The sequence below is a fragment of the Triticum dicoccoides genome, chromosome 4A, assembly GCF_002162155.2.
Source record: "Triticum dicoccoides isolate Atlit2015 ecotype Zavitan chromosome 4A, WEW_v2.0, whole genome shotgun sequence".
Classification (NCBI taxonomy): Eukaryota; Viridiplantae; Streptophyta; class Magnoliopsida; order Poales; family Poaceae; genus Triticum; species Triticum dicoccoides.
The window spans coordinates 448,593,629-448,663,621 of record NC_041386.1 but is presented as its reverse complement, the minus strand read 5'-3'; the positions used below and the strand labels follow the sequence as shown (position 1 = coordinate 448,663,621).

Here is a 69,993-nt window from a genome sequence, read left to right as displayed (position 1 = left end):
GGTGGAGGAGGCGGCGCGACGGGCCGGCGAAGGAGGCGGCGCAGGGAGGCCACGTTGCAGCGTTTCACTGGCCGGGCGCGGCGGCACGAAGAGTCCGATCAGGGGCGGACATGTCCGGCGCGGCGGGGCGATTTTTTTAGGGTTTCGGAGGAGAAGGAGATCCGAAAATGGAGGGGTTCTTTAAATAGAGGTAGAGGGAGCTAGGGGAGTCCAAATGAGGTGCGGTTTTCGGCCATGCGATCGTGATCGAACGCTCTAGATGATGGAGCAGAGGTAGGTGGGTTTTGAGCCAAATTGGAGGGGTGTTGGGCTGCAACACACACGAGGCCTTTTCGGTCCCTCGGTTAACCGTTGGAGTATCAAACGAAGTCCAAATGATACGAAACTTGACAGGCGGTCTACCGGTAGTAAACCAAGGCCGCTTGGAAAGTCTTGGTCCAATCCGGAAATGTTTAATCCCCACACATGAAAGAAAGCTAGAAATGAACACCGGAGGAGAACGAAGCGCCGGAATGCAAAACGGACAACGGGGAAAATGCTCGAATGCAAGAGACGAACACGTATGCAAATGCAATGCACATGATGGCATGATATGAGATGCATGACAACGATAACAACACACGAAGACAAAGACCTGAACCCGAGAAAAATAAAATAACTTAACGCCAGAAACGGCAAGAGTTGGAGTACAAATTGGGAAAGTTACATCCGGGGTGTTACAGCCTATATACATGATCATGCCTAGATATTCTCATAGCTATGCTCAATTTTGTCAATTTCTCAACATTAATTTGTTCACCTACCGTAGAATACTTATGCTGTTGAGAGAAGCCACTAGTGAAACCTATGGCCTCCGGGTCTATTCTGATCATATCAATCTCCATCACTTTAATCTTGCTTTGCTTTTTTACTTTGCCTTTTACTTTTCACCTTGCATCTCTATACCAAAAATACCAAAAATATTATATCTATCAGATCTCACTCTCGTAAGTGACCGTGAAGGGATTGACAACCTCTAATCGCGTTGGTTGCGAGTAGCTATCGTTTTGTTCAGGTATGAGGGACTTGAGCGTGGCCTCCTACTGGATTGATACCTTGGTTCTCAAAAACTGAGGGAAATACTTACGCTACTCTGCTGCATCATCCTTTCCTCTTCGGGGAAATCCAACGCAAGCTCAAGAGGTAGCAAAGCCAGGGGGCTGCTTGTTGGGGAACGTAGAAATAATTCAAAATTTTCCTACGTGTCACCAAGATCGATCTAGGAGATGCTAGCAACGAGAGAGAGGGAGTGCATCTTCATACCCTTGAAGATCGCTAAGCGGAAGCGTTGCAAGAACGCGGTTGATGGAGTCGTACTCGCGGCGATTCAAATCGCGGAAGATCCGATCTAGCGCCGAACGGACGGCGCCTCCGTGTTTAACACACGTACAGCCCGGGGACGTCTCCTCCTTCTTAATCCAGCAATAGGAGAGGAGAAGTTGAGGGAGAACTCCGGCAGCACGACGGCGTGGTGGTGGAGTTTGTGGTATTCCTGCAGGGCTTCGCCAAGCTCTACGCAGGAGAAGGAAGAGTTGGAGGAGGGAGGGGCTGCGCCAGGGAAGGGGTGCGGCTGCCCTCTCTCTCCCTCACTATATATAGGGGGAAGGGGGTGGAGGAGGCGCCCTAGGGTTCCCTAGGGGAGGGGCGGCGGCCACAGGGAAAACCCTAGATGGGTTTGGGCGCCCCCACCTCTAGGAAACCTGCCCCCCAAGCCGGGAGGGGTGGCTGCCCTAGGGGAGGCGCCCCCACCTCTCCAAGTTACGTGAGATGTGGTGGGAGGGGTGCTCAGCCCCTTAGCAGGCTGATGTGCCCCCTCCCCTTGGCCCATAAGGCCCCCCAACGCTTGTCGGGGCCTCCGAAACCCCTTTCGGACACGCTGGTCGTCACCCGGTACCCCCGGAGCAATTCCGGACTTCAATACCCTTCATCCAATATATCGATCTTCATCTCCGGACCATTCCGGAACTCCTCGTCACGTCCGGGATCTCATCCGGGACTCCGAACAACCTTTGGTAACCACATAATATTTCCCATAACAACTCTAGCGTCACCGGACCTTAAGTGTGTAGACCCTACGGCTTCGGGAACCATGCAGACATGACCGAGACATCTCTCCAGCCAATAACCAATATCGGGATCTGGATACCCATATTGGCTCCCACATGTTCCATGATGATCTCATCGGATGAACCACGATGTCGGGGATTCAATCAATCCCGTATACAATTCCCTTTGTCTATCGATATGTTACTTGCCTGAGATTCGATCGTCGGTATCCCCATACCTCGTTCAATCTCGTTACCGACAAGTCTCTTTACTCGTTCCATAACGCATGATCCTGTGGCTAACTCATTAGTCACATTGAGCTCATTATGATGATGCATTACCGAGTGGGCCCAGAGATATCTCTCCGTCACACGGAGTGACAAATCCCAGTCTCGATTCGTGCAGCCCCAACAGACACTTTCAGAGATACCCATAGTGTGCCTTTATAGCCACCCAGTTACGTTGCGATGTTTGGCACACCCAAAGCATTCCTATGGTATTCGGGAGTTCCACAATCTCATGGTCTAAGGAAATGATACTTGACATTAGAAAAGCTTTAGCATACGAACTATACGATCTTGTGCTATGCTTCGGATTGGGTCTTGTCCATTACATCATTCTCCTAATGATGTGATCCCGTTATCAACGACATCCAATGTCCATGGTTAGGAAACCGTAACCATCTATTGATCAACGAGCTAGTCAACTAGAGGCTTACTAGGGACATGTTGTGGTCTATGTATTCACACATGTATTACGGTTTCTAGTTAATACAATTATAGCATGAACAATAGACAATTATCATGAACAAGGAAATAGAATAATAACCATTTTATTATTGCCTCTAGGGCATATTTCCAACAGTCTCCCACTTGCACTAGAGTCAATAATCTAGTTCACATCATTATGTGATTGTAATGAATCCAACACCCATGGGGTTTGTTCATATCTTGCTTGCGAAAGAGGTTTATTAGTCAATGGGTCTGAACCTTTCAGATCCATGTGTGCTTTACAAATCTCTATGTCATATTGTAGATGCAGCTACCACGCGCTACTTGGAGCTATTCCAAATAACCGCTCTACTATATGAATCTGGTTTACTACTCAGAGTCATCCGGATTAGTGTCAAAGTTTGCATCGACGTAACCCTTTACGACGAACTCTTTTACCACCTCCATATCGAGAAAATTCCTTAGTCCACTAGTTACTAAGGATAAGTTCGACCGCTGTCATGTGATCCATTCCTGGATCACTCTTGTACCCCTTGACTGACTCATGGCAAGGCACACTTCAGGTGCGGTACACAACATAGCATACTGTAGAGCCTACGTCTAAAGCATAGGGGACGACCTTCCTCCTTTCTCTCTCTTCTACCGTGGTCAGGTCTTGAGTCTTACTCAATACTCACAGCTTGTAACACAGCCAAGAACTCCTTCTTTGCCGATCTATTTTGAACTCCTTCAAAATCTTGTCACGGTATGTATTCATTTGAAAGTACTATTAAGCATTTTTGATCTATCCTTATAGATCTTGATGCTCAATGTTCAAGTAGCTTAATCCAGGTTTTCCATTGAAAAACACTTTTCAAATAACCCTGTATGCTTTACCGAAATTCTACATCATTTCTGATCAACAATATGTTAACAACATATACTCATCAAAAATTCTATAGTGCTCCCACTCACTTCTTTGGAAATACAAGTTTCTCATAAACTTTGTATAAACCCAAAATCTTTGATCATCTCATCAAAGTGTACATTCCAACTCCGAGATGCTTACTCCAGTCCTTAGAAGGATTGCTGGAGCTTTGCATACTTGTTAGCATCTTTCGGGATTGACAAAACCTTCTGGTTGTATCACATACAACCTTTCCTCAAGAAAATCGTCGAGGAAACAATGTTTTGACATCCTATCTGCAAGATTTCATAAATAATGCAGTAACTGCTAACATAATTCCAATAGACTCTTAGCATCTCTACAAGTGAGAAAGTCTCATTGTAGTCAACTCCTTGAACTTGTCGGAAAACATCTTAACGACAAGTCGAGCTTTCTTAATGGTGACACTTACCATCATTGTCCGTCTTCCTTTTAAAATCCATCTGCACCCAACAGCCTTACAACCATAAAGTAGTTCTTCCAAAGTCTATACTTTGTTTTTATACATGGATCCTCTCTCGGATTTTATGGCCTCGAGCCATTCGTTGGAATCCGGGCCCACCATCGCTTCTCCATAGCTCGTAGGTTCATTGTTGTCTAGCAACATGACTTCCAAGACAGGATTATGTACCACTCTAAAGTAGTACACATCCTTGTTGACCTATGAGGTTTGGTAGTGACTTGATACGAAGTTTCATGATCACTATCATAAGCTTCCACTTCAATTGGTGTAGGTGCCACAGGAACAACTTCATGTGCCCTGCTACACACTAGTTGAAGTGACGGTTCAATAACCTCATCAAGTCTCCATCATCCTCCCACTCAATTCTTTCGAGAGAAACTTTTCCTCGGGAAAGGACCCGTTTCTAGAAACAATCACTTTTGCTTTCGGATCTGAAATAGGAGGTATACCCAACTGTTTTGGGTATTCTATGAAGATGCATTTATCCGCTTTGGGTTCGAGCTTATCAGCCTGAAACTTTTTCACATAAGCGTCGCAGCCCCAAACTTTTAAGAAATGACAGCTTAGATTTTTCTAAACCATAGTTCATATGGTGTCGTCTCAACGGAATTGTGTGGTGCCCTATTTAAAGTGAATGTGGTTGTCTCTAATGCCTAACCCATAAACGATAGTGGTAATTCGAAAAGAGACATCATGGTATGCACCATATCCAATAGGGTGCAGTTATGATGTTCGGACGCACCATCACACTATGGTTGTCCAGGCGGTATTAGTTGTGAAACAATTTCCACAATGTCTTAATTGTGTGCCAAACTCGTAACTCAGATATTCATCTCTATGATCATATCATAGACATTTTATCATCTTGTCACGACGATCTTCAGCTTCATTATGAAATTACTTAAACCTTTCAATAATTCAGACTTGTGTTTCATCAAGTAAATATACTCAGCATCTACTCAAATCATCTGTGAAGTAAGAACATAACAATATCCACTGCGTGCCTCAGCACTCATTGGACTGCACACATCAAAATGTATTACTTCCAACAAGTTGCTTTCTTGTTCCATCTTACTGAAAACGAGGCCTTTCAGTCATCTTGCCCGTGTGGTATGATTTGCATGTCTTAAGTGATTCAAAATCAAGTGAGTCCAAATGATCCATCTGTATGGAGTTTCTTCATGCATATCTACCAATAGACATGGTTCAAATGTCTCAATCTTTTCAAAAACGAGTGAGTCCAAAGATCCATCAACATGGAGCTTCTTCATGCGTTTTATACCAACATGACTCAAATGGCAGTGCCACAAGTATGTGGTACTATCATTACTATCTTATATCTTTTGGCATGAACATGTGTATCACTACAACCGAGATTCAATAAACCATTCATTTTAGGTGCAAGACCATTGAAGGTATTATTCAAATAAACAGAGTAACCATTATTCTCCTTAAATGAATAACCGTCTTGCGATAAACATAATCCAATAATATCTATGCTCAACGCAAACACCAAATAACAATTATTTAGGTTTAACACCAATCCCGATGGTAGAGGGAGCGTGCGATGTTTGATCACATCAACCTTGGAAACACTTCCAACACATATCCTCATCTCACCTTTAGCTAGTCTCCGCAACCTTTTATTTCGAGTTACTAACACTTAGCAATCGAACCGGTATTTTTTTCCCTGGTGCTACTAGGAGTACTAGTAAAGTACACAATAATATAACGTATATTCAAAATACCTCTGTCGACCTTGCCAGCCTTCTCATCTACCAAGTATCTAGGGTAGTTCTGCTTCAGTGACCGTTCCCCTCATTACAGAAACACTTAGTCTCGGGTTTGGGTTCAACCTTGGGTTTCTTCACTAGAGCAGCAACTGATTTGCCGTTTCATGAAGTATCCCTTCTTTCCCTTGCCATTCTTGAAACTAGTGGTTTAACCATCAACAATTGATCCTCCTACTTGATTTCTACTTTGGCGGTGTCAAACATCGCGAGTTGCTCAAGGATCATCATGTCTATCCCTGATATGTTATAGTTCATCACGAAGCTCTAATAGTTTGGTGGCAGTGACTATGGAGAACCATCACTATCTCATCTGGAAGATTAACTCCCACTCGATTCAAGCGATTGTAGTACTCAGACAATCTGAGCACATGCTCAACGATTGATGTTTTCTCCCTTAGTTTACAGGCTTAAGAAACTTGTCAGAGGTCTCATACCTCTTGACGTGGGCACTAGTCTGAAATCCCAATTTAAGTCTTTGGAACATCTCATATGTTCTGCAATGTTTCAAAAACGTCTTTGATGCCACAATTCTAAACCGTTAGCATTACGCACTGAACTATCATGTAGTCATCAAAATGCGTATGTCAGATGTTTCCCAACATCTACAGACGACGCTCGAGGTTCAGCACACCGAGCGGTGCATTCAGGACATAAGCCTTCTGCGCAGCAATGAGGATAATCCTCAGTTGACGGACCCAGTCCGCATAATTTTGTTGGGGAACATAGTAATTTCAAAAAATTTCCTACGCACACGCAAGATCATGGTGATTCATAGCAACAAGAGGGGAGAGTGTTGTCCACGTACCCTCGTAGATCGAAAGCGGAAGCGTTATATCAACGCGGTTGATGTAGTCGTACGTCTTCATGATCCGACCGATCCAAGTACCGAAAGCACGGCACCTCCGAGTTCTGCACACGTTCGGCTCGGTGACGTCCTCGCCTTCTCAATCCAGCAAGAGGGGCGAAGTAGTAGATGAGTTCCGGAAGCACGACGGCGTGGTGACGGTATTGGTGAAGAACAATCTCCGCAGGGCTTCGCCTAAGCACTACGAAAACTAGGACGGAGGATAAACTAGAGGGGGCAGGGTTGCCGGCACACGGCTTGGTGTTTCTTGATGTGTCTTGGGTGCTAGTCCTACCCTTCTGTTTATATGTTGATCCTTGGGGTCGAAACTTGGAGTAAAAGCCTCCACAAAGTCGGTTTCACCCGAAAGGCAAGAGTCCTTCTCGGACTCCAGGGCCAGACGCCAGGGTTCCCGGCGTCTGGACCCAAACGCCAGGGACCCTGGCGTCTGGCCCCTGGACTCCGCAAAACTTCCTTTTGCGCTTTCCAAAAACCTTATGGGCTTTCCTCTTTGGCCCAAATAAAGTGTTCTCGTACCCAAACATTTCGGGAAACATCCGGAACCCCTTCCGGTGAATTCCGGAACCCTTTTGGTGACCAAACACTATTATCCCATATATCAAACTTTATCTCCGGACCATTCTGGAGTTCCTCGTCATGTCTCTGATCTCATCCCGGACTCCGAACAACATTCGGTCACCAACATACATAACTCATATAGTACTATATCGTCAACGAACGTTAAGCGTGTAGACCCTATGGGTTCAAGAACTATGTAGACATGACCAAGACACCTCTCTGGTCAATAACCAATAGCGGGACCTGGATGCCCATATTGGCTCCTACATATTCTACGAAGATCATTATCGGTCATACCGCATAACAACATACGTTGTTCCCTTTGTCCTCGGTATGTTACTTGTCCGAGATTCGATCGTCGGTATCTCAATACCTAGTTCAATCTCGTTACTGGCAAGTCTGTTTACTCGTTCCATGATACATCATCCCGCAACTAACTCATTAGTTGCAATGCTTGCAAGGCTTATAGTGATGTGCATTACCGAGTGGGCCCAGAGATACCTCTCTGACAATCGGAGTGACAAATCCTAATCTCGAAATACGCCAACCCAACAAGTACCTTCGGAGACACCTGTAGAGCACCTTTATAATCACCCAGTTACATTGTGACGTTTGGTGGCACACAAAGTGTTTCTCCGGTAAACGGGAGTTGCATAATCTCATAGACATAGGAACATGTATAAGTCATGAAGAAAGCAATAGCAACAAACTAAACGATCAAGTGCTAAGCTAACGGAATGGGTCAAGTCAATCACATCATTCTCCTAATGATGTGATCCCATTAATCAAATGACAACTCATGTCTATGGTTAGGAAACATAACCATCTTTGATCAACGAGATAGTCAAGTAGAGGCATACTAGTGACACTCTGTTTGTCTATGTATTCACACATGTATTATGTTTCCGGTTAATACAATTCTAGCATGAATAATAAGAATTTATCATGATATAAGGAAATAAATAATAACTTTATTATTGCCTCTAGGGCATATTTCCTTCAGTCTCCCACTTGCACTAGAGTCAATAATCTAGTTCACATCGCCATGTGATTTAACATCAATAGTTCACATCACCATGTGATTAACACCCATAGTTCACATCGTCATGTGACCAACACCCAAAGGGTTTACTAGAGTCAATAATCTAGTTCACATCGCTATGTGATTAATACCCAAAGAGTACTAAGGTGTGATCATGTTTTGCTTGTGAGGGAAGTTTAGTCAATGAGTCTGCCACATTCAGATCTGTATGTATTTTGCAAATTTCTATGTCAACAATGCTCTATACGGGGCTATTCTAGCTAATTGCTCCCACTTTCAATATGTATCCAGATTGAGACTTTGAGTCATCTAGATCAGTGTCAAAACTTGCATCGACGTAACCCTTTACGACGAACCTTTTGTCATCTCCATAATCGAGAAACATATCCTTATTCCACTAAGGATAATTTTGACCAATGTCCAGTGATCTACTCCTAGATCACTATTGTACTCCCTTGCCAAACTCAGGGCAGGGTATACAATAGATCTAGTACACAGCATGGCATACTTTATAGAACCTATGGCTGAGGCATAGAGAATGACTTTCATTCTCTCTCTATCTTCTGCCGTGGTCGGGTTTTGAGTCTTACTCAACTTCACACCTTGTAACACAGGCAAGAACTCTTTCTTTGACTGTTCCATTTTGAACTACTTCAAAATCTTGTCAAGGTATGTACTCATTAAAAAACTTTATCAAGCGTCTTGATCTATCTCTATAGATCTTGATGCTTAATATGTAAGCAGCTTCACCGAGGTCTTTCTTTGAAAAACTCCTCTTAAACACTCCTTTATGCTTTGCAGAATAATTCTACATTATCTCCGATCAACAATATGTCATTCACGTATACTTATCAGAAATGTTGTAGTGCTCCACTCACTTTCTTGTAAATACAGGCTTCACCGCAAGTCTATATAAAACTATATGATTTGATCAACTTATCAAAGCGTATATTCCAACTCCGAGATGCTTGCACCAGTCCACAGATGGATCGCTGGAGCTTACATATTTTGTTAGTACCTTTAGGATTGACAAAACCTTCTGGTTGCATCATATACAACTCTTCTTTAATAAATCCATTAAGGAATGCAGTTTTGTTTATCCATTTGCCAGATTTCATAAAATGCGGCAATTGCTAACATGATTCGGACCTCTTAAGCATAGATACGAGTGAGAAACTCTCATCGTAGTCAACACCTTGAACTTGTCGAAAACCTTTTTGCGACAATTCTAGCTTTGTAGATAGTAACACTACTATCAGCGTCCGTCTTCCTCTTGAAGATCCATTTAATCTCAATGGCTCGCTGATCTTTGGGCAAGTCAATCAAAGTCCATACTTTGTTCTTATACATGGATCTCATCTCAGATTTCATGGCCTCAAGCCATTTCGCGGAATCCGGGCTCATCTTCGCTTCCTCATAGTTCATAGGTTCGTCATGGTCAAGTAACATGACCTCCAAAATAGGATTACCGTACCACTCTAGTGCGGATCTCACTCTGGTTTACCTACGAGGTTCGGTAGTAACTTGATCTGAAGTTACATGATCATCATCATTAGCTTCCTCACTAATTGGTGTAGTAGTCACAGGAACAGATTTCTGTGATAAACTACTTTCCAATAAGGGAGCAGGTACAGTTACCTCATCAAGTTCTACTTTCCTCCCACTCACTTCTTTCGAGAGAAATTCCTTCTCTAGAAAGGATCCATTCTCAACAATGAATATCTTGCCTTCGGATCTGTGATAGAAGGTGTACCCAACATTTTCTTTTGGGTATCCTATGAAGACGCACTTCTCCGATTTGGGTTTGAGCTTATCAGGTTGAAACTTTTTCACATAAGCATTGCAACCTCAAACTTTAAGAAACGACAGCTTAGGTTTCTTGCCAAACCATAGTTCATACGGTGTCATCTCAACGGATTTAGATGGTGCCCTATTTAACGTGAATGTAGCTGTCTCTAATGCATAACCCCAAAACGATAGTGGTAAATTGGTAAGAAACATCATAGATCGCACCATATCTAATAAAGTACGATTACGACATTCGGACACACCATTACACTGTGGTGTTCCAGGTGGCGTGAGTAGTGAAACTATTTCACATTGTTTTAACTGAAGGCCAAACTCGTAACTCAAATATTTTACTTCTGCGATCATATCTTAGAAACTTTTATTTTTGTTATGATGATTCTCCACTTCACTCTGAATTTCTTTGAACTTTTCAAATGTTTTAGACTTGTGTTTCATCAAGTAGATATACTCATATCTGCTCAAATCATCTGTGCAGATCAGAAAATAATGATACATGTCGCGAGCCTCAATATTCATCGGACCACATACATTAGTATGTATGATTTACCACAAATCTCTTGCTTGCTCCATTGTTCCGGAGAACAGAGTCTTAGTCATCTTGCCCATGAGGCATGGTTCGCAAGCATCAACTGATTCATAATCAAGTGATTCCAAAAGCCCATCAGCATGGATTTTCTTCATGCGCTTTACACCAATATAACCTAAACGGCAGTGCCACAAATAAGTTGCACTATCATTATTAACTTTGCATCTTTTGGCTTCAATATTATGAAAATGTGTATCACCACGACCGAGATCCAACAAACCATTTTCATTGGGTGTATGACCCTAGAAGGTTTTATTCATGTAAACAAAACAACAATTATTCTCTAACTTACATGAATAATTGTATTGCAATAAACATGATCCAATCATATTCATGCTCAATGCAAACACTAAATAACATTTATTTTAGGTTTAACACTAATCCTGAAAGTATAGGGAGTGTGCGATGATGATAATATCAATCTTGGAACCATTTCCAATACACATTGTCACTTCACCCTTAACTAGTCTCTGTTCATTCTGCAACTCCTGTTTCGAGTTACTATTCTTAGCAACTGAACTAGTATCAAATACTAAGGGGTTGCTATAAACACTAGTAAAGTACACATCAATTACATGTATATCAAATATACCTATGTTCACTCTGCCATCTTTCTTATCCGCCAATTACTTGGGGTAGTCCCGCTTCCAGTGACCAGTCCCTTTGCAGTAGAAGCACTTAGTCTTAGGCTTAGGTCCAGACTTGGGTTTTTTCACTTGAGCAGCAACTTGCTTGTCGTTCTTCTTGAAGTTCCCCTTATTCCCTTTGCCCTTTTCTTGAAACTAGTGGTCTTGTTAACCATCAACACTTGATGTTTTTCTTGATTTCTACCTTCGTCAATTTCAGCATCACGAAGAGCTTGGGAGTTACTTTCATCATCCCTTGCATATTATAGTTCATCACAAAGTTCTACTAACTTGGTGATGGTGACTAGAGAATTCTGTCAATCACCATTTTATCTGGAAGATTAACTCCCACTTGATTCAAGCGATTGTAGTACCCCAGACAATCTGAGCACATGCTCACTGCTTGAGCTATTCTCCTCCATCTTTTAGCTATAGAACTTGTTGGAGACTTCATATCTCTCAACTCGGGTATTTGCTTGAAATATTAACTTCAACTCCTGGAACATCTCATATGGTCCATGACGTTCAAAACGTCTTTGAAGTCCCAATTCTAAATTGTTAAGCATGGTGCACTAAACTATCAAGTAGTCATCATATTGAGCTAGCCAAACGTTCATAACATCTGCATCTGCTCCTGCAATAGGTCAGTCACCTAGCGGTGCATCAAGGACATAATTCTTCTGTGCAGCAATGAGGATAAACCTCAGATCACGGACCCAGTCCGCATTGCTACTATCATCTTTCAACTTAGTTTTCTCTAGGAACACATATAAAACACAGGGAAGCAATAACGCGAGCTATTGATCTACAACATAGATATGCAAGTACTATCAGGACTAAGTTCATGATAAATTAAAGTTCAGTTAATCATATTACTTAAGAACTCCCACTTAGATAGACATCCCTCTAATCATCTAAGTGATCACGTGATCCATATCAACTAAACCATGTCCGATCATCATGTGAGATGGAGTAGTTTCAATGGTGAACATCACTATGTTGATCATATCTACTATATGATTCACGCTCGACCTTTCGGTCTCCGTGTTCCGAGGCCATATCTGTTATATGCTAGGCTCGTCAAGTTTAACCTGAGTATTCCGCGTGTGCAACTGTTTTGCACCCATTGTATTTGAACGTAGAGCCTATCACACCCGATCATCACATGGTGTCTCAGCAGGAAGAACTTTCGCAACGGTGCATACTCAGGGAGAACACTTATACCTTGATAATTTAGTGAGAGATCATCTTATAAAGCTACCGCCGAACTAAGCAAAATAAGATGTATAAAAGATAAACATCATATGCAATCATAATATGTGACATGATATGGCCATCATCATCTTGTGCCTTTGATCTCCATCTCCAAAGCATCGTCGTGATCTCCATCGTCACCGGCATGACACCATGATCTCCATCATCTTGATATATATCAATGTGTCGTCACATGGTCATCTCGCCAACTATTGCTCTTGCAACTATTGCTATCGCATAGCGATAAAGTAAAGCAATTATTTAGCGCTTGCATCTTATGCAATAGAGAGACAACCATAAGGCTTTTGCCATTTGCCGATAACTTCAACAAAACATGATCATCTCATACAACAACTTATATCTCATCACGTCTTGACCATATCACATCACAACATGCCCTGCAAAAACAAGTTAGACGTTCTCTACTTTGTTGTTGCAAGTTTTACGTGGCTGCTACGGGCTGAGCAAGAACCGTTCTTACCTGTGCATCAAAACCACAATGATAGTTTGTCAAGTTGGTGATGTTTTAACCTTCGCAAGGACCGGGCGTAGCCACACTTGGTTCAACTAAAGTTGGAGAAACTGACACTCGCCAGCCACCTGTGTGCAAAGCACGTCGGTAGAACCAGTCTCGCGTAAGCGTACGCGTAATGTCGGTCCGGGCCGCTTCATCCAACAATACCGCTGAACCAAAGTATGACATGCTGGTAAGAAGTATGACTTATATCGCCCACAACTCACTTGTGTTCTACTCGTGCATATGACATCTACGCATAAAACCAGGCTCTGATACCACTGTTGGGAACGTAGTAATTTCAAAATTTTCCTACGCACACGCAAGATCATGGTGATGCATAGCAATGAGAGGGGAGAGTGTTGTCCACGTACCCTCGTAGACCGAAAGCGGAAGCGACGCGGTTGATGTAGTCGTACGTCTTCATGATCCGACCGATCCAAGTACCGAAAGCACGGCACCTCCGAGTTCTGCACACGTTCGGCTCGGTGACGTCCTCGCCTTCTCGATCCAGCAAGAGGGGCGAAGTAGTAGATGACTTCCGGCAGCACGACGGCGTGGTGACGGTGTTGGTGAAGAACAATCTCCGCAGGGCTTCGCCTAAGCACTACGAAAACTAGGACGGAGGATAAACTAGAGGGGACGGGGTTGCCGGCACACGGCTTGGTGTTTCTTGATGTGTCTTGGGTGCTAGCCCTACCCCTCTATTTATATGTTGAGCCTTAGGGTCGAAACTTGGAGTAAAAGCCTCCACAAAGTCGGTTTCACCAGAAAGGCAAGAGTCCTTCTCGGACTCTAGGGCCAGACACCAGGGTTCCCGCCATCTGGACCCAGATGCCAGGGTCCAGACGCCAGGGACACCGGCGTCTAGCCCCTGGACTCCGCAAAACTTCCTTTTGTGCTTTCCAAAAACCTTGTGGGCTTTCCCCTTTGGCCCAAATAAAGTGTTCTCGTACCCAAACATTTCGGGAAACATCCAGAACCCCTTCCGGTGAATTCCGGAACCCTTCCAGTGACCAAACACTATTATCCCATATATCAAACTATATCTTCGGACCATTCCGGAGTTCCTCGTCGTGTCCATGATCTCATCCCGGACTCCGAACAACATTCGGTCACCAACATACATAACTCATATAGTACTATATCGTCAACGAATGTTAAGCGTGCGGACCCTACGGGTTCGAGAACTATGTAGACATGACCGAGACACCTCTTTGGTCAATAACCAATAGCGGGACCTGGATGCCCATATTGGCTCCTACATATTCTACGAAGATCATTATCGGTCAGACCGCATAACAACATACGTTGTTCCCTTTGTCATCGTATGTTACTTGTCCGAGATTCGATCGTCGGTATCTCAATACCTAGTTCAATCTCGTTACCGGCAAGTCTCTTTACTCGTTCCGTGATACATCATCCTGCAACTAACTCATTAGTTGTAATGCTTGCAAGGCTTATAGTGATGTGCATTACCGAGTGGGCCCAGAAATACCTCTCCGACAATCGGAGTGACAAATCCTAATCTTGAAATACGCCAACCCAACAAGTACCTTCGGAGACACCTATAGAGCACCTTTATAATCACCGAGTTACGCTGTGACATTTGGTGGCACACAAAGTGTTCCTCCGGTAAACGGGAGTTGCATAATCTCATAGTCATAGGAACATGTATAAGTCATGAAGAAAGCAATAGCAACAAACTAAACGATCAAGTGCTAATCTAACGGAATGGGTCAAGTAAATCACATCATTCTCCTAATGATGTGATCCCGTTAATCAAATGACAACTCATGTCTATGGTTAGGAAACATAACCATCTTTGATCAATGAGCTCGTCAAGTAGAGGCATACTAGTGACACTCTGTTTGTCTATGTATTCACACATGTATTATGTTTCCGGTTAATACAATTCTAGCATGAATAATAAACATTTATCATGATATAAGGAAATAAATAATAACTTTATTATTGCCTCTAGGGCGTATTTCCTTCAAATTTCTACTATCAACTTTCAACTAAATTTTCTCTACGAACATATCTTAAACAGTAGAACTAAAGTGTAAGCTACAACATAATTTGCAAAGACCTTTTGACTATGTTCATGATAATTAAGTTCATCTGATTATTTAATAAACTCCCACTTAGATAGACATCCCTCTAGTCATCTAAGTGATACATGATCCGAGTCAACTAGGCCGTGTCCGATCATCACGTGAGACGGACTAGTAATCATCGGTGAACATCTTCATGTTGATCATATCTACTATACGACTCATGTACCTTTCGGTCTCTTGTGTTCCGAGGCCATGTCTGTACATGCTAGGCTCGTCAAGTCAACCTAAGTGTTTCGCATGTGTAAATCTGGCTTACACCGTTGTATGCGAATGTTAGAACCTATCACACCCGATCATCACGTGGTGCTTCGAAACAACGAACCTTCGCGATGGTGCATAATTAGGGGGAACACTTTCTTGAAATTTTAGTGAGGGATCATCTTATTTATGCTACCGTCATTTTAAGCAAATAAGATGTAAACATGACAAACATCACATGCAAATCATAAAGTGACATGATATGGCCAATATCATCTTGCGCCTTTGATCTCCATCTTCGAGGCGCGGCATGAACACCATCGTCACGGGCATGACACCATGATCTCCATCATCATGATCTCCATAATCGTGTCTTCATGAAGTTGCCTCGCCAACTATTACTTCTACTACTATGGCTAACGGTTAGCAATAAAGTAAAATAATTACATGGCATTTTCATTGACACGCAGGTCTTAAATAAATTAAGACAACTCCTATGGCTCCTGCCGGCTGTCATACTCATCGACATGCAAGTCGTGATTCCTATTACAAGAACATGATCAGTCTCATTCATCACATCCTTTTGGCCATATCACATCACATAGCATACCCTGCGAAAACAAGTTAGACGTCCTCTAATTGTTGTTGCATGTTTTACATGGCTGCTATGGGTTTCTAGCAAGAACGTTTCTTACCTATGCAAAACCACAACGGTGATATGCCAATTGCTATTTACCCTTCATAAGGACCCTTTTCATTGAATCCGATCCGACTAAAGTGGGAGAGACAGACACCTGCCAGACACCTTATGCATCAAGTGCATGTCAATCGGTGAAACCAGTCTCACGTAAGCGTGCGTGTAAAGTCGGTCCGGGCCGCTTCATCCCATAATGCCGTAGGATCAAGATAAGACTAGTAACGGTAAGCAAATTGAACAAATCATCGCCCACAACTGCTTTGTGTTCTACTCGTACATAGAATCTATGCATAGACCTAGCTCTGATACCACTGTTGGAGAACGTAGCAATAATTCAAAATTTTCCTACGTGTCACCAAGATCAATCTAGGAGATGCTATCAACGAGAGAGAGGGAGTGCATCGCCATACCCTTGAAGATTGCTAAGAGGAAGCGTTACAAGAACGCGGTTGGTGGAGTTTGTGGTATTCCTGCAGGGCTTCGCCAAGCTCTACGAAGGAGAAGGAAGAGTTGGAGGAGGGAGGGGCTGCGCCAGGGAAGGGGTGCGGCTGCCCTCTCTCTCCCTCACTATATATAGGGGGAAGGGGGTGGAGGAGGCGCCCTAGGGTTCCCTAGGGGAGGGGCGGCGGCCACAGGGAAAACCCTAGATGGGTTTGGGCGCCCCCACCCCTAGGAAACTTGCCCCCCAAGCCGGGAGGGGTGGCTGCCCTAGGGAAGGCACCCCCACCTCTCCAAGTTACGTGAGATGGGGTGGGAGGGGCGCTCAGCCCCTTAGTGGGCTGATGTGCCCCCTCCCCTTGGCCCATAAGGCCCCCCAACGCTTGCCGGGGCCTCCGAAACCCCTTTCGGACACGCTGGTCGTCACCCGGTACCCCCGGAACAATTCCGGACTCCAACACCCTTCATCCAATATATCGATCTTCACCTCCGGACCATTCCGGAACTCCTTGTCACGTCCGGGATCTCATCCGGGACTCCGAACAACCTTCGGTAACCACATACTATTTCCCATAACAACTCTAGCGTCACTGAACCTTAAGTGTGTAGACCCTACGGGTTAGGGAACCATGCAGACATGACCGAGACATCTTTCCGGCCAATAACCAATAGCGGGATCTGGATACCCATATTGGCTCCCACATGTTCCACGATGATCTCATCGGATGAACCACGATGTCGGAGATTCAATCAATCCCGTATACAATTCCCTTTGTGTATCGGTATGTTACTTGCCCGAGATTTGATCGTCGGTATCCCCATACCTCATTCAATCTCGTTACCGGCAAGTCTCTTTACTCGTTCCGTAACACATGATCCTGTGGCTAACTCATTAGTCACATTGAGCTCATTATGATGATGCATTACCAAGTGGGCCCAGAGATATCTCTCTGTCACACGGAGTGACAAATCCCAGCCTTGATTCGTGCCAACTCAACAGACACTTTCGGAGATACCCATAGTGTGCCTTTATAGCCACCCAGTTACGTTGCGATGTTTGGCACACCCAAAGCATTCCTACGGTATCCGGGAGTTCCACAATCTCATGGTCTAAGGAAATGATACTTGACATTAGAAAAGCTTTAGCAGATGAACTATACGATCTTGTGCTATGCTTAGGATTGGGTCTTGTCCATCACATCATTCTCCTAATGATTTGATCCCGTTATCAACGACATCCAATGTCCATGGTCAGGAAACCATAACCATCTATTGATCAACGAGCTAGTCAACTAGAGGCTTACTAGGGACATGTTGTGGTCTATATATTCACACATGTATTACGGTTTCCAGTTAATACAATTATAGCATGAACAATAGACAATTATCATGAACAAGGAAATACAATAATAACCATTTTATTATTGCCTCTAGGGCATATTTCCAACACTGCTCACCCCGTGCCAGCAGGCGATGCTGGCTGGGCCTTGACGCGGATCTGGCCCAAGCGGGCGACGTGCACGGTCAACGGGGATGAGCGGGCGAGCTGCTGCTCATTTCTGAAGAACAAAAAACACCAGCACGCCCAGCGCGATGCAGGAGATGATGACATGGGGTCCATGCGACGGGGTCGGTGGGAATCGGCGGGAACAAGCGGATCAAGGCGCGAATCTGAGCTGCGGGACCCCATCTCCGATGATGGTGGCACCGGCTGGTGCTCCTGCTGGTCGCCGGCGGCAGCAGGATGAGGTGGCGTCGGGGTTCGACGGGAGCACAGGGGCAGTGCCATTGCGTGTGCAACCTCCTGTGAAAGAGAGAAATATAGAGGTCAAGGAAGGGGAAGGCATCGCGGAGGAGAAGGAAGGGAAGGAGGAAGGAGAGGCGCGGCAGAGGGGGCCGTAGGGTTGCTACCTGGGGTTGCTGGCGACGACGAGGACGATCATTGGAGGAGCAAAGGCGAGGCCATGGTTGCTAGCGCGGCAAGGCGAGCCTCTGCTTGTGGCGTCCATGGCAGCACTGCTGCGACAGCACGTGCACGGCTTGCAGAAGGACGGGGCGGCAACGGGTTAGGAGCATCGACGAAGCAGGCGACGGCTGGGGAACGAGGCACAACTCGGGCGTGGGTCCAGAGACGAGAGCGGCTAGCCTGGTCGCCGGCGTGGTCCTGTGAGAGAGAATTGAGGCAGGAGGGATAGTACAGAGAGAGGGAGAGAGAGCATCGGGGAATCCGCCCTGGTGGTTGGGCAGGTTTGGGCCGCGGATGGAGCAGCACCGGCGGCAAGAGGAAAACGAGGAGGGAGGTGGATCTGGAGGCTGTATGTGGCGAGCGATGGTTGGGGAGGGATGGATCCCTAGGGGGATTTGGTTTGACAAAGGGGATGTGGGAGATGAGTGTGGCGGCGGCGGCAGGGACAAGTCCCTAGGTTTTAGGCTGTTGTCCAGATTTAGACTAGGAGTTTTTTATATAAGGAAAGAGGGGGGAGTTTAGGGTAGATTCGTACCCTCCGATCGAAATCGGGTGGTCCAAGATAACTAGGTTGGGAAGTCCAAATAAGAAAACGGTGATGTTTTATAGATGTTTGGGGATGATCGGACCCAACGGTGACAACTAAGTGGTCGGGTTCGGTGAAGTTTCGGACACGCGTGAGGGGTCGATGCGCTATGCAAAGAGGGGTTAGGCGAATGAGGTCAATTGTGTGGTTGGACTGAGAAGAGAGAGGAGGAATGCAACCCGGCAACCGTTTCCGGAAACCAAAAACGTCCGACGTTAGACCGACTATAATGCCGCTATAGTTAACCGTTGGGGCGTCAAACGGATCCCGAATACGATGAAACTTGGCAGACGACCTACTAACAACATAACAACACCTCACGCCAACTTTCATCACATTCCGAGAACATTTTCCGGCCACTTATAAAATAATATTTCGGACGTGCCACAGGCGCGTGCGAGAGTGGACGGGCTCAGAACGGACAACGGAAAGAATTGGGAGAACCCGGACGGATGCAAGTTTTGAAAACATGATGATGCAATGCACATGATAACATAGCAAGATGCAACACGCAAGCAAATGACATGGCAAAGACAGCGAAAAATAGGAAGACACCTGACGCAACGGACTCGAGGCGTCACACCATGCCCTACGGCGCCGCCTCCCTGTGCATCCTCCCTGGCGCGCCGCCACCTCGCGGCCCCTGTGCGCAACTGCCTCGGTATGACTCTCGCGTCCACCAGTTCTCCCGCCGCTGCCTCGTCCTGCGTCTAATTTTAGGTGAAAATGTTGTCAAATTTTTGATTATATCCATATCAACTAAGTTATACTTCAAAACATGTTATATCGGGTTTGAAGTTTGATTACATCCATATGAAGAAGCTTTCCTAGTGCCTGCAGATAATCCATCAACACGTAACAAAGCTGTTAGTGTGTGCCACTAGTATTTGAGCCGTATGCTAACATCATGAGCAACGAGCAGCTATAGCAAGCTCCAGCCAGAATGTACAGTGACCACTTCAAAAGTCCACCAACATGTACATCGACCACTTCAGCTAGTCAGCCAGCAGAACAACGAGGAGGTACACATGGACGGGGGACACGCTGCAGGGGCACTTAAAGGGCTGGCGCAGTCTCTTCTCTGCCAAAGACAAGGGAGGGGCTGGAGCGCGGCCAATGGCGCGGTTTCCTGCATAGGAACGGGAGGCTAGGCATGGGGATGCGGCGGCTTGCCGGAGAGGAGGTGCGGCGAGGCGGCAACGTCTGGGAGAAGGCAAGGTGAGGCAGCGGCGTCAGGGAGAAGGCACGGCGAGTCGACGGCGCACTGCTTTGTTTCTCTGTCTGCTGTACGTTCATAAGAGCACGTTATTTGATCGAACAAAAACGAGGTGAAACGAACCGAGGGCAAATCCGTCCTAAAAGTATGACGTCTCGGCTTAGGCATGGAAAAGTAAGGAAAAACTCAACTTGTGGTGTTTTATCCAGTTACCAATGAAAAATGTGCTATTTAGTCCAATAAATAGAAAGATGTGCTATAGGAGCAAAGTCTCAGAAAAGGTGTGGCATTTCATCAAATTACTCATGTAGGTAAGAACATCTCCATAGAAGAAGATGTAGATGCAAAAAATACGTAACTTTTGCATCTTCGAGGACCAAAAACACCTCTTCAACAGATAATGTAGATGTGATGTAAACTACAACACCTTGCGGTACAAATTTACATCTCCATCTGCAAGAGATGTAAAACGGTTGGTCGCGTGCCAGCCGCCAACCGTTGTTTCACTTCCTTTCCCCACCCACCTCGCCTTCTTGCTGTCGCTCAGCCGCATTGCCGCCACTGCCCACCCACCCGCTCGCCGGACTGCGCCACTCTCGCCCCATGCCAGATCCGGCCTCTCCACCACCCCCGCCGCTGGTACCGGCGCGTTTCGGCCGCCACCGCCGCCGCCTCCCGATTCGTCTCTGCCGCCGTGTCCGCCGTTGCCGCAGCCACCACCCGGCCACCAAGCCTCCGCCCAGCCATCAACACACCGCCGCTCCGCCCCACACATCGTGAATCGGCTACATTCTCCCCCTCTCCCCGCCACACCGCCGCCCGATTTGGCCGTCCGCCTACCCACCACACCGCCACCGCCGCCCGATTTGGCCACTAGACAGCACCGCCCAGCCCCACGAACACCGCCACTGCCTTCAGCCACCATCCCTCCAGTCGCCGTTGTCATCGGCCCAATTCGACCACCGCATTTTGGCCGCCCCATCCCGTCGTCGCCATGCCGCCGAAGAAGATCCCGAAGAGCAAGAAGGGGTTCTTTGGTGTGAGGGCGAAGCCCTCCGGCAACTTCGAGGTGGAGTTCAGCAACGCCGGCTGCCGCTTTTGGCTCAGCACCTACCCCATCGTCCATGAGGCCGCGCGTGCCTACGACATGGCGATGTGGCTTGCCGAGAGGTCGAGGAAGGACCTCAACTTACCGGAGATCGAGACCCAGGCGAATGCGGAGTTGCTCATGTCGAGGGGCATTCACATGGAGGAGATCACGACGAAGAAGGCGAAGAAGAGGCCTGCCATTATCGTTAGTCCCGACGACAGTGACGAGGCGGCGATGGCGAGGTTCCGACATGAGCATCTGGAGTGTGTGCAGGCCGAGCAGGAGTTCTGGTCGAAGCACGATGTGGAGCAGAAGAGGAAGAATGAGGAGGGCGAGGCCGACCCCTCGACAGTTATCCCCGACGAGTATGACTCGTCGGACTGGGGTGACACGGAGGAGGAGGATGAGGGTAGGACGACCTGGACAAGGACGAGTTCTGGGAGCAGTTCAGGAGCTCCGACGAGGATTGTAGGTTCATCTTCGAGTTGTAGTAGTGTGAACTAGTAGTAGTCGTTGGAGTAGTAGTGTGATGGATGTAGTAGTTTGAACTAGTAGTAGTCCTTCAAATTAGAATTATGTTTAATTATGTTTAAATTAGAACTATGTTTATTATGTTTGAAATAAAGTAGTAGTTGAACAAACTATGTTTGACTTATGTTTGAAATGAAGTAGTATTTGAAGTTTCTAATTTTTTACATCTCCGGTTTACATCACCTATTGGGGTTGCACTTTTACATCTCCGTTTTGCATCATCTATTGTTGGAGTTGGCTCTTTTTTGGAGATAAAAAACACCTTTTAGAGATGTAAATTTTTACATCTATTTTACATCTCCAAATTTGCATCTTCTATTGAAGATGCTCTAACTGAAGACCACCATTGCTGTTTTTTTTTAAACACAACCATTGTTGGTGTTTTTCTATGACAATCAAGCGATTTATTATGTTGTCACAATGTTTTTATCATGATTGTAATTTTTTGTTGGTGGCTTACCAAGCTGTCGTAGGTCAACCTAACCAGACATGGCGACCAACGCCTAAATATCGCCAGATTGTGATCCTCGAAATACGAGATAAATTACACAAAAGTACAGAGTGTTCTATGATTCATGTATGATCGCGCCATAGCTCGACGAACTGCATTTCTTGATGTCTTCCACCACCGCTTTGTAGTCTGAAGTGACATGTATCCCGCTAGAGTTTAGATCCTCAGCAAGTGCAAGAGCTTCCCTGACTCCAAGCACTTGGAGGGTTGTAGGGCCTGTATTCCCCCTGAAGATAATCGCTAAAGCTCCCAAGTAAGCACCATTATGATATGGACTTACTGATGTCACTGTTCCAACACCCAAGTTCTTTGAGACCACAACATCAACATTAAGTTTGGCTAGTCCCATGGCAGAGCGATCCACTTTACTGGTCTGGTTGTTGTGAAAGTAGTGTTTACTACACTTGGCTCCTTTAGTTGTTGTAGCTCTGACAATAAAGACGTGATAAAAAGGTGAGTTGACATTGCACTTTGAAAAATATCCTCGTAGATAGCTTTTCTCCTTGTTCCCCACATTGTCCAGAGAGTCACCACCAAACAGATAAATTCTTCTTGAGAAATAGTTTCTTACATAGCGAACAAGAAGTTTCTTGCATTGCCATGATGGTTCTCACACATCTGTTCCACCAACACCTCATCTGAAAGACCCAAACGCTCCAAAGACCCAAACGCTCCAAGCCATAGAACAATTGATCAAATCATGTCTCCATAAGTCCTCTGTCCCATACAGGACACAAGTAGAAGTCGTGGACATGTTCCTATGGCGAAGAACGTCCGCTGTTGGAACTGAAAGTTGGGCAAACTGCCACTAGAAGACCTTCAACTTAGAAGGAACCTGAACCTTCCACATCTCCATCCATGCATTACTCGTTGTCTTGACATCTAAGTTGCATGCACTGCCATCAATCCAATTCTCCCTCTGTAATTTCGTGTTTATGATCATCCGATAGTCTGACTTGACCATGAACTTACCCTGATCCAGGCCCAAAAATCAATATTTATGGTGCATAATGAAATGGCAAGGATAGTTTCAACATCCATCAGCGAGAATGTCTCGCGGACAAGCTTCTCACCTAGCTAGTGAGCGTTGGATCAATTTGTTCAGAAACTAGGCGTGGTGGCTAGGGAACCAATGATGCACTGGCCTCTTCATGTATTCTCTTTCAATTCAGTTTTGGGTCCAAACTTCCATTGTGTTTCCATTACCAATCATGCGAATTAATTTCTGCTTTAATATATCTCTCCCATCTAGGCTTACTCACCAAAACTGTGATGGATGCCCTCCCAACTCAGCCTCCAAAAGTAAACGGTTAGGGAAGTGCACTGCTTTGAGTATCCTACCACTGAGAGAAGTGGGATCATGTATAACCCTCTGTGCCTGTTTGGCTAAGAGTGCCCATCTAAATATCTCAAGATCAAGGAAGCCCAATCCACCTGGATGCTTTGGTTGTGTCAAGATGTCCCATGATACCCAACAAGGTTTTCCGCTTCCCCTGTTTGCTACCCCACCAGAGCCGGCAAGTAAATGGTGGTAATGTTTTAACATAAAACCCTTGGCAATTTGAAACATGCCATAGAATAAACCGGTATAGCTCGCGCCACAGCTTTAATTAAGACCTCCTTCCTTGCTGCAGATTGAAGTTTCTCCATCCATCCTCGAACCTTCTCCCAGGCACGGTCCCTCAAGTATTTAAATGTGCCCATTCTTGACTGGCCCACATCAGCAGGCATACCGAAGTACATGCTACTCAATGATTCGTTCTAAATGTTTAGGGAGTTTTTGGCCACTTCTCACATTGAGTGCGGGCATCCCTTACTGAAAAGAATCAAGGTATTTTCCTTATTGATCCTCTGGCCATAAGCCTTGGAGTATGTATCCAGTAGGTTTGACGCTGCATTCGCCTGCTCCACACTTGACTTTTAAAGCAGCATCATATCATTTGCGAGCAAAAGGTGGTTGACGGCCGGAGCCGTGGGTGCCACCTTAATTCCTTCGAGCACTGATGACTAAGAACTGAATTTTAAAAGACACGAAAGCCCCTCCACTGTAATCAAGAAAAAGTAAGGAGAGATCAGGGCCGAATACCACGAGTGAGTTTAAATTCTTCAAGTTTTTCACCATTAAGAAAAACTGGAAACTAAAAATGACTGAACCATGTTTTTTTCTTTGACGGCAAATGACTGAACCATGTTTATAACGGTGTCCACCCGTGCTTTCATTTTTTTAGACAAACCCATGCTTTCACGAGCCAAGCTCCATCCATGGCATGCATTTGAGGAACTTCACGTGTACATGGGCCTGAAGCCCTGAGGGCCCAGCAAACCCTTTCGTGGTCTTTGTTGGCGTTGAAAGTAAGCTACGCGGCGCGGTAGAGAATAGCGTCAGTTGGCCGCTGGTGTCTGTCCTGTGGGTAGGGCTGGGCATATAACCCGAAAACCGATGTCTCGAACCGAATTAGCTAGCACCGAAGCCGGATACACCGAAACTGAGTACTTTGGTGATAAGTTCGGTTTGCATACGCTGAAAACCGAACTAAGTTCGGTGAATTCGGGTTTATCCCTCGGGTACCTGAGCGGACCGAAAACCAACTAAATAGAGGTGCGACCTGTGCGCCTGTTATACTACTCTCATGTGAACATGGACTCTATTTTCTATCCCCTATCTGACAAGTGCGTGAGACCCACAGCCGCATGGAGAAGGCACGGACATAACACGGTGAACCGCTGCTGCCGCTTAATTTTGTGTAAAAAAGAGAAGTACCGGTACTACCTCTGCTTAATTTTTTGTGCATGGAGTAGTTAGCTGCTAGCGCTAATTGTACAGAGTAATAAAGTTTCACTCGGAATAATAAGACGGAGTAGCCAAGGAGACTAGCCTCTAGCTAGTAGGCATGAGCTACATGCACTGTACATTCAAAATAAAGTAGCGACTGCTGCTAATACAGGTAAAATGTAGCGATTCCAGTACATTTCGGTGCTGTTCGGTGGAACCGACGACCAAACTGAAATTTCGGTACACATAAACTTCGGTTAGCTAATCTTTTCTTGACCGATCGGTCAGTATTTTGACAAAACAAAATTTTAAATATACCGAAGAACCGACTCGAATGGTTCGGGGGAACCGAACGCCCAGCCCTCTGTGGGCTGTGGCGTTGTTCCTAAGCTATCCTGCCCCGCTATATAGAGCCGCGGCACGGTCCCAAGAGGCCAAAGAGACAGACGCCGGGGCCCCACCCTCCAGCCTCAGATCCAGATCCCCCTCCTCCACTTTTCGATTATCTTTTCGTCTCCTCCTAAACCAACACCAACACCACATCGATCGACAGCGACCCCCACCTCCACCCGGCTGCCGCCGCCGCCGCCGCAGCCGCAGCCGCCGACGGCCCGGTGATCCACCGTCTCCTCCGCGGCCACCACCACCATCAACCAGCCATGTTCGGCGCTAGCAATCGTAAGCACCCTCCTCTCCTTTCCCTCACCCCCGCACGCCATCCCCTGACCTAGGTAGGGTTTCCCCGTGCGCCCTACCTAGTAGTAGCTTTCCCTCGATTGCTGTCGGTATTGCTAGTAAGTAGTAGCCATTATCTCATCGTCCGCTGTGATCGGCGGCTAGGTTTCGCAGTCGAGATCCCCCATTTGATGATACGTTACTAATAATAATGCTTTCACGCTACAGTGTTGATAAACTGTCCATCAAGTTTTTCTGCCTGGGTATATGATTCTTCTATTGTTTTGCCGTTGGTTGCGGATTTCAGTCCAGTTTTACCTATGAAAGTTAATTATTGACGCCATGGTTGCTAACCTGCTGTTTGATCATCCTTTTTTTTGCAGCATTCGGGCAGTCATCCGCCAGCCCTTTCGGGCAGACCTCAACCAACCCCTTCGGGACCCAACAGGGCTTTGGCCAGCCCAGCACCACCACCAACAATCCCTTCGCGCCCAAACCCTTCGGCAGCCCGACCCCCGCATTCGGGGCGCCAACAGGGACCACCTCGCCCTTCGGCGCTACCTCCACCTTTGGCCAGCCATCCGCTCCGGCCTTTGGCGCCACTTCCACTGGCGCCTTTGGCCAGCAGTCCGCCCCGGCCTTTGGCGCTACGTCCACTGGTGCCTTCGGCCAGCAATCCACCCCTGCGTTTGGCTCTACATCCACTGGCGCCTTCGGCCAGCAACCCGCGTTTGGTGCTACATCAACCGGTGCCTTTGGCCAGCCATCCACACCTGCATTTGGCACCCCGTCCTCCTCTCCGTTTGGGAGCTCCACGCCAGCTTTTGGTACATCGCCAGCCCCCGCGTTTGGCGCCACATCCTCTAACAACTTTGGCGGTGGTTTGTACCATTCTCGCAACCTCAGCATTTAATTTCTGTTCTTCTGCAACTTGGAACACATTTGTTATGCTGCATTTACTGAATCTTTACCTGTCTAGCACCTGCTATGTGTTTAATTGCCAACCTTGATATATCAAAGAAGAATCTGGCAATGAATCTTGCAACTCACTATTATAGACAGAACAAAGCTATGCTACAGCAACCTTTTAGGTTGTGTTATCTAGCACTACAGTTTAAAACTTTACTTTGAAATATCTCTGTCAAGTACGTATTAAAAATAGTAACTGCTGCTACTAGTTGAAGTTTATGATCGGTAGGACTATTTCCTTCATCACTTCATCAGTAGGAGTGTAGGACTAACACTTGAAATACTGTCACCCTATAAACTCGTTAGTCCATGCTGTCCCTTTGCTACTGCATAGAAATAAAGGGTAGGTTTCTGAAGGTAATAGATGCTACTACCTCCGTCCCATAATATAAGATGTCATTACAACCGAGATATGATTATCTCGGTTGTAATAACATCCTATATTATGGGACGGAGGGAGCACTATTTTTGTTTTGTTCTCGTTTCCTTTTTAGACCGATAGTTTTATGGCTTGCGATTTAACGCTCTCTACTCTGCAAAATTTTCAGGATCTTTATTTGGACAAAAGCCAAGCTTTGGTGGGTTTGGATCAACTCCTAGCCAGTCTAGTCCATTTGGTAGCACATTTCAGCAAACACAGCCAACATTTGGCAATAGCACTTTTGGCACCACAACTACGCCGGCCTTTGGTTCCACAACAACGGCAGCATTTGGCTCCACAACGACTCCAGCATTTGGCTCAACATCAGCATCCTTATTTGGTGGTGCTTCCAGCACCCCAGCATTTGGTTCGACGCAATTTGGTTCAACCACAACTCCTGGTTTTGGATCTTCAGGTACCGGAGCATTTGGTGTGAGTAGTGCTCCAGCTTTTGGAACTTCAACCACACCAGCAAGTGCTTTTGGTTTTGGTTCTTCACCGTCTTTTGGACAATCAGCAGCTGCAACTGGTACCAGCCTCTTCGGAACAACTTCACCCTTTGGAGCACAAACTTCTCCATTCGGTAGGTTCCCCCACTGGATATTCAACTTACTTGGTTATGTTTGTATAATTTTGGCTTGGTGTTGAGTGCATCACCCTGTGTTACATTCCATGTGCTCTAGCAGTTGTGTAATTGCGGATTATCTTATCAGTTTCTTTTTTGAGTTTCAGGCTCTCAAACAGCTGCACCAGCATTCGGGCAAACTACGTTTGGAAGTCAATCTGGAGGAACCAGAATACAGCCTTATGTACAAACACCTGATACTGACACTGCTGCAAGTGGTTCTCAGCCTGCTGCAAAACTTGATTCCATATCAGCCATGCCTGCATACAAAGAGAAGAGTCATGAAGAATTGAGGTGGGAAGATTATCAGCGTGGGGACAAAGGTAAAGGAAATTTCTGGAATCGAGTAGTATGCTATTGCTTTATATGTGACCTCATTTCTAGACATTTGCGGCTAATGGTTCTTATTTTCTATGAACTGGGATAGATATTATGTTCTGGCTTCTGGTATAGCTTAGCTGTAGTCCTTTTCCCCCTTAATTGCAATTAAACTGAACTCATATTACTTCTATTTCAAATGTCCCATTATTTTGCTGCTTGTATCATTAGATTTTAAGTTGTGAAATTTTTAATGTTTGAACTTTGAACCCTCAGGTGGACCAAACTCTTCTGCAACTCCAGCAGTGAACAACTTCTTATCTCCACAGCCAAGTTTCCAACCAAATCAACCAGCACCAGTGAATCCATTTACTAACCCCTCACCCTCACCTTTTTTGAGTGCTTTTGCTACTACTCCGAACCCGTTTTCATCGCCCGCAACTACTACCTCCTCGTTTGGACAAACAAGTGGTTCTACATTCCCAGCAAACACTTCATCTTCTCTATTTGGAAATAATACCACCACTTCACTATTCAACAACCCAAATCCTTTCAATGTTGGGTCATCCACTAGTAATAGCACTCAATCATCTGGGCTGTTTACGTCTTCCCCTACAATGGGGCAGCAGCCATTTGGCCACTCATTTAACCAGCAATCAAGCACTCCAGCTTTCTCCACCAGTATGTTCAATACATCTAACATCGGAATCACTGGAGGTGGAGGGATGTTTGGCAACACATCTTCACCTTTTCAAACAGTAAGCATCCTATTCCCTTGCAATTACCATATTTTGTTTAGATAATTATTCTTCATAAATCATTGATCCTTGATATTTGTTTTCTATATCTTTTGCTTTGCAAATAACGAGTTGCTCTTTGCTCATTTTTAAGTCATCATTTCAACAATCTGCCCCTGTTCAACCTACAAACTCGTTCTCATTCCAACCTCAGACTCAACCAGGTTAGTATTCAGACCCCTAATACTTAATGTTTCCTTCTCATTAACAATTTTTTTGAGCTTTTGTGTGTATGCCACTTGAAGCTTTGACAGGTGGATTCTCTGGTGTTTCCAACCCGATGAATATGGCTCCATTCGGACAGCAGTATGACTATTCCATTTACTTATCGCATGTACATTTATTCTTTCCTTTTTATGGGTGGAAGTACAGATGAGGTGAACGTAAATATGGTGCAACAAACAAAAGTGATATATAATGTGGAGATGGATAGTGTAGGCTTGTAGAGAAAGAAACTACTTAATGGTCCTGTGAGTCAATTGTATATGCTAGCTTTGCGCTGCTGTGTTCTTGTTTATCTCTATAGTGGAACACAGAGTTTTTACTTGGTTCATAATTTAATTGTATTCACGGATAATAAATACTAAGAAACACTTATTATCACTTAATTATTATGATTTGGCATCTATTTTCTTCGAATTTAGTAGTCAGTGCATTATTTTTTCAAATTGTAAGTTCGTAAAACAGCCTGTTGCATTCTTGATGCAGAACTACTAGCCAGTCCAATATGGTAATGCAGCCGACTCTTGTTTCAAATCCCTTTGGGACCCTTCCAGCAATGCCTCAGATGTCCATTGGGAATGGTGGATCCTCACCTTCTATCGAATATGGGATATCAAGTTTGCCGGTTAGTATTTTCTTTACCATCTTTAAGTATTTGCAGTAGTTTCTGCAGCGTGGAAGGATAGTAGAGATGAGCAAGGAGGGTATTATTTATAGCAGTTCGTGCTACTGAGGTATCTAGAGCCACGAGGAAGGACATTTGCTTGACAAAAACATTTACTCTGCCCTGCAGGTTGCTGAGAAGCCCCTTCCGAGCAGAACATTATCAATGGTGGTTCCTAGGCATTTGTCACAGAGGAGGATAAAGCTGCTGCCACGAAAATATAATGCAACATCCAATGGCAAGGTTAGGACTGTTATTTAGTTTATATTTCTTTATTATTGGAGTTTTATGAAAGCCGTTTGAGAAATAATTGTGTGGTTCTGTTTTTTGTTCCTTCAGGTTCCATTCTTTGCTGATGATGAAGAATCCCCTGTAACACCAAAAGCGGATGCCTTTTTCATCCCTAGAGAGAACCCAAGAAGTTTGATAATCCGTCCAACAGACCAGTGGCCTTCACGTAGTGTGGTTGGCCAACAATCAATTCCAAGGGATTCAACTGATAATGACAAACATAAAGGTATTTATTTAGAACTGTCTGTATTCTTTCTCCCCTAGACTTGCAAAATTGTTTGTCGCTTGTTTCTGATTTGAGGTACTGTACAGATGCTTTTGTTGGGAGGGAGCACAATAAGGCTGCCATGACACCAACTCGGTCTGGTACAGTGGAGAATGGCATCCACATTGCATCAAGCGAGCCTGGGGATGTGGCTCGGCATATGAATGGTGCTACCGTTGAGAAGATGATGCCTAGGCTCTCCCAGGCAGATTACTTCACGGAGCCCAGTCTAGAGGAGCTTGCTGCCAAAGAACGTGCTGAGCCAGGCTACTGTAGTCAGGTTGTAGACTTCATTGTTGGGCGTGAAGGTTATGGCAGCATCAAATTCTTGGGAGAAACTGATGTAAGGGGCCTTGATCTGGAGTCGATTGTGGAATTCAGTAACCGTGAAGTGATTGTGTACAAGGAGGATAGCAAGAAGCCCCCAGTTGGCGAGGGCCTGAACAAAGCTGCTTTGGTGACCCTCCTGAACATCAAGTGCATGAATAAGAAGACGGGTGAGCAGTACACGCAAGGGCCGAGGTTGGACAAGTTCAAGGAGATGTTGGTGAAGAAGGCTGATGAGCAGGGGGTGGAGTTTATCTCGTTTGACGGTGCCAAGGGCGAGTGGAAGTTCAGGGTGAAGCACTTCAGCTCCTACGGGTTTAGTGAAGCCGAAGCCGACGACCTGGCCGATTCCTTGTAGCTTTGTCGATAGGTGCTTGTTTTCTTTTGGATGAACGGTGGACACTCGATTCCATGTAGCTTTGGTCGATGTAGCTGGTCTGGTCTGGTCTGGGAGAATATTGGTTGTCATGCCTTTCTTCTCTGAATGCTGCTATGAGTTCCTTCCCATGTTCTTCTGTACATATCCTTTTTTCTTGCAGAATGCACAAAAATTACATTCTGGCACCAATCTAGCAATGAACTGACATCTGTACAAATCTAGTCGATGAATAATCTTGTTACTGTCTTGGATAGAATGCATCCTTTTGGCAGTTTATCTTATGCCTGCGGCCTCTATGGTTTTCTTAATATTTTTTTGTTTGCGTAATGTAATCATCATTAGCCAAGTCTCATAACAGTACGAAGAACTAACATTATATTCCCTAAAAAGATTGTACTACCTCTGCTCGGAATTAATTGTTGCTCAAACTAATGTATTCACACAGACAACGTGGCTGTGAGGCATTTCTGGCATTTCACTCTGTACATTATCTTTCCATCGTCTACTACAAACTATGGTACGCAATTTGCATACTCTCGAGAAAAAAAATAGACAATGGTAGCATGCTTTGTGTTCACTCTTCTCCAATCCTTCTCTTTGAACAGGTTGTGCACATATGAAAAAAAACCAGAGGACATGTTGTGCAGAGTTTGCTCCGTAGCCCACGTGGACAGCCCAGGTGGACGAGAATCAACAAAAATAATGTAATAGTTTTGGAGGTATGAGACGTCTGATCAAGTCCAATCTTCAGATCAATTATCTCCTGTCAAATTCCTTTCCATCGCAAGGTTTGGGAGCCTCCAAAAACATCCTGTTCCGACCGCCTTCTATCTCCAAAAAAAAGCACGCCCAAATCCCTCTTAATCCCGCACCTGCCTAGTCTAGTTTGCTCGGTTTTGTTCCTCCCAAATCGCTCCCGGTATTCTTGTAGAATTTTTTTAGAACACAGTATAGACGCAAGCGCTCATACATACGCGCATACACTCATCCCTATGAATGCAGACACACATACCCTACCCCTATGAGCATCTTTGAGAGACTGAGCCGGCATATCATTTTGAGATTTGCAAAGTCGCCGTAGGCGCCTCGTCGTCGACGAGAACGTCTCCTGTCACTGAAAGCGCATCGCCGGAAATCCGGAAATAAATCAAGAAATAATGCAAGCACCAGGACTTGAACCCTCCTCCAAAAACATCCTATTCCAACCGCCCTCTATCTCCGAAAAAAAAAGCGCACGCCCAAATCCCCCTTAATCCCGCACCTACCTAGTCTAGTTTGCTCGGTTTTGTTTCCTCCCAAATCGATCCCGGTATTCTTGCAGAGTTAATGTGTATAAGCTCATAAAACCACCAATCGGTTCCGGTGAAATTGTTTGGTACTCGCTCCGTTCCAAATTACTCGTCGTAGAAATGAATGTATCTAGAACTAAAATATATCTAGATACATCCAAACTTGCGATAAGTAATTCGGAACAGAGGGAGTAGATCACAGGAATATGCACCCACATGTTGGTGGCAAAAATCCCTGATTTCCAATTCTAAATTTCTACGCTTCCAACACGTGAGTTATATTGAGATAACACTAACACATGCTTCGATTTATCCTTGCTTCCTGACATACTGTATGAGTTTCTTCAGTCTAGATAGTTTCTGGCAATATACAAACATGCTTCTTTTGTTTTTCACTCTTTGAAGTCACGCCTCCGAATGAGAAGGTATTGCATTGCATGAATCGCCAGCTGGTCCGAATCAAAGGTATTGCACTGATTATTCTCAATTTGATGTTTCAGCTATCCATGTTTTGTAAGCATCATTATGTGCTTCGACATTCCAGATTGTTTGCATCGATGGTTGCTTCTTAATGTCCATGCTTCTTAACTTTACTATATGTTTTCTTAGGTCAAGATAGTTTAGGACAATAGAAACATACTTCTACTTCTTATATTTTTTTCTTATATTGTGAAGATCATTGTTTGCATTTAAACACTATCATCATGCTTCATATTTTCCATATATTTGATGATGTATGCTTCCAGCAGTTGGGCGCCGCCGGAGACATATATGGAAGCATACGTGGAAGCGACCGATGCATACACCTAGAAGTGTGATGACACCTGAATCTTCCCTACAATGAAGACGATCACACATGAAGAGAAGCAAGTCTACAATCTATAGGAAACATATGATATTAACTTAGAAGCAGTGTACGTACTATTGGGGTTTTGGAAGAAAATAATTTTGTATCATGCCTTGAACTTAGTGTATGAACAAATGAAGCAGGAAACAAGCTCATATTCTGTCGCGCACAAACAAAAGCATAGTTTTGTAGGACAAACGTAAAAGGACTTCATGCAAAAGCGATGACCACGTCCGTCATCATCTTGGTCGCTCTTCACTCCGCACCACCTCCATCGAGGTCATCGCCGCCCTCCAATCCATCGCCGGCACTTGTTCCAACTCCGGCACCGAAATCATCGACGGGCGCACTGAATGCATCGGCGACATTGGTTCCAAATTTCGCTGAGAAAACATCGCCAGCACTGTAACACGCACCGGCCGACGCAAGCATCCTCCTCTTCAAGATGTCTCTCCTTGCCATATCATGCCATTCTTTGGTGGATGTCGTCCATATCATTGCGGTCCAATGTCACGATCCTATCCTCTTTGGTAAGAAGCTTGGACATGGCTTTGTTCTCAGCGGCATGTGCTCTTCTCTCCTCAATGATCGCCTTGCGCAACCCCTCGTCCTTGAGAAATTACCACTTCTCTTACTTCTCTCGTGCCTTCTTCTCGGCCAACTTTTTCTTTGTCTTCAATGTCTTCGCTAACATCAACTCATTTGATTGCACCATGGCATCTATCTTGTCCCGCAAGCTCGATGCTTCGTGTTCCCTCTTGATTTTCTCCTTTGTCTTCTTGTCACTATCGGGCTTGTCCAAGTTTCTTGGGCCATCATCATCTTCATCTTCATCCATGTTCATAAGTGAACCTCTCTTCGGTGGGGATTCTTTGTTAATCAACTTCCATTTGTCGCACTCTTTGATTATATCCCATCAATGCTCTAGTTTAAATTTTTTGCCTTCGAAAGCTTTCATGTCTTTGTATCTTTGTTGGGCAATTTTGTCCTACACAATTAGAACAAAGTCAAATGATGCAATCACTTCATATGATGCAAATGATGTGCACAACTTGGAACGTGAAAACGAACTCATATAGTCAGATTCCACTTGGAGGTGCACTGCGAACTTGTTCCAAGCAAGCTGCCCAACGGCTATAAATCGACTTGATCACGTCCCAACGACCTTGGAGTGACCGAAAGGTCCGTGGTGTTCTATTGGGATGCTTGACCATCATGCGGAAGTATTGATCTTCGATTATTTCCCAATATATCTTGGAGGTTTGCAAGCATCAAGAGACACCGCACTCCAAGCCTTGATCAAGATTTGATCTTTCAAGATCGTGTAGTTCTTCGATCTCACATTTTTTTGCTTGCGCTTGCTCATACGCACTCTCATCCACTTCCTCCACTTCATCTTCACCACCGTGATCATCCACACCACCCTCCATTTCATTGTAATCGAAATCAGCGAATGGGGCTTGATCGATGTTGACGGCTGAGGGAGTCCTGGATTAGGGGGTGTTCGGATAGCCGGACTATACCTTCAGCCGGACTCCTGGACTATGAAGATACAAGATTGAAGACTTCGTCCCGTGTCCGGAAGGGACTTTCCTTGGCGTGGAAGGCAAGCTTGGCGATACGGATATGTAGATCTCCTACCATTGTAACCGACTTCGTGTAACCCTAATCCTCTCCGGTGTCTATATAAACCGGAGGGTTTTAGTCCGTAGGACAACATACACATCAACAATCATACCATAGGCTAGCTTTTAGGGTTTAGCCTCTCTGATCTCATGGTAGATCTACGCTTGTACTACCCATATCATCAATATTAATCAAGCAGGACGTAGGGTTTTACCTCCATCGAGAGGGCCCGAACCTGGGTAAAACTTCGTGTCCCTTGCCTCCCGTTACCATCCAGCCTAGACGCACAGTTCGGGACCCCCTACCCGAGATCCGCCGGTTTTGACACCGACGTTGGTGCTTCCATTGAGAGTTCCTCTGTGTCGTCGCCATCAGGCTCGATGGCTTCTACGATCATCAATAGCGACGCAGTCCAGGGTGAGACCTTCCTCCCCGGATAGATCTTCCTCTTTGGCGGCTTCGCACTGCGGGCCAATTCACTTGGCCATCTGGAGCAGATCGAAAGCTACGCCCCTGGCCGTCAGGTCAGATTTGGAAGTTTAAACTACACGGCTGACATCCGCGGGGACTTGATCTTCGACGGATTCGAGCCATTGCCGAGCACGCCGCATTGTCCCGACGAGCATGATCTAGCTCTTCCGCCGAACAGTGCCCTGGGGGCTGTGATCCCAACGGCGATTGAGCCGAACACCAGCCCCGTACTCTGCGAGACTCGTGACTCCAAGGAGCCGGACTCCTCTCGGACTCCGAACCCTCCGTGCCCCTGCCAATCGAATCCGATTGGGCGCCGATGATGGAGTTTACTGCCACGGACATCTTTCAGCACTCGCCTTTAAGCGATATCCTGAAGACACTGAAGTCTCTCTCTTTATCAGGAGAGCCCTGGCCGGACTACGGTCAGCAAGGTTGGGGTACGGACGATGAAGAAATTCAAAGCCCACCCACCACCCACTTTGTAGCCACTGTTGACGACTTAACCGACATGCTCAACTTCGACTCCGAAGACATCGACGGTATGGACGCCGATGAAGGAGATGATGAAGAACCAGCGCCTACCAGGCCCTGGAAAGCCACCTCGTCATATGACATATACATGGTGGACACCCCAAAAGAAGGAGATGGCGATGGAACAACGGAGGATGACCCCTCCAAGAAACAGCCTAAGCGCCGGCGTCAGCGGCGCCGCTCAAAATCCCGCCAAAACAAATACGGTGATTCCAGCACGGGAGATAATAATACTCCGGAAAGTGCCGAAGAAAACCCCCTCCAGCAAGATTTAGCACAGGAGGATGGAGAAACCAGCCCTCATGAGAGAGCGGCAGACAGAGAGGTCGAGGACGATAATTATATGCCTCCCTCCGAAGATGAGGCAAGCCTCGACGACGACAAATTCGTCGTGCTAGAGGATCCCGTCGAGCAAGAGCGTTTTCAATGCATGCTTATGGCCACGGCAAGAAGCCTCAAGAAAAAACAACAACAACTTAGAGCTGATCAAGATTTGCTAGTCGACAGATGGACTGAAGTCCTTGCGGCCGAAGAGCATAAACTCGAGCGCCCCTCCAAGAGCTACCCAAAGCGCAGGTTGCTACCCCAATTAGAGGAGGAAGCACTTGATGCGGCCGACCGGCCACCTCATGGCCGCGACAGAGAGGCCTCTCGGCCCTCCACTCAAGCCGCACCCCATACCAAGGCACGTGAATATGCGCCGGACTTACGAGATATGTTGGAGGACAAGGCAAGGCAAACAAGATCGATCTACGGATCGCGGGGGCACCCCACGGCTCGAGACGTAACCGTCACGCCGGCCACAAATTCGGCAGGGCCGAATACAGTAGACAAAGCTCATTGGAGCTACGTCATGATATAGCCCAGTACAGAGGCGCCACACACCCACTATGCTTCACAGACGAAATAATGGATCATCAAATCCCCGAGGGTTTCAAACCCGTAAACATCAAATCATATGATGGCACAACAGATCCTGTGGTATGGATCGAGGATTATCTCCTTCATATCCACATGGCCCGCGGCGATGATTTCCACGCCATCAAATACCTCCCACTCAAGATTAAAGGACCAGCTCGGCATTGGCTTAACAGCTTGCCAACAGAATCAATCAGTTGTTGGGAGGACCTGGAAGCCGCATTCCTCGACAATTTCTAGGGCACTTATGTGCGACCCCCAGACGCCGATGACCTAAGTCACGTAATTCAGCAGCCAGAGGAATCGGCCAGGCAATTCTGGACACGGTTCCTAACAAAGAAAAATCAAATAGTCGACTGTCCGGACGCTGAGGCCCTAGCAACCTTCAAGCACAATATCCGTGACGAGTGGCTGGCCCGGCACCTTGGACAGGAAAAGCCGAAATCGCAGCACTCACGACACTCATGACCCGCTTTTGCGTGGGAGAAGACAACTGGCTTGCTCGTAGCAACAATATGACCAAGAACCCCGGTAATTCGGACACCAGGGACAGTAGTGGCAGGTCGCGTCGCAACAAGCAGAAGCGCCGCATTAACGGCGACAATGCTGAGGATACGACAGTTAATGCCGGATTCAGAGGCTCTAAATCCGGTCAGCGGAAAAATCCATTCAAAAGGAATCCTAGGGGCCCGTCCAGTTTGGACCGAATACTCGACCGCTTGTGCCAGATACATGGCACCCCCGAAAAGCCGGCCAATCACACCAACAGGGATTGTTGGGTGTTCAAGCAGGCAGGCAAGTTAAACGCCGAAAATGAAGACAAGGGGCTGCATAGCGATGACGACGAGGAGCCCCGGTCGCCGAACAACAGTGGACAGAAGGTTTTTCCCCCACAAGTGCGGACGATGAACATGATATACGCAACCCACGTCCCCAAAAGGGAGCGAAAGCGCGCGTTAAGGGACGTATACGCGGTAGAGCCAGTCGCCCCAAAGTTCAACCCATGGTCCTCCTGCCCGATCACCTTTGATCGAAGGGACCATCCCACTAGCATCCGTCATGGCGGATTCGCCGCATTGGTTCTAGACCCAATTATTGACGGATTTCATCTCACTAGAGTCCTTATGGACGGCGGCAGCAGCCTGAACCTGCTTTACCAGGATACAGTGCGGAAGATGGGCATAGATCGCTCGAGGATTAAGCCCACCAAAACGACCTTTAAAGGCGTAATACCAGGTGTACAGTCCAACTGTACAAGCTCAGTCACACTTGAAGTGGTCTTCGGATCTCCGGATAATTTCTGAAGCGAGGAGTTAATCTTCGACATAGTCCCGTTCCGCAGTGTTATCACGCACTGCTCGGGCGAACCGCATTCGCCAAGTTCAATGCGGTACCGCACTATGCATACCTTAAGCTCAAGATGCCAGGCCCTCGAGGAGTAATTACGGTCAATGGAAACACCGAACACTCCCTCCGAACGGAGGAGCACACGACGGCCCTTGCAGCGGAAATACAAAGCAGCCTCTCCAGGCAGTTCTCCAGTCTGGCCACTAAACGGCCGGACACCGTCAAGCGCGCCCGGAGTAACCTACAACAAGACCGCCTGGCACGATGTGAGAAGGCGTAGCAATGTGGCCCCAACCCCAACCCTCGCAAAAAGGCGACGCCAGTACTTCACGTACATAACTACGCTCTAGAGATACCATGGGTACAGGGGGAGGGGCACCATCACGGCACGCCCAAAACACGGCTTAAACCGTACCAAGGGCTGCCGATTTTTTAATTTTCTCTTACTTTCAGGACTCGATCCTTCGGAAGGCCTGTTCGGCAGTTCAATTGCCGCACAAACGATGCAAGAACCAGGGAAGCAGACAAGCCACGCCGCATTACGGGACTCCCAGGTGGTCTCTATCACGAGCAGTATACCTGTTCCGCATACTATTCCGCAGCTTGCCCCTGGAACGGACATGTTAACTAGTCCAACCTTTCACTTATCGCACTATTTGTATCGTTCTGCTTTGATCGCAGCCCTTTTTAATAAAAAATGCATAGCTTTCGTCTATTTTTGCATTACCTTTTTTCTTTATATATGTTCCTTAACGACATGTTGCACCCGTACACGTTGGTACGGCCAAAATACGCCAGGGGCTTTAGTACCCCTCAATATGGTGTGAGAAGTCTGAACACTTTAACAAGTGTGGCACCCCAAACTTATAGCATTATATGCATCGGCTCTGAATCATGTCTTGGGTCAATAGTTGGGTTTGCCCGGCTCCTATGTTTTGGTGCCTTACGTTCCGCTATATCGGCTAAGGTAGCACTAGGAGAACCACTGCGATTGTGCCCCAGTTGAGCTGGGTCGAGCACCTCAGTGGAGAAAGCTAAAACTGACTGTCATGATGAAGCGAGAGCTGGTCGCTGTTCAAGAGGTTTTTTGAGTCCCTAAAGACTTATGCCGCTTAGGGCGAGGAGCCGGCTCTGTCCGGCCAAGGCGTGGATAGCGTACCGAACTCGGTCTTCCGAATACCAGGGGCTTCGCCGAAATTTAAAATTATAGATTTCTATGGCAAAGTGAGAGTGTTCACGCATTATAGTCCGATTGCCTTGTTTGTTGGGCTGAGCGCCTCCCTCGAAGGACCCAAACATGGGAAAAAGAGCGCTCAGGTTTATCCCCGAACACCCCAGCACTAGCGGCACGGGGGCAGAAGCCCACGACTCGCCATCTCTCAGAATTGATAAATAGCCGCACAGAAGGTAATATTTTAAATTCCAACAGCATTGCTTAGCGCATATGAACAAGTTTTCAACGCACATGACAAAACGAGCAAGTTTCACTCAAAAATTACATCCCTAGAACATTCATCCGCCACAAGGCAGGCACCCTTCAGAACATCCTTATAGTAATTCTCGGGCTTGCGATGCTCTTTCCCCGGCGGTGGCCTGTCCTTCACAAGCTTCTCAGCATCCAACTTGCCCCAGTGCACCTTAGCACGGGCAAGGGCCCTACGGGCACCTTCAATGCAGACGAAGCGCTTGATGACTTCGAGCCTTGGACAGGCCTCCACCAGCCGCCGCACCAGCCCAAAATAGCTCCCAGGCAGAGCCCCTCCAGGCCACAGCCGAACAATGAGGCCCTTCATGGCCTGTTCGGCCGCCTTGTGGAGCTCGACCAGTTGCTTCAGCTGGTCGCTCAGGGGCACGGGGTGTCCGGCCTCAGCATACTGAGACTAGAACACCTTCTCTGTCGAGTTGCCCTCCTCGGCTCTATAGAATGCGGCGGCATCAGACACACTCCAGGGAAGATCTGCGAACGCTCCTGGAGAGCTCCGGATTCGGGTAAGTAACAAGTAACTCACGTTTATGTGTTTGCTTTGCATAAAGAATGCCTTACCCGCCGCTATCTTCTTCACCTCATCCAACTCCTGGAGGGTCTTCTGGGATTCGGCCTTGGCAGACTTGGCATTTTCAATAGCCACCACGAGCTCGGACGCTTGCGTCTTTGAGTCAAGCTCCAAACTCTCATGTTTTTCCATGAGAGCCTGGAGCTCTTGCCGTACCTTGCCAACCTCGGCCTCATACTTCTCCCGCTCGGTGCGTTCCGAGGCCGCCCTCTTCTCGGCCTCGACCAGCGCTTGCTTAAGGTTCGCCACCTCAGACGTGGCCCCTACAATAGCCACGATAATCTTGTCATTTTTTGCAATTGCACCTTTATATATATATATATATATTTAAACAAGGTATTTCTTACCTTCATTGTCCTCGAGCTGCTTCTTGGCACGCCCGAGCTCTTGCTCGGACCGCTCGAGGTTCTGCCTTAGCGTATCCACCTCCACAGTTAGTGCGGCGGATGCAAGCGGAGAAGCCTGCATACGCATATTGACTCATTTTTGTTAGACTCCTGCAAATTTTATTTGATCCTCTATTCGGCTTTTCTTTCCGAATGCCAAACAGAGCATCAGGGGCTACTGTCTATGCGGTAATATTATTTACTCATTCTTTACTTACCTCAAAGCCTGTTAAAAGGCTAGTACAAGGTTCAGTCAGTCCGCTCTTGGTGGACTGAACCTTCTGGACCACCGCACTCATAATGGTGCGGTGCCCCTCGTCGATGGAGGCGCCTTGAAGCGCCTCCAACAGATTGTCCGGCGCCTCCGGTTGGACGGGGGTCACCGGCACGGTGGGCTCGCTCCCCTTGGAAGGAGGTCCCCCGCCGGACTCTGGAACCTTTGAAGGTTCCGGAGCGGTGTCCAGCCTAGAGCCGGACTTGGAGCCCTGGGGGGTTTCATCCCCTTTACTCCTAGAGTCCGGGAGGTCACCTTGCGGCGCCTCCAGGACCACCTCCTCCCGGCTTGGAACCTGTTGGGACAACATTTTGGTGTCGTCTGTAGGGCGGGGGAAGGAAGCCGTCGGAAGCGAGTTCACATCCGACGAGTCCAGTGAGCCGCTCGACGACGCGTCGAGCCGGTCTTTGGGTGGGTTGCATAAACATACTTGACGTAAGGGAAAGCTGTGCAATAAACGGATACTATGAATTACTCTAGTATCCGGATACTTACGACTTTGCGAGGGGCTTGGCCCTGGGCTGCCACTCCTCTCCGCCGTTGTCGGCGTTGGTGGAGTAGTCCGGGGGAAGGGTTTTCCCCTTCTTGGACCCTCCGGCCTCCCCAGAGAGAGTGGCCTTCCTTTTCTTCTCTCCTCCCGCTGGAGGGGGAGAGGTCTCTTCTTCTTCCTTCTCGTCTTCATGGGAGGAATGCACCTTGGAACCGTCGGATGATGGGTCCGACACCTCCTGGCGCCGGGCACTCTTTCGAGTCCCCGTGGCCTTTTTCGCGGCCTTCTTCTCCGACACCACATAGGGTGCCGGAACCAGCAGCTTCGCCAAGCGAGCGTCCGCTGGGCCTTCGGGCAAAGGAGCCGGACAGTTGATCTGTCCGGACGTCACCTGCCAATCATGTCAAAGGTAAGGGAGTTTAGATCCCGCATGGAGTCAAACTATGAAAAACTGATACCCTGTAAAAGGAAAAAAACAGCTTACCGCATGAGCGTGATGCTGCGTACTGAATCTGCGATCCTCGGTAGCGGATGCGGGAGCCTCGACGCCCTTGAAAAGCACCTTCCAGGCATCTTCGTACATCGTGTCGAAGAGCCTTCTTAGCGTTTGGTGCTGCGCCGGGTCGAACTCCCACAGGTTGAAAGCCCGTTGTTGACACGGGAGGATCAGGCGGATGAGCATAACCTGGACAACGTTGACAAGTTTGAGCTTCTTGTCCACCAGGGTTTGGATGCATGTTTGGAGTCCGGTCAGCTCTCCTTTTTACCCCATGACAGGCCCGTATCCTTCCAGGAGGTGAGCCGCGTAGGGGGTCCGGATCGAAACACGAGGGCTGCGACCCATTCGGGGTCGCGCGGCTCGGTGATGTAAAACCACCCCGATTGCCACCCCTTCAGGGTCTCCACAAAGGAGCCCTCGAGCCATAGGACGTTGGCCATCTTGCCCACCATGGCGTCTCCGCACTCCGCCTGGTTGCCGCGCACCACCTTCGGCTTGACATTGAAAGTCTTGAGCCATAGGCCGAAATGGGTGCGGATGCGGAGGAAAGCCTCGCATATGACGATAAACACCGAGATGTTGAGGACAAAGTTCAGGGCCAGATCGTGGAAATCCAGGCCGTAGTAGAACATGAGCCCCCGGACAAATGGGTGGAGAGGGAAGCCCAGTCCGCGGAGGAAATGGGGGAGGAACACCACCCTCTCATGGGGCCTAGGGGTGGGGATGAGCTGCCCCTTTTTGGGAAGCCGGTACGCGATGTCGTTAGACAGGTATCCTGCCTTCCTCAGCTTTTTGATGTGTCCCTCCGTGACGGAGGAGACCATCCACTTGCCTCCCGCTCCGGACATGGCCGGAGAAGGTTGAGATGGGGAGTGCGGATTTGGGCGCTGGAGCTCGAGTGCGCAAGAATGGATAGGCGAAGGAGGAAGAAGGTGTAGGTGAGAAGGTGGATCCTTATCCCCTTATATGGGTGGACGCAACTACATGTCCCCACCAGCCTGGTAAAACTCGCTTATCTCCAAGTGCCGTGATCAATGGCGCGGTTGGGTTACCCACGCCCGTACTGATGAGAATCCCGGGATAAGGGGACACGATCTCTGCTTTAACAAGACGTGCCAAGGAAACCGCCTCGCATGACGCGCTGAGGTGGGATAATGAAATGACTCGAATAAAGGCTTGGCCGTGGTGTGTCACATTACGGAATACGTCAGCAGATTAGATTTGTGTAAATATTATTCTCTCTATGGCAATATGTGGAAACTTATTTTGCAGAGCCGGTCACTATCTTTGTGTTCAAAATCTTCTATGAAGTACTTGGAGGAGGAACCCGCCTTGCAATGCCGAAGACAATCTGCGCGCCGGACTCGTCGTCATTGAAGCCTGGTTCAGGGGCTACTGAGGGAGTCCTGGATTAGGGGGTGTTCGGATAGCCGGACTATACCTTCAGCCGGATTCCTGGACTATGAAGATACAAGATTGAAGACTTTGTCCCGTGTCCGGAAGGGACTTTCCTTGGCGTGGAAGGCAAGCTTGGCGATACGGATATGTAGATCTCCTACCATTGTAACTGACTTCGTGTAACCCTAATCCTCTCCGGTGTCTATATAAACCGGAGGGTTTTAGTCCGTAGGACAACATACACATCAACAATCATACCATAGGCTAGCTTCTAGGGTTTAGCCTCTCTGATCTCGTGGTAGATCTACTCTTGTACTACCCATATCATCAATATTAATCAAGAAGGACGTAGGGTTTTACCTCCATCGAGAGGGCCCGAACCTGGGTAAAACTTCGTGTCCCTTGCCTCCTGTTACCATCCGGCCTAGACGCACAGTTCGGGACCCCCTACCCGAGATCCGCCGGTTTTGGCACCGACAACGGCATTGGTGTCCAACAAGTTCACGAACTCAGCAGTGGCATTGTTCAAACCACCGCTACATTGAGTGACATCAAGTCACGAGCTAACACGATGGCGAAAAGCGAAGCAAGAACAAGGGATCGAAGATTCATACCTTCCGACCATTTCATCGAACACCTTGCCTGCGGTGGAAGCAGCGCCGTTGAACGGCATCGTCGGGGAACATCTCGCCGGGGCGGAGGGAGTGGACGAAGGCGCCGGCCTTTTCGTATGAACATTCTTCCGCTTCACGCCCGAAACCTTACTCACCTTCTCCGCCGGCGGCCGGGCAAATCATGCAGCGACGGCGCCGCCCAACGTGCGTGCCTTTTCGGCGGGGCCAGCCGGATTGCCACCCTGCACGACAACGTTGCCCTGCCGCTTGCGGGCAGGCGCGTTGGTGCCTCGGGCGACGGTGGGGCGACATGGCCAGCGATGAGATCCGTTGAAGGGGATTGCGTGTGCGCGACCTCTACGGTGACAGGGGATGGCTGGGAGGCTTCCATGGCGCGAAGAATGGCGGGAAGATGGACCAGAGCACGCGATGGCGGGGCAATGGTGGCCGAGGAGGGGGGGGGGGAGTGGGAACGACCGTGCGGAAATTTCCCTCACGCCAAATCTCGCTGCGGATAGGGGGCGAGGTCGGGTCGGCCTCCCACCCCATGAATCTAAAGGTTCAGGGCGATCTTTTGCTGCGTCCCGCAAAAAATTTTACGGGTCAGACGTGTTTGCGGGGTCTGTTCGGGCAGAATTTTCCGCGCCAATCCGTATTTTGACGGTTATTTTGCGGGTCGCGGTGTTTTACGGAGTCTGCTAGAGATGCTCTTACATAAGTTTATTGTACTTGTTCTAAGGTAACAACCCATGCTGATGGATGCGGGAAGAGTTATGACGGAGCAATCAATTAATGAACCGAATTAACTCACGCAGAGCCTAACTATTACATCAGACATTTATGATGCTTTTTATCGGATGGTACCACTAGTTTGATAGCATCCAAAATTTATTAGTCCCATGCCTAGTGGTGTCCAATAAAAATAATCGTATATAAATGTGCACCAAAAGCATGTATAAATGATCTGAATATAGCATGCACAGAACAAAAATTATATATACGTTTGTGAAGTATCACTCAACTGAAACTATTTTCTGTCAATTACGCACCGGTCTTTAGCGAACTGTCAGAATAGCTGCAGCTGCCACTAATAGGATCATTTTAATTTGCTAGCCAAACCAAGTTTGCTCATATGCCTGAGACACATATGCAAAAGATTAGCAAAATTACAATCAGACAATTCCCATTTACTTCCTAACTATTGTATCAACCTCCATTAGGGGTTACACAAATAAGAGCGAGAAGAGAAGCAAAGCACGGTCGTGAACTAGAAGTGATCAAGAAGTGATCCTGAAACTACTTACGTTCAAGCATAACACAAGAACCGTGTTCACTTCCCGGGCTCCGCCGGAAAGAGACCATCACGGCTACACACGCGGTTGATGCATTTTAATTAAGTTAAGTGTCAAGTTCTCTACAACCGGATATTAACAAATTCCCATCTGCCCACAACCGTGGGCACGGCTTTCGAAAGTTCAAAACCCTGCAGGGGTGTCCCAACTTAGCCCATCACAAGCTCTCACGGTCAATGAAGGATATTCCTTCTCCCAGGAAGACCCGATCAGACTCGGAATCCCGGTTACAAGACATTTTGACAGTGATAAAACAAGACCAGCAAAGCCGCCCGGATGTGCCGACAAATCCCGATAGGAGCTACACATATCTCGTTCTCAAGGCACACCAGATGAGCCAGACGTCGGGTTGGCATAGACCCTGGTTGCCCAGGGGGCGCCAGGCATCGCTCAGGTTGGACCAACACTTAGAGAAGCACTGGCCCGGGGGGGTTAAAATAAAGATGACCCTTGAGTCTGCAGAACCCAAGGGAAGGTGATAGATTGTTAGTGCAGATGTAAAACCAAGGTTGGGCCTTGCTGGAGGAGTTTTATTCAAAGCGAACTGTCAAGGGGTTCCCATTATAACCCAACCGCGTAAGAAACGCAAAATCAAGGAACATAACACCAGTATGACGGAAACTAGGGCGGCAAGAGTGGAACAAAACACCAGGCATAAGGCCAAGCCTTCCACCCTTTACCAAGTGTATAGATGCATTAGTTAAAATAAGAGATATTGTGATATCCCAACAAGGAACAAACTTCATCTTCACCTGCAACTAGCAACGCTATAAGAGGGGCTGAGCAAAGCGGTAACATAGCCAAACAACGGTTTGCTAGGACAAGGTTGGTTAGAGGCTTGACATGGCAATATGGGAGGCACGATATAGCAAGTGGTAGGTATCGCAACATAGCAAAAGAGCGAGCAACTAGCAAGCAAAGATAGAAGTGATTTCGAGGGTGTGGTCATCTTGCCTGCAAAGTTCTCCGAGTTGACGTAAGCTTGATCCTCGTAAGCGTACTCAACGGGTTCCTCGATCACGTACTCGTCTCCCGGCTCTATCGAAGGCAAGAACACAAGCAAAAAGACCAACAATCAATCATGGTGCAATGCGCAAGCAACATGATGCAAAACATGGCATGATATGCGGGATGTGATATGCAATGCATATGCGTGCTCCGGAAGGAAAAGGTTGAACCAAGACTCAACTTGGCAAACCAAGTACGCTGCTGGAAAGATGAGTTGATTTCGGTCGAAATTGATATAAAGATCACCGGAATCGGATGCACGGTTTGCAAATGGCAAGCAAAACAAGAATGGCACAATTCTACGATAAATAGCACGATGCCATCTAGAATGCAACAAGAAACTAAGCTACTGCACTCTAACATAGCAACAAAACACATGTCGGTGATCTACTCAAGATGCTTGACAAAAATGAACACTGAATTATCACACAAGAGCAGGTTCAAACAAGCATGACAAAAGTGCAAAAGATAACAACATAGCAGACTTAGTGAAAATAACAACATTCAGGAATTAACATCAGGAAGCAATGTTTAGAGCAAGATAACAACATGCTACAGGATTAGAACATAGCAATACAAGGCATGACATGAATCTACTCAAATGATATAACAAAAGTCCCTTACTGACCATAAGCCAAAAGGGATCATAAGATATGATGGCACCCATGTAAACATAGTAAGTTTCGTTAACAGATTCAGACTTAGCAGAAAACTGGACATGGCATAAACAGAATTATGAAGTCATGTTTGCGAGCTCGATGCACTCAACAAAAGGCAATGAATGACAAACTAAGCATACTACTAGCAAGAATACATGATCAGGAAGCCAACCAAAGCAAGAACAATCTCATAGCATACATGGATCAACTACAACAACCTTGGCAAAATTGATTAACACGTAAACAATCTGCCAGGAACATTTTATAGCAAAAGTAGAGCAAGATTAGGTCATGCTAGGGCACTCCATAAATGCAAACAGGGACATGGATGGATAGATCATAACCATATGTCAAAATAATCCTTACTGAACATACTCAAAAGAAGCATGGATCTCTCTGTAGTAACATGAATACATGGCATTAAAATAACATCAGGGAAATTACTTAGTGAAATTCTAAGTCTCTGAAAACAGCAATATCACGAGAGCTACTTTGCATGCTTGTGCTAGTCACCACAATGATCACAAAAATACATGGTAAGCACCCCTGTAAAGATGGCATGGCATAGAATAGAACACATGTAGAGCTCATGCCCATATGCAGCACATAATAATCATGGCAAAAATGACAAATGCTCATAATCTGATAAGAATCAGGACCTAACATTTTATAGCACTCTTGCAACAGTCGTTTAGGCATCAAGATGGACTCAAACAAGCATGGCACAGTGGAACAAAATGAAGAGCACATCCAGATGAACATTTTGATATATCATGCATGCAAAACGGATCTACGGATGAGGAGTTATGATATGTTGAACAGGGCTATAAAACATCACAGATCTGGGACTTAGAGAAAAATCAACCTCCGAAAAAGTCAACTCGGGACGGAGACGTGCGGGACAAGGAGATCCAGGACGTGGGCGCGACGTTTGGTTCGGTGGCCTGATGGATCTGGTCCACCTCCAGATCCGGCGACGGAGGATGATGCCGACGAGGTCGGCGCGGACTTCGGCGACAAGGACACAGCGGCGTGACGAGGAGGAGGCGGTGGGGCCGAGCGGGTGCGGTGGAGGAGGAGGCGGCGCGCGGACGACGAGGAAACCGAGCGGCGGCGGGGCAGCGCGCGGCGGCGGGCGGCTGCGCCGACGAGGCACGTGAGGCGGCGGTGGTCGGCGCGAGCACGGCGGCCGGAGCAGGCGAGGCGATGGTGGGCGAGGGCGGCAGCGCACGCGTGGGCGGGCGGCGGCGATGCATGGGCTGGGCAGTGCAGACATGTCCGGCACGGCACGGACGCGTCCGGACACGCGGAGGAGGAGGAGGTTAGGGTTCATCCGCGAAATTTTCGGGGGAGAGGATATATATATATATATATATAGGTAGAGGGAGCTAGGAGAGTCCAAATGAGGAGCGGTTTTCGGCCACGCGATCGTGATCGAACGACCGAGAGGATGGATGGGGTTTGGATGAGTTATTGGGCCGTTTTGGAGGGGTGTTAGGCTGCAACACACACGAGGCCTTTACGGTTCCCCGGTTAACCGTTGGAGTATCAAACGGACTCCAAATGGCACGAAACTTGATAGGCGGTCTACCGGTGGTGTACCAAGGCCGCTTGACAAATCTCGGTCCATTCCGAGAAAGTTTAACACCCGCTCACGAAAAGAGACAGAAGAGGGCGCCGGAGGACGTAGGAGTGTCGGATTGCAAAATGGACAACGGGGAAAAATGCTCGGATGCATGAGACGAACACGTATGCAAATGCGATGCACATGATGACATGATATGAAATGCATGACACACAAACAAATGACAAGGCAACAACAGCGAATAACTGGAAGACACCTGGCACAACGGTCTCGGGGCGTTACACTAGGAGACACCACTCTCCAAAAGGTAATAGATGGTGTGTTGATGATGAACTCCTTGCTCTTGTGCTTCAAAGATAGTCTCCTCAACACTCAACTCTCTCTCATAGGATTGGATTTGGTAGAAAGATGATTTGAGTGGAAAGCAACTTGAGGAAGGCTAGAGATCAAGATTTATGTGGTTGGAATGAAATATCTTGACCTCAACACAAGTGTCGGTGGTTCTCTCTCAGAAAATGTATGTTGGAAGTGTAGGCATATTCTGATGGCTCTCTCCACGAATGAAGAGTGGGTGGAGGGGTATAAATATCCTCCACACAAAATCTAACCGTTACACACAAATCACCAAACTCAGAGGGACTGAATCACACAACTCGGTTAGACCGATTTAGTTCATAATGTGACCGTTAGGGTTTTCGGTGGGACCGACATGATCAACTCGGTGGGACCGATGCGCTAGGGTTAAGGTAATGCCTCATCTTGGTTGGACCGATTACACAAACTCGGTGGGACCGATTTGGGTAATAAGCAAAACAGAGAGTTGGCTAAGAAAACTCGGTGAGACCGATTGCATATTTCGGTGGAACTGAAATTAATGCAATAGGCAACAGAGAGTTTGCAAGCCCATCTCGGTGAGACCAAGATCCCATTGGTGAGACCGAATTGATTAGGGTTTCTGGCACTGGCTATGTCAAGAGAACTCGGTGGCACCGGATAGGAAATTTCGGTAGGGCCGAGTTTGACTTTTGGTTTGGGACATATGTGGATTTGAGAAAGTAGTTGATGGCTGTGGAGCATATCACTAAGCACTTTGAGCAAGCAAGTCATTAAGCAACACCTCATCCCCTCTTAATAGTATTGGCTTTCCTATGGACTCAATGTGATCTTGGATCACTGAAATAGAAAATGTAGAGTCCCGAGCTTTGAGCTTGAGCCAATCCTTTGTCCTTATCATGTCGAAAGGGTTCCACATCCTCTAGTCCATGCCACTCCATTGTTGAACTTATCTGAAGCATTCTAGTCAAAAGCATTAGTCCAACAAGAGATATGTTGACATTAATTACCAAAATCACCCAGGGAGCATTTGTGCTTTCAATCTCCCCCTTTTTGGTAATTGATGACAACATACATCAAAGCTTTAGATAAAGATATAGAGAATAACGAGTAAAGATTTGGAAAGACATGTAACATGCATAGGCTCCCCCTATATGTATGCAATCATGTAAATATGGACTATAAGAGCATGTGAATGCATAGCATGATAGAGTAAGCAATGTGTTACATGTATCTTGGCTATATGCATAAGAGCAAAAAATGTAAATATAGGAAATGTACCTACATGCTCATAAGTCTTTCTTGCAAACAATATGTACATCAGTAAGAAATCCTCATGCATATGAGTGTGATGCATATACTTACCTTGTGGCCTTGAGTTAGCTTAGGAGGGAATGAACCTGAGTAAACAGGGTTAGATAACACAGATACATTTACCAACCAGAGCAACCAAAAGAAACTACAAGAGTACCAAGACTGGGATGACATGTAGTGAGTGAGTACTGAGTACTCTATTTGATATAGACATGTCCCCAAAAGGTAAAGATATGCAATGAATTCATAGATCTCCTTCCCTAACAGTCTTTCTCCCCCTGAATCTTGTATTGGATAATGGGAGAACATAGGGAAACAAAATCAGAGCAAAACAGATCATAACCATAAACATAACATAGACATGTCTTTCCCCTCTTAAAGACATGTGACTTCTCTCCTCTTGAACACCAAGCATCTGGGGCCTTTGATGTGATTACCTCTCTCTACCTCTTTCTCTTTCTCCTTCTCCCTCTTTGAAGAGAATAAGCTTTGATGTGATCTCTCTCCCCCTTTGACATCAATTTCCAAGAAGGGATCTTCTGGAGTATGAGTCAAATAGGTTTGGTCCTTGAGTCACAGAGCAAAGCAGCATATAGATCATGATGCTGGTAGAGGATAAGAATCATCAAGTGGAGCTAGAATAAAACTATAGGAACAAATGGCAAATTGTCTTCTCTGCAGTGAAATCGGTGATACCAAGTTGTAGTCTTCGGTGGCACCGAATTGGTTCGGTGTGACCGAAAGCAATAGATCGGTATATGACCGAGTTCAACGCAGATAGAACACTTGTCACGTCAGCTCACTAGGCAAAAATATCTCACAAAGATTTGCAAGGAATTAACTAAAAGATTTGCAATGAATTGGATGCAGGGAAATGCAGAATTAAAACAGAGAAAAGAAAATCTAGATGAAGTATGCAAAAACTCAAGGAAACACTAGAGACCTTCATCTAGAATTGGGCGGTGACAAAGTCACCTATGTTAGAGTATATTGACTGAGGAGTCAAGTGAGAACACTTGATCGTAAGTCATACTCATCATTTAAGCTTAAAATGGGGTTACCATTTTTTGTTTAAGCATTTGATGTATTCACATCTTGTTGAGTTGCTTTGACCTAAGACTTGAGGTAAAGCTTCTCTAAGATGGAATTACATACCTTGGGTGGTGGTGTTGATCTTGATCATGTAGTTGAACTTGCGTGGGTAGCTCAAGGTTGATGTAGCGCAAGAGTGGTTGGGAGCACCACTTGGAGTTGAGTTCATCTACCTACATGGGTTAGTTTTCCAAGGAAGAGCACTTGTGTATCCAAAATGACAATCATGAAATTTGATACCAAATGAAATTTGATACATAGAATTTGTCAAAGGATAAGTTGAAGTGTTTCATGCTTCCTTGTTTTCAACCACCATTGAGTAGAGACTTGGTGATGTAGAGATTGCTCAAGATGTGAGTGAGTTGCAATCTCATAGATTTAGATTCATCCAAGTACCTACAAGGGTTTAGATAGCATGCAAGAGTGCAAATATATCCAAGACATATGATCATCATCAGAGAGATATCAAGGATTAGTCATAGATCCATGCCTTGCATGTATCCAAATGGAGTCCCTACTCCAAGTTTGAAGCATCAATGATGTTCAATTCACCTCTCAAGTGGAAAAAGACTTTCTCATCAAGCGGTTTGGTGAATATATCCACCAATTTCTTATCGGTACAAACATGTTTAAGATCAATGTCCCCTTTAGCAACATGATCTCGAATGAAATGATGATGAACTTCAATATGCTTAGTTCGAGAATGTTGCACGGGATTGTGAGCGATCTTAATAGCACTGTCATTGTCACAAAGCAATGGAACATGTTTCACATTGATCCCATAATCTTTAAGAGTTTGGGTCATCCAAAGTAATTGAGCACAACATGAAACGACGGCAATGTATTCCGCTTCGGCAGTGGATAATGATACCGAATTTTGTTTCTTGGAGGACCAAGATACAAGAGATATACCAAGAAATTGACAAGTACCCGAAGTGGACTTTCTATCAACCTTGTCTCCGGCATAGTCCGAATCGGAATAGCCAACAAGATCAAAAGATGACCTCTTAGGATACCAAATGCCAAAATTTGGTGTGTGTATTAAGTATCTTACTATCCTTTTCACAGCCTTAAGATGACATTCTTTGGGGGCTGCTTGATATCATGCACACATGCACACACTTAGCATGATATTGGGACGGGAGGCACATAGATATAATAATGAACCAATCATAGATTGGTAAACCTTTTGGTCAACCGTTTACCATCCTTAGTCAAATCAAGATGTCCACTAGTAGGCATGGGAGTTTTCATACCTTTGCTTTCTTGCATGTTGAACTTCTTGAATAAGTCCTTGGTGTACTTTGTTTGAGAGATAAAGATGCCTTCCTTAGTTTGCTTGATTTGCAAACCAAGAAAGAACTTGAGTTCACTCATCATAGACATCTCAAACTTCTCCGACATTAGCTTCCCAAACTTTCACTAAAAAGAGGGTTAGTCGAACCAAATATGATATCATCAACATAGATTTGGCACACAAACAATTCACCGTTAACCCTTTTAGTAAAAAGAGTAGAATCTATTTTTCCAATCTCAAAGCCTTTATCAATAAGGAACTTGGTCAAGCATTTGTACCACGCTCTAGGAGCTTGTTTAAGACCATAAAGAGCTTTGTGAAGTTTGTAAACATGATCGGGTTTCTTAGGATTGACAAAGCCGGGAGGTTGTTTAACATAAACTTCCTCCTTAATTTCACCATTTAGAAAAACACTTTTAATGTCCATTTGGTATAAAGTGATATCATGGCGATTAGCATAGGCAAGCAAGATGCGGATGGACTCAAGTCTAGCAACGGGGGCATATGTCTCACCGTAGTCCATACCTTCGACTTGAGTGTAGCCTTGGGCGACTAGACGAGCTTTGTTGCGGATGACTTGACCATCTTTGTCTTGCTTGTTGCGAAATACCCATTTGGTACCAATGATGTTGTGGTTGTTGTCGGGATTCTCGACCAATGTTCACACTTGATTTCTCTCAAAGTTGTGTAGCTCTTCATGCATGGCATTTATCCAATCCAGATCTTCCAATGCTTCTTCAACATTCATCGGTTCAATACTAGAGATGAATGAATAATGTTCACAAAAATTAGCCAAACGAGATTTAGAGCGAGTGATTCTCCCGGTTTGGATATCATTGTAGATTTGCTCGACGGGATGGTCTCTAGCGACTCTTGCTCGAACTCGTGATAGCTTTTGTTTTTCTTGGGGTGGAACATCTTCTTCATCATCTTGACCTTCTTCTTGGCCTTGTTCATTATTGGCGTCATTGTTCCCTTGTCGTGGTGGATAAGGAGGTTGATGAGGTTCATCTTGGTGTACTTCCTCATTTTCTTCATCTTGGTGTGTCCCACTCGTGGATGCTTCCATGTCTACTCTTGGTTCACCTTGTTGTGAGGTAGAAGCTTCCACTTGGACGGGCGAGGTACTCTCCTTCACCTCCGTTGGACGGATCTTGCCAATAGACATGTCTTGGATTGCTTCCGAAGGATTTTTAACTCCTACATCAATTGGCAATTACTCTACTTGCGAGCCGTTAGATTCATCAAACTTCACATCTACCGTCTCTTCAACCTTTCGGGTGAAATTGTTGTAGACACGGTAAGTGTGAGAGTTTGAGCCATAACCAAGTAGGAATCCTTCGTGAGATTTAGGAGCAAATTTAGAACGACGATGCTTGTCAAGAATGTAACACTTTGAGCCAAATACTCGAAAGTATCCAACTTGGGGTTTGTTACCGGTGAGAAGCTCGTATGCCGTCTTGCCGAGTAGCTTGTGAAGATACAGGCGATTCGTTACATGACAACCTGTCTGAACGGCTTCCGCCCAAAAGTGCTTTGGAGTCTTGGACACATCAAGCATTGTCCTCGCCATCTCAATAAGAGTTCGGTTCTTCCTCTCAACAACTCCATTTTGTTGAGGCGTGTACGTAGCCGAGAACTCATGTGAGATCCCTTCTTCGTCAAGAAAGGTATCCACATTTGCGTTCTTGAACTCTGTTCTGTTGTCGCTGCGAACCTTCTTGATCTTCACTTCAAATTGATTGTGGGCCTTCCTAGAAAAGTTCTTGATGATCTTTTGGACCTGCGATTTATCATCAAGAAAGAATACCCACGTAAATCTTGAAAAATCATCAAATATAACTAGACCGAATGAGTTACCACCGAGACTCTTATAGGCATTGGGACAAAGATCCATATGAAGTAGCTCGAGCAGTCTTCTCGTGGTCATAATGTTCTTCATGGGGTGGCTTCCTCCAACTTGTTTTCCTGCTTGACAAGCACTACAAAGTCTATCCTTGTCAAATATAACATCTTTTACTCCAAGGATATGATCACCTTTAATAAGCTTATCAAGATTTCGCATGCCCACATGACCTAACCTTCTATGCCACAACCAACCTTTCGAGGACTTAGCAATTAGGCAAGTTCTAGGTTGAGCCTTCTTAGTGAAATCAACAATGTAAAGATCACCTCTATGTGTACCGGTAAAGACCATTTTATGGTTATCTCTACGAAACACTTGGCAATCTACTTCAGTAAATAGGACACTGAAACCAAAGTCAGCAAGTCTAGATACGGAAATTAAATTGTAGCCAAGAGATTCAACGAGCATAATATTTTGTATGGAGCTATCATGTGAGATGGCCACCTTACCAAGGCCAACCGCCTTACCCTTTGAGTTATCACCGAAAGTGACATACTTTCGAGGGCCGTCGTTTTCAGCAAGCTCACGAAACATGTCTTTGTCTCCAGTCATATGGTTGGTACACCCACTATCAAGAACCCATTCCTTTCCTCCAGCCGAGTAGCCGCGAAGATTAGCCATAAGATCAAAGTGTCTCATTGCATCATCAAGATCATAGTCACTATCATCATCCTCATCATAGTGTCCATGTTCAACACCGTCATAAGGTGGATCGATTCCTAGAGAGAGTGATTCATTAGAAGTGTGACCGTAACAATGTTCATCTCTATGAATTCTAATGACTTCGGAAATGATATTGCTAATGATTCCAACATCTCCTTTGACACTCGTAAGATTTGTAAGCTCAAATAAACAATCACCAAATTTGGAGTCATTGGAACTCATCTTACTCAAGGCAATAGACTTATGAAGAATCTCATCTAGATTTTTCAAGGAATAGTTTGGAAAACGTTCCTCAAGGAATCCCCATATGGTGTAGGCACAATCAAGAGTAGGCAAGCTAGCAAGCAAGTTTCTAGGCAAACCTCTAGTGATTAAATTCACAGTTCTAAGATTGCGGATCATGTCAATAGACTCATCAAGTGTAGGATGCAAAGGATCAACATGAGGTGCACAAGGACTAGTAATGTACTTATCCAAATGATATACATGGAAAATCTCAAGGATCTCATTTTTCCACTCATGAAAGTACTCTCCATCAAGTATAGGCACTCTACGTTTAAGACTCCTCAACGTAGACTCATCCATCTTCCTACAAAGGTGTTCAAACCAAAGCAATGGAGACCAATGTTCTGATACCAATTGAGAGGATAGAGAAGAGGTCTCTAGAGGGGGGTGAATAGACTCTTAGCAAAGAAAGTTGCAATTTTTAAATTCTTTAAGTTGAAGTGGAGTTTTAGCACAAGTTCATGTAGGAAATATGCCCTAGAGGCAATAATAAAGTTATTATTTATTTCCTTATATCATGATAAATATTTATTATTCATTCTAGAGTTGTATTAACCAGAAACTTAGTACATGTGTGAATACATAGACAAACAGACTGTCACTAGTTTGCCTCTACTTGACTAGCTCGTTGAATCAATGATGATTATGTTTCCTAACCATAGACATGAGTTGTCATTTGATTAACGGGATCACATCATTAGATAATGATGTGATTGACTTGACCCATTCCGCTAGCTTAGCACTTGATCGTTTTAGTTTACTGCTATTGCTTTCTTCATGACTTATACATGTTCCTATGACTATGAGATTATGCAACTCCCGATTATTGGAGGAATACTTTGTGTGCTACCAAATGTCACAACGTAACTGAGTGATTATAAAGGTGCTCTACAGGTGTCTCCAATGGTACTTGTTGAGTTGGCATAGATCGAGATTAGGATTTGTCACTCTGATTGTCGGAGAGGTATCTCTGGGCCCTCTTGGTAATGCACATCACTATAAGCCTTGCAATCAATGCAACTAATGAGTTAATTGTGGGATAGTGCATTACGGAACGAGTAAAGAAACTTACCGGTAATGAGATTGAACTAGGTATTGAGATACCGACGATCGAATCTCGGGCAAGTAACATACCGATGACAAAGGGAACAACGTATGTTGTTATGCGGTTTGACCGATAAAGATCTTTGTAGAATATGTAGGTGCCAATATGAACATCTAGGTTCCGCTATTGGTTATTGATCGGAGACGTGTCTTGTTCATGTCTATATAGTTCTCGAACCCGTAAGGTCCGCACGCTTAACATTCAGTGACGATCGGTATTATGAGTTTATGTGATTTTATGTACCGAAGGTAGTTCAGAGTCTCGTATGAGATCGGGGACATGACGAGGAGTCTCGAAATGGTCGAGACGTAAAGATCGATATATTGGACGACTATATTCGGATATCAGAAAGGTTCCGAGTGATTTGGGTATTTTTCGGAGTACCGGGGAGTTACGAGAATACGGCGAAGAAGTATTGGGCCTCATGGGCCAAGTGGTGGAAGAGAGGAGGCAGGGCGAGTGGCCCCCCTAGCCCAAACCGAATTGGACTAGGGGGCCGGCCCCCCTTTCCTCCTTTCCTCCCTCTCCTTCCTTCTCCCCTTTCCCCTTCCTTTCCTCCTCCTAGTAGGAGTAGGAAAGGGGGGACTCCTCCTCCTGGCGCGCCCTAGGAGGGCCGGCCGGCCTCCCCCTTGCTCCTTCATATACGGGGCAGGGGGGCACCCTAGAACAGACAAGTTGACATTGTTCTTAGCCGTGTGCGGTGTCCTCCTCCACCATAATCCACCTCGGTCATATCGTAGAGGTGCTTAGGTGAAGCCCTGCTCGGTAGCATCATCATCATCATCATGACGCCGTCATGCTGACGGAACTCTCCCTCGAAGCTCTACTGGATCGGAGTTCATGGGACGTCACCGAGCTGAACGTGTGCTGAAATTGGAGGTACCGTACGATCGGTACTTGGATCGATCGGATCGTGAAGACGTACGACTACATCAACCGCATTCTCATAACGCTTCCGCTTACGGTCTACGGGGGTACATGGACGATACTCTTCCCTCTCATTTCTATGCATCACCATGATCTTGCGTGTGCGTAGGAATTTTATTGAAATTACTACATTCCCCAACAGTGGCATCAGAGCCAGGTTTATGCGTAGATGTTATATGCACGAGTAGAACACAAGTGAGTTGTGGGCGATACAAGTCATACTGCTTACCAGCATGTCATACTTTGGTTCGGTGGTATTGTTGGATGAAGCGGCCCGGACCGACATTACGCGTACGCTTACACGAGACTGGTTCTACCGACGTGCTTTGCACACAGGTGGCTGGCGGGTGTCAGTTTCTCCAACTTTAGTTGAACCGAGTGTGACTACACCCGATCCTTGTTGAAGGTTAAAACAACACTAACTTGACGAAATATCGTTGTGGTTTTTGATGCGTAGGTAAGAACGGTTCTTGCTCAGCCCATAGCAGCCACGTAAAACTTGCAAGAACAAAGTAGAGGACGTCTAACTTGTTTTTGCAGGGCATGTTGTGATGTGATATGGTCAAGACGTGATGAGATATAAATTGTTGTATGAGATGATCAAGTTTTGTTAAAGTTATCGGCAACTGGCAGAAGCCTTATGGTTATCTCTTTATTGCATAAGATGCAAGTGCCATGTAATTGCTTTACTTTATCGCTATGCGATAGCAATAGTTGAAAAAGCAATAGTTGGCGAGGCGACCATGTGACGACACATTGATAGAGATCAAGATGATGGAAATCATGGTGTCATGCCGGTAACAATGGAGATCATGACAGTACTTTGGAGAGATCAAAGGCACAAGATGATGATGGCCATATCATGCCACATATTTTTGATTGCATGTGATATTTATCTTTTATACATCTTATTTTGCTTAGTTCGGCGGTAGCTTTATAAGATGATCTATCACTAAATTTCAACGTAGAAGTGTTCTCCCTGAGTATGCACCGTTGCCAAAGTTCGTCGTGCCAAGACACCACGTGATGATCGAGTGTGATAAGCTCAACGTTCATCTACAACGGGTGTAAGACAGTTTTGCACACGCAGAAATACTCGGGTTAAACTTGACGAGCCTAGCATATGCAGATATGGCCTCGAAACACTGGAGACCTAAAGGTCAAGCGTGAATCATATAGTAGATATGATCAACATAATGATGTTCACCATTGAAAACTACTCCATCTCACGTGATGATCGGACATGTTTCAGTTGATTTGGATCACGTGATCATTTAGATGCCTAGAGGGATGTCTATCTAAGTGGGAGTTCTTAAGTAATATGATTAATTGAACTTAAATTTATCATGAACTTAGTCCTGATAGTATTTGCATATCTATGTTGTAGATCAATAGCTCGCACATAGCTTCCCCATTTATTTTTGATATGTTCCTAGAGAAAAATAAATTGAAAGATGTTAGTAGCAATGATGTGGATTGGATCCGTGATCTGAAGATTATCCTCATTGCTGCACAGAAGAATTATGTCCTTGATGCACCTCTAGGTGACGGACCTATTGCAGGAGCATATGCAGACGTTATGAACGTTTGGCAAAGCTCGGTATGATGACTACTTGATAGTTTAGTGCACCATGCTTTACGACTTAGAATCAGGGCTTCAAAGACGTTTTGGAGTCCACGGAACATATAAGATATTCTAAGAGTTGAAATTTGTATTTCATACTCATGCCCGTGTCGAGAGGTATGAGACCTCTGACAAGCACTTTGCCTACAAGATGGAGGATAATAGCTCAGCTAGTGAGCATGTGCTCAGAATGTCTGAGTACTACTATCACTTGAATCAAGTGGGAGTTAATCTTCTAGAAAAGATAGTGATTGACAGAGTTCTCTAGTCACTATCACCAAGTTACTAGAACTTTATGATGAACTATAATATGCAAGGGATAACAGAAATGATTCCCAAGCTCTTCGTGATGCAGAAATCGATGAAGGTAGAAATGAAGAAAAGCATCAAGTGTTGATGGTTGACAAGACCACTAGTTTCAAGGAAAGGGCAAAGGGAAGAAGGGGAACTTCAAGAAGAATGACAAGCAAGTTGCTACGCAAGTGAAGAAGCCCAAGTCTAGACCTAAGCCTGAGAGTAAGTGCTTCTACTGCAAAGGGACTGGTCACTGGAAGCAGAACTGCCCCAAGTATTTGGAGGATAAGAAGGATGGCAAAGTGAACAAAGGTATATTTGATATACATGTTATTGATGTGTACTTTACTAGTTTTTATAGGAACCCCTTAGTATTTGATACTAGTTCAGTTGTTGAGATTAGTAACTCGAAACGGGAGTTGCAGAATGAACAGAGACTAGTTAAGGGTGAAGTGATGATGTGTGTTGGAAGTGGTTCCAAGATTGATATGATCATCATCGCACATTCCCTATACTTTCGGGATTAGTGTTGAACCTAAATAAATGTTATTTGGTGTTTGCGTTAAGCATGAATATGATTTGATCATGTTTATTGCAATACGGTTATTCACTTAAAGTCAGGGAATAATTGTTGTTCTGTCTGCATGAATAAAACCTTCAATGGTCATACACCCAAGGTGAATGGTTTATTGAATCTCGATTGTAGTGATACACATATTCATAATATTGAAGCCAAAATATGCAAAGTTAATAATGATAGTGCAACTTATTTGTGGCACTGCCGTTTAGGTCATATTGGTGTAAAGCGCATGAAGAAAATCCATGCTGATGGGCTTTTGGAATCACTTGATTATGAATCGGTTGATGCTTGCGAACCATGCCTCATGGGAAAGATGACTAAGACTCCGTTCTCTGGAACAATGGAGCAAGCAACAGACTTGATGGAAATAATACATACTGATGTATGCAGTCCGATGAGTGTTGAGGCTCGCGACAGGTATCGCTATTTTCCGACCTTCACAAATGATTTGAGTAAAGATATGGGTATATCTTCTTGATGAAACATAAATCTGAAACATTTGAAAAGTTCAAATAATTTCAGAGTGAAGTGGAAAATCATCGTAACAAGAAAATAAAGTTTCTATGATCTGATCGTGGAGGAGAATATTTGAGTTACGAGTTTGGTCTTCATTTGAATCAATGCGGAATAGTTTCGCAACTCACGCCACCTAGAACACCACAGCGTAATGGTGTGTCCGAACATCGTAACCGTACTATATAAGATATGGTGCAATCTATGATGTCTCTTACCGATTTACCACTATCATTTTGGGGTTATGCATTAGAGATAGCTGCATTCACGTTAAATAGGGCACCATCTAAATTCGTTGAGACGACGCCATATGAACTATGGTTTGCAAGAAACCAAAGTTGTCGTTTCTTTAAGTTTGGGGTTGCGATGCTTATGTGAAAAAGTTTCATCCTGATAAGCTCAAACCCAGATCGGAGAAATGTGTCTTCATAGGATACCCAAAGGATACAGTTGGGTACACCTTCTATCACAGATCTGAAGGCAAGACATTCGTTGCTAAGAATGGATCCTTTTTAGAGAAGGAGTTTCTCTCGAAAGAAGTGAGTGGGAGGAAAGTAGAACTTGATGAGGTAACTATACCTGCTCCCTTATTGGAAAGTAGTTCATCACAGAAATATGTTCCCGTGACTCCTACACCAATTAGCGAGGAAGTTAATGATGATGATCATGTAACTTCAGATCAAGTTACTACCGAACCTCGTAGGTAAACCAGAGTGAGATCGGCACCAGAGTGGTATGGTAATCCTATTCTGGATATCATGTTAATTGACCATGACAAACCTACGAACTATGAGGAAGCGATGATGAGCCCAGATCCCGTGAAATGGTTTGAGACCATGAAATCTGAGACGGGATCCATGTATGAGAACAAAGTATGGACTTTGATTGACTTGCCTGATGATCAATGAATCATTAAGAATAAATGGATCTTCAAGAGGAAGACGGATGCTAATAGTAGTGTTACTATCTACAAAGCTCAAATTGTCACAAAATGTTTTCGATAAGTTCAAGGTGTTGACTACGATGAGATTTTCTCACTCGTATCGATGCTTAAAATTCTGTCCGAATCATGTTAGCAATTGTCGCATTTTATGAAATCTGGCAAATGGATGTCAAAACTGTATTCCTTCATGAATTTCTTAAAGAAGAGCTGTATATGATGCAACTAGAAGGTTTTGTCGATCCTAAAAGGTGCTAAAAAAATGAGCAAGCTCCAGCGATCCATCTATGGACTGGTGCAAGCATCTCGGAGTTGGAATGTACACTCTGATGAGTTGATCAAAGTATATGGTTTTATACAGACTTGCGGTGAAGCCTGTATTTACAAGAAAGTGAGTGGGAGCACTACAACATTTCTGATAAGTATATGTGAATGACATATTGTTGATCGGAAATAATGTAGAATTTTCTGGAAAGCATAAAGGAGTGTTTGAAAAGAGTTTTTCAAAGAAAGACCTCGACGAAGCTACTTACACATTGAGCATCAAGATCTACAGAGATAGATCAAGTCTCTTGATAAGTTTTTTCAATGAGTACATATCCTGACAAGATTTTGAAGTAGTTCAAAATGGAATAGTCAAAGAAGGAGTTCTTGCCTGTGTTGCAAGGTGTGAAGTTGAGTAAAGACTCAAAACCCGACCACGGCAGAAAATAGAAAGAGAATGAAAAGTCATTCCCTACGCCTTAGTCATAGGTTCTATAAAGTATGATATGTTGTTTACCAGTCCTATTGTATACCTTAGCATGATTCTGGCAAGGGAGTACAATAGTGATCTGGGAGTAGATCACTAGACAACGGTCAAAATTATCCTTAGAGGACTAAGGAAATATTTCTTGGTTATGGAGGTGATAAAAAGAGTTCGTCGTTAAGAGTTACGTCGATGCAAGATTTTTACATCGATCTAGATGACTCTAAGTCTCAATCTGGATACATATTGGAAGTGGGAGCAATTAGCTAGAATAGCTACTTGCAGAGCATTGTAGACATAGAAATTTGTGAAATACATATGAATTTGAATGTTGCAGACCCGTAGACTAAACTTCTGTCACAAGCAAAACATGATCACTCTTTGGGTGTTAATCACATAGCGATGTGAACTAGATTATTGACTCTAGTAAACCCTTTGGGTATTAGTTACATGGAGGTGTGAACTAATCACATAAAGATGTGAACTAGATTATTGACTCTAGTGCAAATGGGAGACTCAAGGAAATATGCCCTAGAGGCAATAATAAAGTTATTATTTATTTCCTTATATCATGATAAATGTTTATTATTCATGCCAGAATTGTATTAACCGGAAACTTAGTACATGTGTGAATACATAGACAAACATAGTGTCACTAGTTTGCCTCTACTTGACTAGCTCGTTGAATCAATGATGGTTAGGTTTCCTAACCATAGACACGAGTTGTCATTTGATTAACGAGATCACATCATTAGAGAATGATGTGATTGACTCGACCCATTCCGTTAGCTTAGCACTTGATCATTTTAGTTTACTGCTATTGCTTTCTTCATGACTTATACATGTTCCAATGACTATGAGATTATGTAACTCCCAATTACCGGAGGAACACTTTGTGTGCTACCAAACGTCACAACATAACTGGGTGATTATAAAGGTGCTCTACAGGTGTCTCCGATGGTACTTGTTGAGAAGGCATAGATCGAGATTACGATTTGTCACTCCGATTGACGGAGAGGTATCTCTGGGCTCTCTTGGTAATGCACATCACTATAAGCCTTGCAAGCAATGCAACTAATGAGTTAGTTGCGGGATAGTGCATTACGGAACGAGTAAAGAAACTTTCCGGTAATGAGATTGAACTAGGTATTGAGATACCGACGGTCGAATCTCGGGCATGTAACTTACCGATGACAAAGGGAACAACGTATGTTGTTATGCGGTTTGACCGATAAAGATCTTCATAGAATATGTAGGAGCCAATATTGATCGGAGACGTGTCTCGGCCATGTCTACATAGTTCTCGAACCCGTAAGGTCCGCATGCTTAACGTTCGTTGACGATCGGTATTATGAGTTTATGTGATTTTATGTACGTAAGGTAGTTCGGAGTCTCGGATGAGATCGGGGACATGACGAGGAGTCTCGAAATGGTCGAGACGTAAAGATCGATATATTGGACGACTATATTCGGACATCGGAATGGTTCCGAGTGATTCGGGTATTTTTCGGAGTACCCGGGAGTTACGGGAATACGGGGAAGAAGTATTGGGCCTCATGGGCCAAGTGGTGGTAGAGAGGAGGCAAGGCGCGCGCCCCCTAGCCCAAACTGAATTGGACTAGGGGGCCGGCCCCCCTTGCCTCCTTTCCTCCCTCTCATTCCTTCTCCCCTCCCCCCTTCCTTTCCTCCTCCTAGTAGGAGTAGGAAAGGGGAATCCTACTTCTACTAGGAGGAGGACTCCTCCTCCTAGCGCGCCCTAGGAGGACCGACCGGCCTCCCCCTTGCTCCTTCATATACGGGGCAGGAGGGTACCCTAGAACAGACAAGTTGACATTTATTCTTAGCCGTCTGCGGTGCCCCCCTCCACCATAATCCACCTCGGTCATATCGTAGCGGTGCTTAGGCGAAGCCCTGCGTGGTAGCATCGTCATCATCGTCATCACGCCGTCATGCTGACGGAACTCTCCCTCGAAGCTCTACTGGATCGGAGTTCGTGGGACGTCACCGAGCTGAACGTGTGCTGAACTCGAAGGTGCCGTACGTTCGGTACTTGGATCGGTCGGATCGTGAAGACGTACGACTACATCAACCGCGTTCTCATAACGCTCCTGCTTACAGTCTACGAGGGTACGTGGACGATACTCTACCCTCTCGTTGCTATGCATCACCATGATCTTGCGTGTGCGTAGCAATTTTTTTGAAATAACTATGTTCCCCAATAGTTCACACATTCACAATACATACCAAGCAATCATGACAAGAGTATATGAGCGGCGGAAAGTAAATCATGCAAGTTGCAAGAATATAAAGGGATGGGATTGGAGTGTGCAAATGCAATTGGAGACACGGAGATTTTTGGCGTGGTTCCGATAGGTGGTGCTATCGTACATCCACGTTGATGGAGACTTCAACCCACGAATAATGGTTGCGTGAGTCCATGGAGGGCTCCACCCATGAAGGGTCCACGAAGAAGCAACCTTTTCTATCCCACCATGGACATCGCCCACGAAGGACTTGCCTCACTAGGGTAGATCTTCACGAAGTAGGCGATCTCCTTGCCCGTACAAACTCCTTGGTTCAACTCTACAATCTTGATGGAGGCTCCCAAGTGACACCTAACCAATCTAGGAGACACCACTCTCCAAAAGGTAATAGATGGTGTGTTGATGATGAACTCCTTGCGCTTGTGCTTCAAATGATAGTCTCCTCAACACTCAACTCTCTCTCATAGGATTGGATTTGGTAGAAAGATGATTTGAGTGGAAAGTAACTTGAGGAAGGCTAGAGATCAAGATTTATGTGGTTAGAATGAAATATCTTGACCTCAACACAAGTGTAGGTGGTTCTCTCTCAGAAAATGTATGTTGGAAGTGTAGGCATATTCTGATGCCTCTCTCCATGAATGAAGAGTGGGTGGAGGGGTATAAATAGCCTCCACACAAAATGTAACCGTTACACACAAATCACCAAAATCAGTGGGACCAAATCATACAACCCGATCAGTGAAAGTGTGTTATATTGACTAGAGGGGGGGGGGGTGAATAGGCGATTTTCATGAAATTCTTCACTGAGGAATTTGCCGGTGAGGAAATTCCTTAGCGAAGAACTACTGGCAGCGGAATAAGTACTCAAAGGTAAACATAACAGAATACAAGCATAGTCATCATGATGAAATGAAGACAGGCACAGAGTACAGGAAGCATAAATCACAGGATAACACAGGATGAAGACAAACAGACTGAAGAAATTGAACTGAGGAAATTGAGAAAGTCTTCAGTCAAGGTCTTCTAACACAGATATGAACAAACACACAACACAATTATGAGGAAATGAAAGAGTTGAAGAAATAGAACCAGTAAGCTAGGTGAAGACAATGATTTGGTAGACCAGTTCCAACTGCTGTCTCAGTTGTACGTCTAGTCGGAGCGGCTGAGTATTTAAACTCGAGGACACCCAGTCCCGGACACCCAGTCAAGGACACTTAGTCCAAGACACCCAGTCCTCACCGTATTCTCCTTGAACTAAGGTCACACAGACCTCGTCCAATCACTCGTGGTAAGTCTTCAGGCGACTTCCAAACCTTCACAAACTTGGTTACCCGGCGATCCACAGTTCCTCTTGGATGCTCTAGACCATGACGCCTAACCGTCTGGAAGAAGCACAGTCTTCAAAGGTAACAAGCATCGGTTCCACTCAGGATCAATCTCTTTAGTGATGCTCAATCACTTGGGGTTTGTAGGTGTTTGTGTTTTGTGTTTTTGGTTTTTCCTCACTTGATGATTTTCGCTCAAAGTCCTCGGAGGATGGGTTGCCCTCAAATGACAAGTGTCGGTTTCTCTCGGAGCAGCCTCAACTGGCTAGTGGTTGTAGGGGGCGGCTATTTATAGCCTAGGGAGCAGCCCGACATGATAAGACATAAATGCCCTTCAATGATATGACCGTTAGGTGGATAGATATTTTGGAACAGCTGGCGCATAGCACATCAACGGTCGGAATTTTGAGTACCAAAATCCTGAGGGCTATCATGTTCCTCACTGTGTAGTCAATCCGCCCTGGCGAATTCCTAACTCCTCAGTCAGGACAAATTTCTCAGAGACCAGAAGAACTTCGTCTTTGTCACTGAAGAAATTGACTGAACTGTATGAGATTTCCGATGGCTTCACTCGAAGGGATTGGTAGGTGTAGGATTTTGAGTTGAGCATCACATGGAAATTTTTCCTTAGTATTTCCTCGACCCCCTTTAACAGTACGGTGTTTCCTATGACTCAAGAAAGAGAAAAACAAAACTATGAAAACGAAAGTCTTCAAGCTTCATAATCCTTGCATGAATATCAAGTCTTCACAGACACACCAATTTCTTCACTTTCAAAGTCTTCATGGAAGTCTTCAGAAATACCAAAATCTTCAGTCAAAGATATTCATTGTTAGGGGTCGACTTTTCCTGTAAATATCAAACTCCTCATAGACTTATAGACCTGTGTACACTCACACACGCATTAGTCCCTTAACCTATAAGTCTTCTATACACCAAAATCACTAAGGGGCACTAGATGCACTTACAGTCAGACTGATTTAGTTCATAATGTGACCGTTAGGGTTTTCGGTGGGACCAACATGATCAACTCGGTGGGACCGATGCGCTAGGGTTAAGGTAAAGCCTCATCTTGGTTGGACCGATTACACAAACTTGGTGGGACCGATTTTGGTAATAAGAAAAACAGAGAGTTGGCCAATCAAACTCGGTGAGACCGATTGCATATTTCGGTGGAACCAAAATTAATGCAATAGGCAACAGAGAGTTTGCAAGCCCATCTCGATGAGACCGAGATCCCATCGGTGAGACCAAATTGATTAGGGTTTCTAGCAGTGGCTATGTCAGGAGAACTCGGTGGCGTCGGATAGGAAATTTTGGTAGGGCCGAGTTTGACTTTTGGTTTGGGACATATGTGGATTTGAGAAAGTAGTTTAGGGTCGTGGAGCATATCACTAAGCACTTTGAGCAAGCAAGCCATTAAGCAACACCTCGTCCCCTCTTAATGGTATTGGCTTTCCTATGGTCTCAATGTGATCTTGGATCACTGAAGTAGAAAATGTAGAGTCCTGAGCTTTGAGCTTGAGCCAATCCTTTGTCCTTATCATCTCGAAAGGGTTCCACATCCTCTAGTCCATGCCACTCCATTGTTGAACTTATCTGAAGCATTCTAGATGAAAGCATTAGTCCAACAAGAGATATGTTGACATTAATTACCAAAATCACCCAGGGAGCACTTGTGCTTTCAGTTGAGCATCACATCAGTCACTCTGACTTTGTTCACTTGGACCCCACTTAACAATACGGTGGTTCCTATGACTCAACAAAGAAGAAAAGGAAACTATGAAACAACTATGTCTTCACACTCCATAGTCTTCAAGTGAATGTCTTCACATGCCATAATCTTCATCGTGAACGTCTTCATGAACCACCATTGTCTTCAATGTATACACACATTTTTAGGGGTCATCTTTGGTAGGTAAACCGATTCAATAAGGGACTACTACCTATGTTATCCTGCAATTCCCACAAACACATTAGTCTCTCAACCAAGTTTGTCGTCAATACTCCAAAACTAACTAGGGGTGGCACTAGATGCACTTACACCCCCCCTACTTGTTCTTATTATGCACGGAGGGCCTAACTTCTCTCTTAGCAAACGCGGAGGAGATAGGAAATATTTCCGGAATTTAGGTTAGCAGTGAAGCTCCTTTAGTGTCCAATCTAGTTTTCACGGATGGTTCGTTGATCCTTATGCGAGCGAATGCAAGTAATGCGGAGGCTTTGAGAGCGGTTCTGGATTCCTATTGTGCTGCCTCAGGGCAAATGGTGAGTGTTGAAAAATCAAGGATATTTTTTAGCCCCAACACAAAAGTGGAAGACAAGGTGCAAGTTTGTATTATTTTGAATATTATGACCGAAGCACTTAATGACAAATATCTGGGTTTACCTGCTAATGTGGGGATGTACAAGAGCAATTGTTTCCAGTTCCTGATTGATAGAGTTATTATGAAAATTAGTGGATGGAAAGAAAAAATGTTATCTGCTGGAGGAAAGGATTTTTTTCTCAAATCTGTTGTTCAAGCGATCCCAACTTATGCCATGTCTGGCTTTAAAATTCCTATTTTTTTGAAAAGGAATCATTGATGCGATGTCGCAATTTTGGTGGGGTGACGAGGACAATCAAAAAAGGATGCACCGGATGGCGTGGTGGAAGATGTGTGTTCCTAAAGGTCAAGGAGGAATGAGATTCCGAGATATACACTGTTTCAATTTGGCATTGTTAGCTAAACAAGCTTGGCGTTTCCTGGATAATTCAGACTCACTATGTGCTACAATATTAAGATCCAAGTATTTTCCGGAGGGCGAATTAATGAACACAAGCTTAAAAAATGGTTCCTCCTTCACATGGCAAAGCATTATGGCGGGAGTGGAATCTCTTAGAAATGGTTATATACGGAGAGTTGGAAAATGGACAAAATATTGACATATGGAGAGATGCATGGATCCCGAATTGTGCAAATAGGAGAATTATTACTGCTAGACAAGGGAATCTAATGACGAGAGTTTCTGACCTTATTGATCCAGTCACAAATGGTTGGGATGAAGGTTTGGTGAGGCAAATATTGTGGCCAATTGATGCTCAAAGAGTCCTAGGGATCCCTGAAGGAAATATTCCCTAGAGGCAATAATAAAGTTGTTATTTTATATTTCCTTATTCACGATAAAGGTTTATTATTCATGCTAGAATTGTATTGATCGGAAACCTAAATACATGTGTGAATACATAAACAAACACCGTGTCCCTAGTGAGCCTCTACTTGACTAGCTCATTAATCAAAGATGGTTAAGGTTTCCTAACCATGGACATGAGTTGTCATTTCATAACGGAATCACATCATTAGGAGAATCATGTGATGTACAAGATCTAGTCGTTAGCTTAGCATAATGATCGTTCAGTTTTATTGCTATTGCTTTCTTCATGTCAAATACATATCCCTTCGACTATGAGATTATGCAACTCCCAGATACCGAAGAAATGCCTTGTGTGCTATCAAACGTCACAACGTAGCTAGGTAATTATAAATATGCTCTACAGGTATCTCCAAAGGTGTTTGTTGAGTTGGCATAGATCGAGATTAGGATTTGTGACTCTGAGTATCGGAGAGGTATCTCTGGGCCCTCTCGGTAATACGCATCATAATCTTGCAAGTAAACAACTAAGGAGTTAGTCACGAGGTGATGTATTATGGAACGAGTAAAGAAACTTGCCGATAACGAGATTGAACTAGGTATGAAGATACCGACGATCGAGTCTCGGGCAAGTAACATACCGATGGATAAAGGGAATTACGTATGTTGCCATAATAGTTCGACCGATAAAGATCTTTGTAGAATATGTAGGAGCCAATATGGGCATCCAGGTTCCGCTATTGGTTATTGACTAGAGAGGTGTATCGGTCATGTATACATAGTTCTCAAACCCGTAGGGTCCGCACGCTTAACGTTAGATGACGATATAATATTATATGAGTTATGTGATTTGGTGACCGAATGTTGTTTGGAGTCCTGGATGAGATCATGGACATAACGAGGAGTCTTGAAATGGTTGAGAGGTAAATATTGATATATAGTACAATAGTATTCGAACACCGGAAGT

At 45.4% G+C, this 69,993-nt stretch overlaps 1 protein-coding gene across 2 annotated transcripts; it reads left to right on the top strand.

Annotated features, from left to right (window-relative positions):
* The first annotated feature begins 25,850 nt into the window (after window positions 1-25,850).
* LOC119286104 (nuclear pore complex protein NUP98A-like) lies at window positions 25,851-31,581 on the top strand. Of its 2 annotated transcripts, none has more exons than XM_037565446.1 (11): window positions 25,851-26,055; window positions 26,436-26,933; window positions 27,570-28,025; window positions 28,175-28,390; window positions 28,662-29,143; window positions 29,277-29,346; window positions 29,437-29,488; window positions 29,891-30,029; window positions 30,198-30,311; window positions 30,408-30,585; window positions 30,672-31,581. In XM_037565446.1, exons 1-11 carry the CDS (start codon window positions 26,037-26,039, stop codon window positions 31,307-31,309), a joined length of 2,862 nt encoding a protein of 953 aa, XP_037421343.1. In that variant the 5' UTR covers window positions 25,851-26,036; the 3' UTR covers window positions 31,310-31,581. The 2 variants fall into 2 exon arrangements, with proteins under 2 accessions (XP_037421343.1, XP_037421342.1); XM_037565445.1 differs by having other exon boundaries at window positions 25,854-26,055; window positions 29,428-29,488.
* Window positions 31,582-69,993: the final 38,412 nt, after the last annotated feature.

Bases quoted from the DNA above. Each gene is read 5' to 3' on its own strand.
- LOC119286104 (XM_037565445.1), top strand. The intron at 29,347-29,427 runs GTTAGTATTCAG...TGCCACTTGAAG, and splicing joins CCAACCTCAGACTCAACCAG to CTTTGACAGGTGGATTCTCT. The intron at 30,586-30,671 runs GTATTTATTTAG...GGTACTGTACAG, and splicing joins TGATAATGACAAACATAAAG to ATGCTTTTGTTGGGAGGGAG.